The sequence below is a fragment of the Diadema setosum genome, chromosome 5 (genome assembly GCF_964275005.1).
Source record: "Diadema setosum chromosome 5, eeDiaSeto1, whole genome shotgun sequence".
Classification (NCBI taxonomy): domain Eukaryota; kingdom Metazoa; phylum Echinodermata; class Echinoidea; order Diadematoida; family Diadematidae; genus Diadema; species Diadema setosum.
The window spans coordinates 44337780-44409868 of NC_092689.1; the positions used below are offsets into that span (position 1 = coordinate 44337780).

A 72089-nucleotide genomic window follows, 5' to 3' on the forward strand; every position below is an offset into this window, starting at 1 on the left:
GATATTTTATCCGACAAGTTCCTTCATGAAATGCCCCAGATCACTAAATTGGCAATAAATCCGTTTGGACCATTCCAATTTTCAGTCGACGACTTCATCCCTCTGGAGAAGAACGCCACGCTTTCTCTGCAAACAGCACATGCACACTGCATGCAGCTAGCATAATGACATGTGTGCACCGATCAGTGGCACCGACACGCAAAGTGCTACGATAGGGGATCCGGGCTAGCGCACACGTACGAGTACTAGTACAGTGTGCATGCATGCTTCTGCACTGCTGATCGCGTGTGTCGTGTGGTGTGGATGGCTCCAGCGCTGGTGGGAAGAGACCTATAAAAGTATTCATTGGAAGGTGAAAATATTGTTTTTAGTCTTCAATCTTTACCAGTTTACTTGTGTATCTCCCAACGTCCACATTCATATATTTTAAATTAGTTTTGGTAGTTATGTGATTGCAGGAAAACCATGTTCGTGAGGCCCTAGCTAGAGTGTTTCTGATTTGTGAACCTCACTTCCAGGGTGCGTGATCCGCAAGTGCAATGACGATGCAATGCATGATGCGACATTGTGAAGCTAAATTGAATGATTCTTGATCTTGGTAGGCCTAGGACCCTAACGTTAGGTTAGATTCTATATAAAATTCGAGAGAAAGTTAAGATGGCTGCTCTCTACTCTAGATGCATTTTGTCTTGTCAAACAAAAGCTAAAACTAAAGGTTATTGCTAGGCTGTTGAGTGTTGGTAAATTACATGTGTGCAGATCTAACTAAATTTAAATTTAATGTAACGTTAGGCCTAGGGCCTAGGCCTACAAGCTACAATTAAATTTATACAAACTTGGTAGCCTACTTCCACCAATTTTCCATGAATATTCACTCCCTCTGATCAGTGCCTCTATCTTTTATGCCTCTCTCAATTGTCTATTCATATGTGTGAATAAAGCTCCTGACTTGAACTTTTTGCCTTCTGCACAGTACTTGTGAGTTCAGTTCGGGAAACCCACTTACAAGGGGGGCCCCTCCTTATAAGTAACCCGTCCCCCTTATAAGTAACCCCGTCCCCCTTATAAGTAACCCCCGGGGCACCCCTTATAAGGAGTCTCCACGCTTTTTTGCAATGCAACGCGAAAATGAAAGGACTGCGGCAATTCGCTTGATATGTCCATAAAGCTTCACAAGTTTCCTAGTTACTCACGAAATTTGAGCAAAATCGGTTTGAGGCATCATATCTAAAATCATGGATTTAAATGCGATGTCAAACGACCCATGCGAATGCTGAAATGCGAGCGATTACTGGCGTGAGTGTCGCCAGGCGCGGCGGCGCGGCAATGCTTGAGCGCAGACGTGGCGACTGAGTACGGAGGTCAGTCGCCACGTCTGCACAGGGTTCTTCCAGTCACAGAAAATCTGGAAAAGTCTTGGAATTTGGTAAATGTTTTTCCAGGCCTGAAAGAGTCATGGAAAATGAGGAATTGTAAATATATCATGGAGTACTCAACAGTTATGGGACTTTTTAACCCTAACTAGGCCGGGCTATTTAGGTAGATCATAGAGCTGGGGGGGGGGGGGGGCCTCCCAGGCCCCCCCTCCAGATCTCGGCCGTTGACCGCGCGATCGCGACGAAAATTGGCGCACACATTGCCTATGATGTAATCTAAAATACTACGAAGTTAGATTTTTAAAAAATTGTCATTTATGCTAAATTATGCTAATTTATGCATAATGATGCATGAAATCGGACAATTTGGTATAAATCACTAAATAAAGCTCGAAATGGGCACATTTTTTGTGTAAATATTCTTTTTAGTGTCCTAAGCAAATATAAGAGAAAAAAATTGAGCTATCCGAAAAAATTTCTTAAGTATTTTATTGTTTTTTGAATTTCTTATGTATTTCTTTGTTTTTTCGACTTTATGTTTTTCATTGTTTTTTCGATGAAACTTGTCCGCGACATTGTTCTGAACAAGAAAATATGTTATTAATTGATTTTAATCAATAAAACCCCAAAATGATCATGCTTTTATGAAATTTGACTGTAAGCACAGTTTCCATTGAAATTGTACACAAATTCACGTTTTTGAGCAATTTTTGGTCTGACATGCATGTACATATTTATGCGACACTTCGGAACTGCGCGCCCGGGCATCACAAATTTGGTATCAAAAGATGCGGGAGACTCGACAGAAAAAAGTCATAAAACGTCGCGGCGATAGCTTTTCACGTTAGCGATACATCGTGCGGAACGTCGAGGGGGGGCCTCGGAGGCCCCCCCCCCCCCCCCCCCCGGCCTAGTTAGGGTTAAAGATCTAATTTTTTTACCTGTACGGCTTGTAAGTGCTCTTCCTTTTTTGCATTTTTTTTTAAATGAAAAATGTTCATCAAATTAAATCTGACCAACTCGTCTTCCACAGATAGTGAAAGTGTGGTTTCCATACTGACTCTTCACATTTTGTATCTCAAGGTAATTTCCATTTATTTAACACTAACCACTTGGGTTTTCATTAGCTCACTTGAGCCAAACGGTTTTCATTAGCTCACCTGAGCCAAAGGCTCAAGTGAGCTATTGCGATCGCCCTCCGTCCGGCGTCCGTCGTGCGTAAACTTTTTACATTTTCATCTTCTTCTTGAAAACCCCAAGACCAATCATCAAACTTGGCAGGTAGCATCCCTAGGGGGTTAGGAACTCAATTTGTTAAAATGGGCACCATGCCCCACCCAGGGGGCCCCCAGGGGGGCCCAAACCCCCCAAAATTAAGGAATCTGTAAAAATCTTCTTCTCTAGAACCAGAAGTGATAGAGCTAAGTTAATACTATGAGTTGGTACATTGATGACTGTAGTTTCAAGTTTGTTCATGGCAGAATCAGGGGTGCCCCCCTCGGGACCCTGGGGAGGGGGGTGGGGAGGGGTCCTAATGGGGCCTAAATTGTACATTTTCATCTTCTTCTTGAGAACCCCATGACCCATTTTCACCAAACTTGGCAGGTAGCATCCCTAGGGGGTTAGGATCTCAATTTGTTAAAATGGGCACCATGCCCCACCCAGGGGGCCCCAGGGGGGGCCAAACCCCGCGAAATGAAGGAATATTTAAAAATCATTTCTAGAATCAGAAGTTATAGAGCTAAGATAATACTATGAGTGAGTACATTAATGACTGTAGTTTCAAGTTTGTTCATAGCAGATCCAGGGGTGCCCCTCTTTTTTTTTGGGGGGGGGGGTTGGGAAGGTCCAAATGGGGGCCTGAATTGTTGTACATTTTCATCTTCTTCCTGAAAACCTTATGATGGATTTTCGTCAAACCTTAACAGGTAGCATCCCTAGGGCGTCAGGATCTCAATTTATCAAAATGGGCACCATGCCCCGCCCAGAGGGCCCCAGGGGGCCCCAATCCCCCCAAATTAAGGAATCTTAAAAAATTTTGGCCCTTATTGTACATTTTCATCTTCTACTTGAGAATGCCTGGTCAAATTTTAGTAGAGCTGTGAATAATTTAGATTAGTGACTGCGTGAAAGGTGAACTTGCGATACTCAGGTGAGCGCTAGACCCGCGGGTCTCTTGTTAAGTTACTGCCTCAAAGAATTGTCCTGGATTTCCAAAATTTGACATGGAGAAGTCAATCAATAGGCATCAACAATAGGCCCAACTTCCTTTTGTTCTTACAGATCACAAAACATTGATACAGAATAAATACCAGGTAGGCTCAACTCCTCCCATGTCATGTACAGTGTGTGTGTATTCGTTGGGAGGGATTATTTTCTACATCATGTATGATGAGATGGGACCTAGCTATGAAGCCATACAGTCCAGATGTAATGCTCAGTCGTAGAGTCACATTAACAATCTTTCTTTGCCTGGTCTGTCTTGCTTGTGATGGATTTTATGAATTTTAAAAAGTGCCTGACAGTCAGTATTGCATTATGCACTTAAAATGTAATCTTCTTTTTTCTGATTATCAGGTGAAATCACAAGGAAGCACGTCTGCTCTGTCTACATCCAATCACCACGTAATACTTGAGCCATAAAGCGTTGAATCAGGATCTGTCATGGAACAGGACGACGGCTTTGTGGTGAGGGCCAGAGGATTGCCCTGGTCAGCAACAACAGATGACATCACTTCATTTTTCAGTGGTCAGTCTCTCTCTTCCTTCTCAGCATTTTGACATATTCAGTACACCTTTTTGCCCCATGTACTTACCGGCAAATGTACACTTTCAACCATTGTATCAGACCTTTCAGAAAGAGCAGTTTTGTTCTGGATTCATTTTAGCGCCATTAGTATTCATGGCATCACGTAACCTGGTTTGAATACAATTTAAGTGGCTCATGTTATGACTTGTGATTGTAGTTCATCATTATACAGGTACAATCGTATGCATGACTGCTACAAAATTTGACAAGATTGGAGTTATTTGATCTCCAGAACTGATTCCAGGTAATGAGATTTGCGCTACAATTGTATATAAATAGATGATGTGACAAAAATCAGGAATTAGTCATGGAGATACCAGTACATCTTATGGAAAGAGGATGTTGTACACAGTGCGCTGTGTACCAGGCAAACTACAATGTAGTTCTGAAAAAGAAGCCTCGTGATTATTATTGTGTATGCACAGGTTGATTGAATATCTAGATACTGAAGGAGTGTTCAACTGAAATAAATCAAATTCCATTGGTTGTCTGTAGTACACCTTTTTGTCCATGTTTGTTTTTCAAATCATTATTAAGATACATCATAAAACCACAGATTCATATTTTATTTCACAACACAAAGCGTGGCTTAACTACATTTTTTTCCCCCTCAGCATTTTGAGTAATTCTGGAAGCTGAGAAATGACTGTCGGTATCGGATTTTCATTCACAGATTGCAAAATTGAGGGAGGATCCAGTGGCATCAAATTCACATACCTGCCAGGTGGAAGACCCACAGGAGAATGCTTCGTCCTTTTTCAGAGCAAAGAAGACGTGGAACAGGCCCTGAAGAAACACCACAACCACATTGGACATCGATACATTGAAGGTTGTTAGAGGGCTTGTGAGAGCCACATTGGAATTATTTGATGTCGATCCTTTTATTTGTATTGAATGATTAGAGCACGTTTAAGTACTGAAAAAATGAAAGTTATCACACTGTAACTAGTGTAAGTTTGTTTTTGTGTGTGTTTGGCTATGTTTCGACCTCTTAACTGTCAACACGTTGATGTTGACGACAGCATGATATATGTGACCCGCTACAACAAAAAGGTCCTAAAGTCGCGCACTGTCGAAGCCGTGAAAATCGAGTTTGAAGTCAGAGCATTAAAATTGGTCAAAACTTAGGATTTTCTGATTTTGATATATTATTGGAGTCTAACATGTCTTCTATCATCTGTCGAAATTTTGAAGCAAAATGATCAAAGGAAAGATAAAAAAATAGCGTTTTTCTGAGCCATGTTTTTGGCGTTTCAACGAAGCAGAAACTGGTTCTCGAAAATTTGGATTGAGCGCCACAGATAGGTTCCGCCCCTAACAACGACCAGAGTTATCTCATTGGTCAGTTTGCTGCTTGCTGCTAACCGAAGCGTGAAGCTCGCACACTGCCCAGTCGACTGGTGCACGTGCGGGCGGGGTGCGCTATGCTCAGCCGCTTCTCACATCCTGGTCACTGATTGGTTGGTGATGAGACCGCCGATGCTGATGTGCTTGAATGAACTCTTCTGGGGTTGCTAGGGCTTACCTTCTATTGTCCAGAGGTGAAAACTGACTTGCGTGTCCCTTGATCGTGATTGCGTCAAAAGGAAGACTTTTAGGGCGCTTTTCTCGAAACAGTGCTTTTCCAGACGTCTCGACATGCTCTCTTTTAAACATCGATATCTCCGCAGCCGATTATTTTTATAAAATGTGTTATATATCAATTTAAAGCAGAAAGATTAGGGGATTATATCATGCAATTTTCAAATAATCGACCTCGCCCGACTTTAGGATCATTTTGTTGTAGCGGGTCACATATATAACTTATGGACCACTTGAAGTTAATTAAATATGCTGTATTTAATGGTTTCTATTTTCCCATTGATGTCATGAAGCAGAAACTGCTAGAAAAATACCCTTACCACAAAGTAATCCACAAATAAAGAACATATTTCTGTTTTTTGAAGTGCATGATTACTATTGTGAAATTGGATGCTGCAAGGAATATTTAGCAAATCAGGTCTTTCCCTTTCTATCATGTATGTCAATGATTAGAGTGTGTGATAAAAATATTCTGTGTACACCAACTTTCTTACTATTTTTTTTTTTTTTTTTTTAGTTTCTAAATTTGATTTTTTTTTTCAATGAAAATTTCCCATCTTTGTCTGTGAATGATGAAGTTATTATTGTTATTCTGTACCCAGTCTTTCGCTCTAAGATGAGTGAGATGGAGTGGGTGACGAGTCGGAGTGGAGCCAACGCCCAAGAGGAGAATGATGGGTGTGTGCGGCTGAGAGGACTGCCCTTTGACTGTCGACCGGACGACATCGTGGAGTTCTTCAAAGGTCAGTGATCATGGTTCCCTTTTTCAGCTCACCTCCCATATATCCTCGTGATGATCAAAGTTGATATGGACACCTTCCTTTTAGTGAGATGACGACATCACTGCTGTAGGGCATAGTAGGATCTCGGGCATTACTTTCAACAATATTTGTATGAACATCACCATCACATGGAAATTGTGGATGCTCGCAGGTGTACTGAGGTAGATTTAATGGCAAATTTTTGTTGGTGTCTGTGAAAAGGAGACCTTCATTCTTGATTGTTTAGAGCAGATTATGGTTAAATTTGTTAGTTTTCTATAAAAAAAAAAAAAAATCACTTTTTTTTCTTGACACCACAAACTAAATCAGTAATGAACTGCCACAGGGTTTGTTTGTGTGTGTGTGTGTGTTAATTTTAAATCATAATATGATTTATTTTCATATGTATGAATATTTCCTTGAAGAACAGGACTTAGACAAAATAAAACAAGGAAATCAAATTTCATGTTCTCTTTCGCTGGTTTTAGTATTGAGCCCCTTCTTCTTGTTGAATCATCAGTACTGATTAGTGAGGAGGGACCATGTCATAAATCTGACAAATTGACATTTGCATTGCAAAATTTTAATGCAGGATTTTGTATCATGTTCACAAGTTTTAGGCTAGGAGAAAACCCCATGTACATTTATTGTGTAGAGGGGAGTTCTTTAAAGTTCTCTGTGTAAATGCATGATGAGGAAGCTTCCTCCAACCGAGACGAAATAGTTGGGCGTGGGGGAAAATCTTTATAAAAAAGAAATAATAAATGAAATACAATCTGCATCACCTTTGTATAATGTAAAGGGCAAAAAATGCCGTTGTAATTTCCCCTGCTGGGGTCCTAAGTGTAGGTCGATTGCTTCATAGCGACCTAAAGCCAGTCATGGGTTAACTTTGCTCCCTGATTATGGGAAACAAAGAACAATTGTGAGCATTTGGCCATGAAAGATAACATCCTTCACTGGACTGTTTTTCAGACTCTACAGACAATTGTAAAAGCCAGGACGTTGTACACTTTGTTGAATTTTGTACACTTTGTTGAATGTGTTCAGCCTTTATTTATCTTCTCTTTTTTTTTTTTTAAATAGTGGTCTCTTTTACACAATGTCTGTGTAAGGCTTCAACCAAGGATGTGAAATAGATATGCAAGTTCATATAAATTATTCGATATAAGGCAGTATTTAGGACTTTCCGTGTTCTTTGAGCATGCACAAAGTATGCTTAGATATTTGCATCTTTTGCTAGGAGAAACGTTCAGCTTTTTGGAGGCTGATAATGTAATGCATATTGAACAGGTTTCACATGTACAATTAGAGTAAATATGTGTATGAAATTACAGAAACTTGGCCCAAGACCTCAGAGAGAAGGGCAAGTTTCTCATTTCTAATCTAGTGTTTACAGAATTCTTTATTGACAAGCAAATATGAAGCTTGTCAAGTTTGGACATGTGTGTATAGTATGGTGCAAGGGGCTTGTGCAAGAGGAAATGTACTGGCTGAAAACCTCAATCTGCTGGCCAGATATCGAATACACGTAGTAGCTTTCACAGTATATTATAGCATTTTCTTCAATACTGTCCTGTATCCTGTCTCAGAGGGTGCTGTAAAGATCACTTCACACAAGTGATCTGTCCTAACTTACAGTAGGCTTTATTTGCAGTAATTTTGAAGATAATGCACTTGTTTGATAGATGATACACATCATATTGGTTGACATGTGATTGAAATGATATTAGCAGGAACTTTATCTCAAAGAGAGAGACTTATTAACTGACGTGTGTATGTATATGTATCCCTTCCTTCATCGATGGTGTCTACCCCAACTGTGATTGGGTGGTTGGCTGGGCTGGTGGGCGGTGCTACGCAACTCTTCTATCACCTTCAATCCCCGATTGGTTGGTTGGATGGGCTGGTGGGCGGTGCTTTTACCATCTCGACTATCACCCCAAATGAATCGCGAATGGTTGGTTGGACGGGCTGGTGGGCGGTGCCTTGCAACTGGTCTGTCACCCTTGAATGATTGCTGATTGGTTGGTTGGACGGGCTGGTGGGCGGTACTATGCACTACACTCCATTCATCCTCAACCTGGATTGGGTGGGCTGGTGGGCATGGCATCTACTACTGGTTGGCACTGGTTTCCCCCATTCAAAACCTGGACGGGTGGGGTTAATAATTGCCAAAAAAAATATTCGCTGGTGAACAACACACATCTTACCTCGCTTGAAAATGAAGATTACAAGATTGCGCCGGATGGGATTACGTTGCCAAGCGACTTCGATGGGAGGAGTACGGGGGAAGCGTATGTGCAGTTCGTGTCGAAGGAAATGGCGGAAAGGGCGTTGTCCAAACACAAGTCACATATGGGTCACAGGTGGGATTATAGCCGTGGTGGTGCTGTCTCTTCTCAGTAGACTTTCTCATCCATCTTTTGATTGATCGTCAGATATAAATTTCTCTTTCAATATTCCATAGCCTTCAAAAGAAAGCAGTCACATGAGAACATTTTTGAGCTGTCTGGAATTTATCTCTTTTTTTAATGATAGATACAATTCATTCACAAAAAAAAAAAAAATAAATAAATAAAAATATCCACTCAATAAAGTTGTTTTGGTTGACAATTGTAGATTTAAAGAGAGAGAGAGAGAGAATGTTACTGGTTATATTTACCCAGTTCTGTCCTTATGGTTGGTAAGCAAAAATCAACATGCTAAAAGATAAAAAAATCTTGATTCATTGAGGACATGTCTACTTGTACCACACACTGTCTGCATTGGGTGTAGATGGAGAAGAAAACCCCATTAAGAATACAAAAATTTCTATGTAGCAATAATATACCTCATCACTTTTTAAGGATGTGGTTTGAACATCAATCATTGATGGTGAATAATGAAATTTACTGACAGTGATCAAATTCTTTTAGACCTATGGTAGAGAAAAAAGAAAAAAAAAACACCAGGATAATGTAATACAAGTAGCTTCGTTTAAATTCTGCATCTCTGGGCTAGTAAAACAAATGGTAGCAAGAGTTTTGTGAGAAATATTGAAATAGCACTGCAAACCCTTTCTAGACTGTACATTTGATAAGTATCCATCGTGTAATAAGTCTTTTCATTTCTTTGTGTTACTAATATTTCCATGCAGAAATATAACTTCAAAAGAGTTAATAGAAGAATGTAGAAATATCATTTCAAAAGAGTTAATAGAAGACTTCCAGTGGAATAGTGCAAACAAATTATTTACTTAATTACAATAATTGCTACATTTCCTGTAGAAGGCAATTTAACTTCATTGATAATGATTTATCTTGTCTGTTTCCAGATATATTGAAGTATTCCAGTGCAACTCCTCTGAAGTGAGGCGCTTCAATTCCAACCCCGGCAAGTTCCGTGGTGGAATGAACCGCCCTGGGCCATACGACCGTGCTGGTGTGGGAATGGGAGCTGGCAATCTCGGCCGAGGCCGTATGAGGAACTCTGGATTTGAGCGCAGATACGGAGGTGGAGGTAAGTGAGTTCACATGCATTCACCAACACACTGAAAAAAAAAAAAAAATTGGATATTGTCATACTAGTATTCTATTTTGTCACAACAATGATTTACAGCATAATGACACAATTATTTTGGCATCAGCTATGCAGTCTTTCTTTTTTTTTCAGTAGAAAATACTTCAAATTACTCATTAATGATATTTTAGAGCTAAAATTAATCACTTTTGAAAGTTTTGGTCATTTCACGTGGCGACCAATTAAATCTTTCTGCCATTTCTGTACAGGCTATGGTTATGACAACGACTTCAACTACAACTTTGGTAGTAGCTATGGAGGCAGTGGAGGCAACTTTGGAGGACCACCCAGTGGTGGAAGGGGAATCTCTGGCCCAGGGCGCGGAGGATGGGGAGGAGGACCACATTCTCTCATGTCAAGGGGTAGGTTTCAGGCTTTGCTTCCTTCATTTTCTAGCAACTTGTATATTCAGTGACCAATACAAGTAGAAACTGATACCAGGGTCTCGACCATTGTATGTGTACCAGCTAATGATGGTCTGTTCAGATCAGCAATGTTCTTTCTGTCTGTCGTCAGGAGTGTTTGTTTCCTCTTCTTTTAAGACTGTCAGAAATGGGAGATTCGTTTGTACTGCTATCCAGATTTTGCGTGCAATTCTGTCTGACTTGTTTAGCTCATAATACTGCTGAGGCTGTTGTGTAGATCATCATTTATGCAATTCTAGAGTGAAGCACCATGTGGCAATAAAGGCGGTATTTTCTTTCATAGTCCGAGAAATCAGCCTTGTTTGATGCTCCCAAAGTTCTCTGGAAATAAGTCTACTTGAAATGCCAAAGTGTCCACTTGTGTACATGATGTTCTGTTAATGTTTCTAAAGTTTTGCAAGCTAATGGACACTCATTACATATCATGTCTCCTGCTATATCAGCGGGATTTCTGAAGCACTCAAAACACAACTGGTATTCAGTCAAGGAGCATTCATGTCTAATCGTCATCATCAAAATATGTGAACATTTCAAATCTGAAGGATAGTTCTAAGACATGTGCATGACTGTCAAAAGTTAAGTGTGTTAGCACCATTCTGTTAATCACATGAATGAAGAAAGCAGTAGAGGCGAGACAATATGTGAGAATTTCATCCCTAGAACCCAGTGAGGCAAGGCCAACATCGGATCGCATTTCCTTCCCACAAGCAGGAGACTTCAACCGTGGGTTTAGCAGTGGCATGGGAAGCGGGATGGGAGGCGGATTGGGCGGCGGCATGAGAGGCGGTGGTGGAAGTGGAGGTGGTGGTGGCATGGGCTTTGGAGGAGGCGGCGGCGGAGGAGGGGGAGATTTCATGTCCACTGGTTACTCAGTACACATGAGGGGACTTCCCTTCAAAGCCACAGAAGAAGATATCCATCAGGTGAGAAAGCCCTTGTTTCCAAATCTTAGGACCGCTTGATGATGTGCCTCAGACAGATCGTAATGGGCACTATGCAGTGGCGGATCCAGGGAGGAGTGCACCGGGCGCCCCCCCCCCCCCCCTTTGTTTTTGTTTTTTTAAACAAAAGAAATAAAAAGAAAAAAATGGGGGAGGGGTGCATGCGCCCCCCTTTAATTTTGTAAAGGCGCGCCCTCTTTACAAAATTCCTGGATCCACCCATCCTTTGACTTAACCTCAGTAATTAACCCTTTGATGCAAGCCATAGACAAAAAGCTGCCTTTCCTGCTTCTTCAAAGGTTGTTATCAAGAACATATTTTTATTTACAAACCATCAAGTTGACACAGACTTGCCAAGTTTCCCGTATACCTGTAAGAGCATAGTTCATTATCTCTTCATGAGAGAAGATGAGAGAATGTACGTATCGCCCATTTAAGATTATGTAACACATAGTCATCTCCCTGATTGCTCTTGCCATCTATTTTTCACATGTACCATTACATCACATTTCAGCAACGTTCAAAGAGAAGTACTTACACAAACCCAGTACTGATATATGTGTTTTGCAGTGTTGACTTGAAAGCAAGATAATATTAATCAGAGCGGTGAAAAATGAAAATTGTAAGATCACAACTGCTGATCTGTGATTTAACAAACATGTCAGAAAAAAAAAGAACCACGGTACTAACCTGTCATCTGTAGTTGTCAGGTTCGAGTCCCATGGTTCCTTTTTCCGATATGTTTGTTAAATCACAGATCAGCAGTTGCGATCTTACAATTTTCATTTGTGGAGGGAGACAAACTGAAGAAAATTCACACCTCAGTCGGACTTGCTACAGATATTCATGTCCGTGCAGTTTGAAGTGATAAGGTGATTATGTGAGTGGATGTGTGAAGCAGTATACTGAAACTCTACATGAAAATTAGATGTAAAAGCTAGTTGTCATCTTATAACCTCTAATCACTGGTCCCATTTGTATATGCATCCAGTTCTTTGGTTCAACTGCCCGTCCCTGCAATGTCATAATCCACCGAATCAATGGTCGCTCCAATGGAGAGGCTGATGTGGACTTCCCAACCCTGGAGGCTGCTCAGGCTGCGATGTCCAAGGACAAGCAAGAGATGGGCCACCGCTACATTGAACTCTTCCTGGATGTAGAGGACTCGCGCGGCGGTGGTGGCTTTGGAGGGAGTCAGAACGGTTCCCGCGGAGGCGGCTACTCGGGAGGTGAGTACATTGGAGATCATCTTAAATTTCATGTCCACACAGGGTATCGGACCAACTCAACGTGGGTTACAAGTGATTGCTACCAGTTTTATTGTCTTGCCTGCATAGCGGAAGCGAGATGTAGGCATCATGTTGTTGGCGTCAACATCATCAACAATTTAGTGTACTCTAACTTTTCACACTTTGAGTTATGACCACCAAACTCACACCACAGGTGCGTAACTGGAAAATGGCAGTTAAGTTCAGATATGGGTGAAGTCTGATGAGGTCAAAGGTCAAAAGGTCAATGAACTTACATTGCCTTGTTTGAATCAGTCTTGCAACATAGGTTTGGTAGTTATAAATGTCAAAAATGTCTTTTGTTTGAGTGAAGGACCAATTCACACTAGAAAGCTTTGTTCAACTGGGTTGAAGAGTTTTTGTTAAACAGTTCCCTCCTTCACGAGTATGAACTTATTTTAAGAAATTTTGTTAGTATTTTATACACTAGTCCAGGCACACACTGAAATTGGCTTTGATAATGTGTCTTTTGCTTGATGCAAATATCAGCATGGCTCTCATACTTTCGCCATTGCTGTCAATGTTTTAGTGGTATTTGAAAGTGGAATCCCTGATGAATGTAAAAACAAACGGATGACCTGTTGCTGTGGCATCATTGTGGCATTAGCTCGCTCTTTTTAACATACAATCATGTTCAGAATGTCCATAGGTTTCAGATGTGAATTCAGTGTTATTCAGGTTGTGTGCTTCCTCTGTGCTTTCTAATGAATGATTCCTCTCTAACTTGTGATATCTCACCCAGGTGGCTACGGCGGAGGTGGTGGAGGTGGCTACGGAGGCAGCCAGCTTGGTGGAATGGGCGGTGGATACTCCAGCTTTGGTGGCAGTGGTGGCGGGGGAGGAGGATACGGTAAGTATTCTTGTGTAATAGTCATGCAGTTTCACATTCTGTCATCCTGACAGTAATAGGTTGCATCCAGCAGTAATAACAAAATACAGTCAACCTTGCTTAAGTCAACCTTGCATAGGTCAAATAATTGCCTAAGTCGAAGATTCAAGTCATCTTCTCTTTACTGTATATTCTATTGATTTTAATCCCTCGTAAGTCAAATTTTCTCAAAGTCAAAGCTATTCTTCAGTCCAAATAGATTTGACTAAGGCGAGGTCGACAGTACTACAAATTTGTTATGGTTAGCTATGAGGTTCATCCAGTGGGTTCATTACAAATCAACTGAGAGATAAAATGGCTTTTGTTGAAATGGGAGTACCAATGTTTACATCAAGTTGATTTTAAACTTATAGTCTTGATACAGGTCTGAAAGATCAAAGTGTGATTTTCATGAGTGTGAATATTTTTCTTTAAAAAAAACACACACAACAGCAAACAAACAAACGTTTTGCTTCTGCATGACTTTTGGCACAATAAACAATACAAATAAACAATCAATATGTTTTAAATATATTTGATTTTAAAAAGATATAGTGTGTTACTGACAATCCAAATGGATCGATTAAACTCATCAAGAATTATTCAGTAATGTCTTAGGCGATGCCTTGCATATCATGGCCAGATGAACACAAAATTCTTGAGTCATGCAGGGAAACTGTTTCTAGATTTGTTTGTTTTTGCCTTACAACTTCTCTGTATATTTATTTATTTCGTCTATTCACGTTTATTTGTGTATTTAGTTTTATGTATGTATTTGTCTATTTCAGTGCATTATTAGGTTTGTTTCTTTGTTTTTTGGAGGATTTATTGCTGATGCTCATGCATTCTCTCTCTATCTCTTTTCCTGACTAAGTCTCTCTCTCTCTCCTATTACAATTGCCCTCATTCCCCTCCTGATGGTCACACCTCTGGTCATCCGTTGCTAAGCAGGATCCGGAATGGGTGGAGGAAGCTCTGGTTTCTACGGCTCCGGAGGCGGCGGTGGCTCTGGTATGGGCATGAGCAGAGGAAATAACTACAACTACTAGCTCAGCTCAGTAGACTCCTGATATCACCAGTGACCCTTACTAAAACAAGTTGCTGACATCCACCAGGGTGTTTGTACAAAGTTTTATATTTCACCCCATTTGTTGCGTTTGGGTTTTTTTAATGTCAATATAAACCTGTTCCATACGGGAACCTGGTGGCCTATGTATTAAGTCTATAGGGAATCCGCAATTCAGTATGGAACGGGTTAAGTCTTCTAGTTGGTTGTTCTTGTCATCACTTCCGACTTGTGCATCTCTTTCTCTCTCCTTCTGCCCTGGTACTATATCTTTTCAATGCCTGTATACATTAATTTGCTAGTGTGAGATTGCAGGTTATTATGCAAACACACATTATGATAAATAGATGTAAATATTCAGAATTCCATGATGCATGTCTGCAGTTTCTGTATGTTGTGTTTAAATTCATGACTCATACTCCATCTCGATAAGGAGCTAGTGTCGTTGAAGGGAATCACTGATGGATTTTTTCTTAACGTGTAGCATGGACTGATAAACTGTTTAAATGTCGTTACAGAGTTGTGAACATTTCCAAGATACTGTTTACGCTGAATATTTCGTGAGGTTTTTATTTTCGCGAATTTTCGCAAGTCAGGTGCTATTTTATAGCACATGCCACATGTATAATTGATTCTTCATGATTTGTCTACTGCTTTATTGCAAAAAACATTAACTTTGATGCATTTGTTCCAATGAATGACATTAAGGGTTCAGACAGTATGTGCGTGGACTCTTGCTTCTTGTGTCTAGTGTATAGAGCAGCTACCTCTTCTGAAGAAAGACAAAGAAAATGGAATGGCTACAATTTATAGAACAGATAGGAGTATGTAGTGCCACACGTATGGTTGCGGTTCTTAACATCAAGTATGTTGTCAGCGCAGACTGATCATTTCATGTACCACAGTGCAAGGTTTCCAGCTTGTAAAGGTCATTCCTTTCTGATGTACATTTATCTCAACTTTACCTCTGTATTGCTATGTTAGGATGACTACTGATAAATGGAATATTTCACTTTTTAGGTGATAAACAGCTCTGTTGAATCTCTCTTAATTATTAATTTACCTGCAAGTATGTGTAGGAAAGTCTATGCGTTGTACTCTTACACATGAGGGATAAGTGCTGTGTACATTGTGTGACGCATTAATAATAATAATAATAATAATAATAAATTAAACACTTCTTCCCTAGCAGTTCACAGCAGACTGTCAGAATATGTGAATTTTACATTCAAGATTAATGGTGAAGAAAGTTGTACAGTAGAGAGTTATGCGTAATTTTCTTGATGACATTGATTTTGTTTGCTATGATGGATCGTGTATGAGCACATGATTTGAATTAATGCTGTTGTAGAGTTTTATTTCTTATGACACACACACCCACACAAGCAGCAATTTAGCTTGTATTCATATTTACTTGATCGGTCAATGCTTTCACACAAAAAATTAAACAGCTGATAACTTAGGAGAGTAGGCATAATCTTTGTTGTGTACATATATTTCATGAGTTATTTTCATTAACCAAGTTTATAGGGAAAAAAAAAATTCTGATATTTTTCACCAATGAATTCAAGTTCAGAAATTATACTCTGTTAATGTCCCGTGTATTATCACACCAAATTTATTAAACACTGAATGTCATTTGCAGGATTTAGGGGGTTATTGTTGATTAAAGTCATTAGCTTGCTAAAACAAGTGTTACTTTGGAAGATTTTTGCATGTTTGTTCAATGTTTGTTTGTTTATGCGTGTGTGTGTGTGAGAGAGAGAGAACGAGCGAGAGAGAACAAGAGAGAGGGAGAGAGCAATATGATAGGGTGTACTTCTGCCTGGGGGATTGAAGAACAAGTCCTGTGCAGAGTCATGTGTTCCTATGAATAGAAAAATGATACATGTACATGTCTCACATTTACACTGTGTTCTACCTCTATGAGTGACTCCCTCAAAGAAGAAATCCAGTCAAAATATAAGTTTGATAAAAAAGAGAAAATCTTACAAGTTCATTGGTGAAAATTTGACTTTAAAAAATCGGATGAGAAATAAGGAAGTTATGAAATTTTGATAATCTCTCCAAAACAGTTCTTGCACAGTGTGTATGAATATGCAAATGAGTGAGCTCATCATGTCGTACCCTCACAATTTTCCATTGATCGTGTGCAAAGAATGATGATAACTCAATGTTACCGTCATTGAAGTCTGAAACATGTTATTTCTGGTTGAATAACTTCAGAATAGTGATCAGTTAGATACAATGTATATCAGGATTTGGAGCCTCGGGCATAATTGCGTTTGTAATAAAAAAAACTGGAAATTTCACAATATTTTATTTTATGTACAGAACTATCTGGCAAGTTGTGAGGGGATGGCATGTCACTTTGCCATTTGCATATTCATATCAACTGTTCAAGAACTGTTCCCACCCCCTCCCCCCCCCCCCAAAAAAAAAAAAAAATGGCGAAACTTCAACATGTCACAACTTCCTTATTTTTCATCCGATTTCAATCAAGTTTATACCATTGAACTCGAGACGTTTTACTCTTTCTCATCAGAATAACTTATATTGGACTGGATTTCCCCTTTAAGTAAAAAGCAAAATTTTCTTCCATTGGCATTCATATCCCATCAAAGTTACACAAAAAATAGTCTCTTAGATACTTTGCTTTGATTATTGCCTTGATTAAATTGCTTACTCGTCACATTCACGTTGCTTTCTGTAAAACCAGAAAAGTGCGGCATGAAATTTTCACGAAGTGGAGTCCACAGCCTCTTTTGCAACACAAAATTTGTGAAAATTTCTGGTTTTACAGTAAATCATATCTAGTAACACACTTTCCTTTCTCGGCTCTCACACCCATTCACTCAATCGACGCACAGAAATTTGCTCACACTAAGCATGTGCAGTAACACAATATGGGTAATAGATCGGAGAAAAGCTGCAGTAGTCATACAGTATTTTCATACATTGTACTGTACATACAGACATGAACATAAGATCAGACTTTCAACATTCTTGGTTGCATATAAAGCCTCTATAAAAGTGTATCACCACACATAAAGTTACAGTACATGATCTGGTTTTTCCTCCATAAAACAACCCACGTTAAAACACGACAAATTTGAATGACTAAAATTAATACATGCAGGCCTACATACTGAATAAAAAAAAATGAAAAAAAAATCAGTGATAATTTTGAATGCTTAATTTTTTATTTTGATAGACAAAAATGAATCCATGTATGGATACACATGTAACAATGTGACTGAATTATTCCCAGAATTTGGACACAGTATGCTTCTCCGGACGATTGAATTGAAAATTTATGAATTGAATAAAGAGATGATACCGGGGAAACCTATACCAGTACAGTATTAAAACAGTACATTCTTTTATTGAGGTAATGAACACCAGGCAGTAGGTTTGATCCATAGTGAAATGAGCTACTCGTACATTGTGCTCCAAAAGTCTCCAGTCAACACCATCAATCCACTGAGAATCTTTTAATCCACGCACTTCATGAATGGTGGAATCACACGACATCAAATTTGATAAACTTCTGCCCTTTTACAGTTAATACTATTACTGATGGGCCAGAAATAGTGTAGAGCAACATCTCATGCTGAGTAATAACCAAGAGAAAGTTTCTTTGACAAAGTCGGCTTTTGAAGAATAGGTTACATACATCGCGAATGTATTCATTTCTCTGAGAGCCCAAGAACGATAAGTCTTTGAATCCATATCTCGGTGCCCATGTATATGGCGCATTTGTTTATAGTCGCATCGGACAAGCAAGACATATTAGCTTCTCTGGCTGTCATTAAGATCAATTTCCTAATTCAAAGGTAAGCATTTTATAAGAACTGAATGTTAGCGTGAAGTACAACTGTATGTCCATAGGCTACACAGAATTTTAGCTCCTTTGCTGTGAATAATTTCTGTCATACCGGCACGTCGAGAGGGCAGAATTTTTGAAGATTTCACGTTGTTCAAGATGACTTATGAGTATACAGAGTTTCAAGTATTATTTTATCAATCAATCGTCATGTAATGCAAATTTTATAAGTTACGCAGACTGAAAAGATCGACTGGCAAACGCACCACGGACAATATCTAAAAATACAAGAGAACGCTCCCTCTCTCTATTCAACCTGACACGTATCGGCGGCGGCAAATCCTACCCGTACCTTTGACCTCGTGGTATTGATACGATCTGCGAGGAGACATTATCCATGCTCTACGTATACACGTACAGTAACCAGTACCTCAGCGGGCAATATACATGGCTTGACACCACCATGCGGAAAACATATGGAAAACTGGAAGTGGAGCATATCGCACAGATATTAATCTGACGTCAAGTGAAAGCACATGAGTGGATATCATCGCCAGTGACTGACACTCTCCAGGCTGCCACACCACTGTATGCGTTACAGGTATGTATTTACTCACTGTACTAGGTGAGTGTGATGGTGGCCTAGTGGTTATGGTATATACCCCATAACATACATAATGTATAGATAAACATGGTTTCGTTCGGGTCACCTGCCACGTGCATTCGCAGTAGGTCGCCTGAATCTCTCTTCTCCCAGGTCATCGGTGGCCTGGCCACGGTGTATCGTGCCGTAGCGAGCGCACGTGTTATGAGGTTTGTTCATTCACATTGTCAAATCAGAGTACTCATTTTACTAAAACGGTAGAAGGTATAAATAATAATAATATGGGCCTTGTACATGGTGTATATGTATACCCCCCCCCCCAAAAAAAAAATAACAACAAACAAATAAAACAAAACAAAACAAACAAATAGTGTGCTTGCTGCATGATAGAGATGTTGTACTCTATTTTACTCTTATTTTTTTTTCTCTAAGTTTCTCAAAGTCACAATCTACTTGAGATGAATAGGCCTATAAATGAATGGAACCGGGGCAGCTTCCAGGGGCCCTGTACGTGTTCATAGTGCTGTACACACATTGATACTAGTAGTGTTGGGCCTTCATGGTTTTCAGATTACGGCAGTTATGTGGCAGTATAGGCAATAGCGCTGCACATTATTGGCGCAGTATAGGCCTACATCTCATGGGGACCCAGACGAGAGGCTTTGAGTATAATTAGTGGCCTTTCTTGATCGAGTCCTTTTGAACACTGACGCCTGTATGTCATCGCGAACCGAAGAATGTGTTTGCCTATAGACGTGTAAATTCTGACCAAGACAGGAGATCGAGGTATATGTATATACCAAGTCACTGAAGCTATATCTCTAATGATATATATATAAAGTGTGGTTCTAACCCATGAGTACTCTATATAGGAGCCTTTAGATACGAGTTAGGCATCATTACCCGCTACTGCACGATGGTCTGAAAGGTCTCTTATGGCTAAAACATGGAGAACCGAAACAACACGAAAGTAACTACATAATGAACAGGTGTACATCATTATGTCGTTAAAGACCTAGACAAGGTAAGCCTTTGTGCCCCACGGTGCCAAAGTTCATAAAAGAGTTACAGAAATTAGCAAGATTCTTATCATGCTAATAATCCTCTTGAATCACGCCTACACAGCATCAAAAACAAAAATATGAGCCCAATACATGTAGTTGAATATGAAAGCGCGACGGGCACATCATGCACACGCACGATCTCTGTCCATATTCGTCACTGTACTTTTATGTGTCGTACTACACTACTATAATTAATGTGATCTATCATACTACCGCGCGTGATCATTTCTTTGTTGTCTTTGTACCGAGCTGTAAAGATTTCAAAGATAATTGCCGACAGTCGACTCCCTTGTTTGCATACAGTGCCCTACTTCATGTTGGATTGAGTCCTACCACCATTAAGCTGGAACATGGAGCCCAACTCTGGATCTGGTAGCCAAATGTCGGCAATAATGTACGTCATGTGCATTTTTCTAGTTAGCGTCTCCATGGCAACTGGTGCCGCCGGCAACGCTGGCTGCGGGGATGATGTCGAGAATTTCTTAAAGTATAAAACGGTAAGCCGGTACACACACTGTTAAGTCTCACTATACAGTTACCTCCAAGCGGGCTTATAGGCCTCTCCAATCCTCCTCATTCATACTCTAACAAAGTTGTTTTCTATCCAATCTATCAGAACGGTCATGATTGTTTCATCCCGCTGAATTTGTTGTCAGTCTTTGAATTTCCGAAAGGGTTATCACTCTAAAATAATTGTTAACATTAGACAGTCCTGAGTGCGAGTGCAGTACCTATGTTGTAGGTCTGCTGTTCATTATTATGAGCCCATTTATACTGTGATAGATACTGAGAGCGATATCAAAATGCAATCATTGGCACCAAACTGTCGACATTTCCGCGCTTGATCAAAATGGCCGTATGGGGCATATATTCGTGTGTTTGGCCCACTCAAGCAATACACTGGATCACCTAAATTCTTCCAGTAGTTTCACACCAAAGTATGACTGTACAATGTATTATGATCCTCTTCACATTGTGACTTAAAGCGGTCAAGACCGTGTGGTTTGTTAGCTCTTTGCTATGGATAATAACTCGAGTAAACTGTCTGTGTAATCGAGTTCAAAGTCTGTGTGAATGCGCCATTTATTGCCTCCGATTGGCTTTTGTCCCGATAGTCACGTTTTGTTTTGATTTTCTTTTTCGAATTTCTCCACGTAAATTTAAAATAGCTCTCCCGATTTCCTGCATTCCTCTTCGTTCATCTGCAACCTATATTCACTTTGCTCCCAGTCCTCGCGTACTTATCCCGTTGAAGACGAGTTCCGCGCACTCTGGCAGGTTGCGTGTTGTAGCAAAATCAGCCCGTCCTCAATGGATTAAAGCTCATGCCACTATATTTTATCTTGTTCGCTTGTTTCCTACCAACACATAGATGCCCCAATTGCCCTGGGTCGATCAGGTTTCTTGTCCAAACCCGTCTATGATATACATGTACATGTATACTGTATTGAAAAGTAGACTCAGACCTGTATTAACTTTTTTTTTTTTTAAAGATAACTTCTTTTGTGTTTACATAAGTAAAATATCAACACAGTGAGTAAAATTTTGAGATTTAATTATGTTTGTACTACATACAATTTGATAATTGTAATTGTAGGCCTGATCTCCGTTATTGTGATTGTTATCGTCATTATTATGTTCGCGTTTCCTCGCAGCTCGAGCGGTCGGAAGTTCCCTACAAAGAACCCGTTGGGTCGACATTGAAGGCGACGTTTGGCATGGAATGTTTCTGGGGTGTTGAGGCGTCCTTTGGAGCTCTCCCTGGCGTCGTACGGGTTAAAGCTGGCTACACGGGAGGGACCCTCCCGAACCCAAATTACCGGATGCTGTTAGTTGATTTTCTCTCTCTACTCCTTATTCTCTCTGACATGGACATTCCCCGGGGGGATATTCATTGTGTCGAAGTAATTCAACAACGTCTAGACCAATCAGAGTCAAATTGAATTAGTTCATCATTGCCTTTGTCGTTAATCATTTCTTGCTTGTGAGTGTTTGGTGACCATAAAGTTACTCATATTCCAAGTCATCTATTACCTATCAAACCAACGTATCAACTATACATTGTATATACTCATTCAATTAACATCGTTATGTACTAAACAGATTGCAGTTGATAGGCTATTTTGATTGATAATTGTGTGATACCGTGTTCGCACATTGAGCGTGAACTTACGACGATTCAAATTTGTGTCATACATAGCCGCTCCTTCTTTCATTAATCTTGGTTGAAACAAAACAAAAAAGAATTATCTGACGGCGTCCCGTTAGATTTTAATTTTCCTCTATAGTAAGCACATCACAATTGGCGCTTTTACAAAAGCAGACCGATAGCAATTTTTAAACGTTTGCACTTGCATGTTCAAGACAAAAGTATGATGAATCGGATTCTGAGACTTTGTCCTTTATCCGTAATACTTCCACACAGCGGAGATCATACCGAAGCCGTGGAAATTGAATTCGATCCGAGCCAAACGAACTTTGCCCAACTATTGAAGACGTTTTGGTCTGACCACGACCCGACTGAGCTAAACAAGGCGCAGTATATGTCGGCCATTTTCTACCAGGACCAAGTACAGCGCCACCAGGCAGAGGGTTCGTTACAGAAGGAGCAAACACGGAGGGGCGAATCTTCCAAAATTGTGACAAAAATACTTCCAGCGGGGAAGTTTTACGAAGCCGAAGAGTACGTGTGCTAATATGAAAATAATTGATATGTCAAATAAATTTGTTTTCAATGTGTCTGTTTCTGTTCTCACTGCTAAGTCACTTCCAAGTTCTCTGGCAAATTGTGGCCGTTACATTTTTCTTTGTACATACATTTTATCATTTTACAGTCCACACGTCGCACATTCTTTCGGAAAGTTGTTGGTTCATTAATCAATTGAATTTTATTCTCACAGTCTGGCGCCTGCTATCCGTAAAATTATAATTTTGGGTGCGCACAACTACGTTTTACCAAAATATGAAACGGGGATTGATGCTTAACTGGTAGAAATAAACGAATTATTTAAGTGATCAGAGGTACCATGCATGTTTGGGTGTGTTTTTTTGTGTGTGTGTGTTTTTGTTGTTGTTGTTGTTGTTTTTTTTTTTTGTTTTTTTTTTTTGTTTTTTTTTTTTGGGGGGGGGGGGGTTGTACGCCCGAAGGTCAAGATGCTGTCATACAATTTCCTTTTCAAACAGGCGATTCTTTGCGGTTATTTCACCGGAGATGATTAATGTTACATTCTGATGCGCATTCTTTTGACAACGAAATTTATTGTGCCACCGTGATACACGTTGAACAAAATAAAATGTCCTCATGTGGTCTAACTGACGTCGTTTTATCGTTTACTAATGCAATGACGAGTTTTTCTTATGAAGTTTGTATGATTCCTTTGACCATTTAATTTGATTTTGATTGCAGCTACCACCAGAAGTATTTTCTCCGCCAGCACCACGCCCTGGTTGAAAGCCTGGAATTAAAAGATGCCGATTTCCTGTCTTCATCCCGGACCAGTCGGTTGCTAGGATACATGAGCGGCCCAGGAACTGTTGAAGCATTTAACACAGAAGTGGAGAGCTTAGCCCTTAGCGCCTCCCAGGCGGATTTCATGCGTCTTCTGATACAAAACAAGGAAGGCGGGACATGCCACTAACGGAGTTAAAATGCTGTGCATTATATGCGGAACTCTTATTCTTCCCGTGGAACAGTCTACCACCATATTACAATGGATTTCAGTAGTACTTCCAAGATTACAGATCCATGTGTTGTTCCACCAAAGATTTATTATTTTTGATGATAAAGAAATTAATAGTTTCATATTGCGATGAATATTGTAGAAATCCACACTGTATCATGGACAGACAGAGACCATGCCAGCTACAGTAAAAGCAATCTCGTCTATAAGTTTGAAGTGAATATTATAAATTTGCTTTATTTTGTGTGCCATAGGTATATGGTAAATCACTTTCACATACGATATTTTTAGCTGCTGTAGTTTTTTTTTTTCTTGTATGAAAACCGTAAACGTTGACACTTGTGACTCAAGGTGGTCAGATATTGAGCTTCATCTGAATATTTTCAATACATACCCGAATTTTTGTGTCTTTATTTCTATTAGTCTGTTGCTGTTGTTTTACAGCCGGGTGTTTGTTAGTTTGCTGTTTGTTTGTTGTTTTGTTTTGTTTAAATGAGTGTAGCAAGCGAGACAAAATTAAACATGCAACTGTACTTTGTAAATCTCTCTTACAATGGTCTTTCACACTCGGGAGGCATATTCTGAGATCGGCAAATTCACATGTGGCAAAAAAAAAAAAAAAAAAAAAAAAAAAAGCGACTGCCTTATCATGACCATGCACTGACGAGGGGTCCCTTTACATTTCATTGCAAATACATATCTGTTCTACTACAGATGCAATTTTTTGGAGCAGTATAGAAGTTCGATATAAAAGGGACACACTGTATCTAGGACTTGAAATGTTTATTTTGTGTAACATTATAAGCCATCAGGAACGAAAATATCAAATTCATGTTATTCGGACTTAAAGTATCATACCTTTGACAGTTATATAGTATCAGAATTTTGTTCCACTGCATATCCACCGTTTCACAAACCCATTATTATTATGAATTTAAAAAAAAAAAAAGAGAGACTGAAAGAAAGGAAACACACCGACATCTGCCAAGTCATTTTTTTCGTAGATGTGTAATTTTACAGTATCTGAATGATTATTACGTATTTACAGTATCTGAATAATTATAACCTATTTAAACACATAACGAAAATTTGAAAACGAGAGCAGTTAAATTATACGGAAAATAGTGTAAAACATGGCCGTTTTGAGACGTTCATTGGATTCAATTTGGATTTCAAACAGCTGATTGGAGGACAGTCTCAAATGAGCTCTGTCATCATACCCTGCATTGGTGGTGATTCCGCGTTATAGGGAAACTACAGCAACAAAGGCCACTTGTTGAAACTCGCAAAGGCGCCAGCGCTTTTAAGTTGTTTAGGACGAGAAGGGAGAAGAAGGTTCCTTCTTCAGGACGGCGAAAAGTGAGAACTCGGTTCTTCTGCACGTACTGAAGAAGGTCAAGAAAAATCTGTCTTCCTGAACGAACTTACCTGATTGAATAGCAGGTATGTCTCACTGCAATACGGTCATCGACTACAAGATTTCATGTCTTTCTCGTCGGAAACCTGCGCCTATATAACATATGCATTTTTGAGTTGTGCACATCCTGTTGTCGTATTTAGGATTAGCTGATGTTTGAACTGACAAAAAAGAGTGACTTCAAACGAGCATAAGTAAGCGGCAATCAAATAAAGTACAGTGAAACCCCGTTATAACGAGGTCCGTGGGACCGGCGATATTACCTCGTTATAACCGGTACCTCGTCATAACCGTACGCATCAAAAACAAAGAAAAACATAAGCACGAAATCATATACCTATCAATCAGACTGTAGAACAATCTTTACGTTGTTATTACACAATTGTGGATCATTATTATTGAGATATAATAAAGGGAAATTATTTGTGAATTAGACGAAAAAGAAGGGGTTGAAATGAGTTAATTCTTTATTGTAATTCTTGTTCGTTAATTTTTTTTCTAACACCAGCGCAAATATAGTAAAATACAGACGTTGTTTACCGTAACTTGCGAGGTATTTTTACGCTGTTGGTGCCCAGCGGGAATGCGATGATTTCATGAATCATTTCGGCTGTAATCTTGTACAATATATGATCGTTGCGCTCGAAGGGATTAGAAATGCGTTCTTTATTTTCTTCCGAATATCTCTCCGCGTTTTGTACATCCCTTCTTGAAAAATATGCGACAGGATTGAATGTGGAAGGTTACGTTGTGATCCTTTTCACGCAAATCTGTACCTCGTAGACCATTCTGAAAGAAAGAAAAATCTTCATTGTGAAATGCAGTGTTAAAATACTGCTTCTTTCGGCATTCATTTCGGTTGTAATCTTGTACAATATATGATCGTTGCGCTCGAAGGGATTAAAAATGCGTTCTTTATTTTCTTCCGAATATCTCTCCGCGTTTTGTACATCCCTTCTTGAAAAATATGCGACAGGATTGAATGTGGAAGGTTACGTTGTGATCCTTTTCACGCAAATCTGTACCTCGTAGACCATTCTGAAAGAAAGAAAAATCTTCATTGTGAAATGCAGTGTTAAAATTGTGATAATGAACAAACCATGCAAGATCTATTCAAACTAATAAATGCGTTTGTTTCTTTTTCTGATTTATGTTAACATGCGTTATTCAACTATTCTTTTTTACGCTACTGTCACCTGGCGAGATCGCGATGATTTTAGAGTAACATACATGCGTTGTTTACCGTTAACTTGCGAAGTATTACGCTGTTGGTGCCCAACGGGAATTCGATAATTTCATGAATCATTTACGGCTGTTATTTCATACAATGTATGATCGTTGCGTCCGAAGGGATTAAAAATGCGTTCTTTATTTTCTTTCGAAAATCTCTTCGCGTGTTGTACATCCTTGAACTGTTAAATGCGTTTGTTTCTTTTTCCGAACAGCGATTAAGTAGGTTAACATGCGTTATTCAACTATTTTACGCTATACTGTCACCCGGCGAGATCGCGATGATTTCATTAATTATTTCGGCTTTGATATACACACTCATATTTAAAGTATTATTTGTTAAATGATAATGAACAAATCCAGACCTATTCAAGTTAATAAATGCGTTTGTTTCTTTTTCCGAACACCGATTAAGTATAGGTTAACTTGCGTTATTCAACTATTTTTACGCTACTGTCACCCGGCGAGATCGCGATGATTTCATTAATTATTTCGGCTTTAATCATACACACTCATATTCAAATTATCATTTGTTAAATGATAATGAACAAATCCAGATCTTTTCAAATTAATAAATGCGTTTGTTTCTTTTTCTGAACACCGATTAAGTAGGTTAACATGCGTTATTCAACTATTTTTACGCTACTGTCACCCGGCAGGATCGCGATGATTTCATTAATTATTTCGGCTTTAATCATCCACACTCATATTTGCTAACCAGCAAAAGAACTGGAAGTTGGAACTAAAAATGGAAAGGGTATAATGATGAGTTGCACATGCATTCCAATTGTCCATTTTTGGCCACAAGTGTCGCTACATGAAAAGTTTTTGAATGCGTTATCTTTTTCTTTTTTTTTTCTCGCGTTTTCTTTTTCTCGTTGCGCTGTGTTCTGCCCTAATATCACGCACGCGTGTCTCGCAAAAAAAAAAAAAAGAATCGAATGATTATGTTTAATGATTTAGTAGGAACATCGGAAGGCATTCCTGTGTCTTATCGAGTGATTAAGAAGAAAACATGGAAGGAACGGTTCTCTGCAAACAATGGCAAAACGGGGAAAAGACGTGGATAGCGTGAATTCGGTTTTCAGTGTTTCGTTTGTCACGTGTTTGAAAGCGGCAATTTATTCAAGAAATTGAACCTCGTTATATCCGATCAAATTGCTTATGTTTTTCTTTATCATGATGCTCTGAAATTGTCCTCGTTATAACCGGAATCTCGTTATAACCGAACTCGTTATAACCGATTCGTTCTGCCATAGGTTTACACGCAAAGGAAAACGGGACCGACGCGATCACCTCGTTATAAGCGGTTCCTCGTTATAACCGAACTCGTTATAACGGGGTTTCACTGTACTGTTAATGTGAAACAGCACAGTGATATCGATTATGACATGAAATTACCATGTTATCTCCTCGTAACTCTCCCAATGATTTTAACCGTAATTCAGTTACCCCTCTGAAAAAAATATTTTGTTGTTGTTGTTGAATGATTGCAACCTTAGGATAGTTTTACCGAAATTTAATTTCTTCTTCTTCTTCTTCTTCTTCTTCTTCTTCTTCTTCTTCTTCTTTTTCAAATCAATCAAAAAAAAAACTAAGTTGCGTGAACATTCTTTTTATTAGTTAATGGAAGGCTTGGTATGCAATCATTAGATCATACCACTTTTGAGATTCATGTAACTCGTACGAATTCTTTCATAACGCACCCTCTCCTTATCTTGATCATTTTTGTCAGACTTTCATTGTTCGGTATATGAGGTATACTCCCGTCCATTCGCTATTCCGAATGTTCGTTAATCCGAAAAAACACAAATTCCCTAGAGGTTCGTTAATCCGAACATTTGTGGCGTTATTCCGAAGGTTCGTTATTCCGAAGGTTCGTTAATTCGAAAATGAAATAGAGTTCGCTATTCTGAAGGCTCGTTTATCCGAAAATGAAATAGGGTTCGTTATTCCGAAGGTTCGTCAATCCGAAAATGAAACAGGGTTCGTTATTCCGAAGGTTCGTTGATCCGAAAATGAAATAGGGTCCGTAACGAACCTTCAGAATAACGAGCTTTGTTTCATTTTCGGATTAACGAACCTTCGGAAAACTAGGACGAACCTTATCACATTTTCGGGATAACGCACCTTCAGAATAACAAACCTTATCACATTTTCAGATTAACAAAGCTTCGGAATAACGAAAATTCGGAATAACGAACCCTCGGAATAAAGAACCTTCGGAATGACGAACTGTAACCGTTCTGAAGACGTTTTTCAGTTGACTCGGGTATATAATTATATCAATTTACTTGAGAGCTCCGATGCACCCGTGGATGTAAACTAATAATGCACAAAGTATTTCGTCTACATTCATTGCAGTACCAGTTATCTGGCCTTCTACAGCTAGCTTCTACCCATACTGTCGCCAAAACGTTTTCTGTTCATGGGTCAAACCCGCTTAATCTGTGCAGTTCTTAGATTTTGGTGTCGCAGACTATTCTTTCTGCATTCTAAATAAATGATTTATAGACTGCAAAATCTTGGGGCATTTCATGAAGCCTTTTGTCATTTTTTTTTTTTTTAATTTCTGACAAACTTTTATAAGCTACTGAAATCCTTGCATCTGATTGGCTGGTGGCAAATTTGTCAGACAAATCGCTTCATACTCCCCCAATTCTTGCATGTCAACTCAGTGGCACGTGCTACCAAAGTGTACAGCGTATTTACAAGGAAATAAAGCCAGAGTAATGTATTATGGTCCGCTGAGTGAGTGATATATAGGTGAGAAAAAAAAAATATCTGTAGCTAGAAAAAAAAAAAAAAAAAATCTTGTCAGTGTATTACTGTGTTGATAATAAAAATCCAAAGGATATTCTTCTAAAAACTGTTTACATGTGCATTTATAATTGTTCATCGCAGATTATGAAAGATTGCTTTAAATGCTGTTTTTCATCATCTGTTGCTTGTCTCAAATTTTTCTGTAACGTACGTACCATGTTTTAAGGTAATGATGACACAAACAGTCAAAAATATGTTTCATTAACCATGATTTTCTATTTTACACTAGTAATACATACATGTATGTATAACCGACTACAACAGCTCTGTTAAACTGGAATATTTTTTTTTTCTGTCTTCACGTACCAGAATTATTTGATTACAAGATTATGAAATAATTACTTAAAAAACATATATTTTTAAGCCGTGTAAAATACGTTACCATGGTTTGTCGTTTTTCAGAAGAGCAATTAGGCCTACATGGGCCTCAATTCATTTGTAGGCGCCAACTCATAGAAGGTACTCAATAGAAAAACAAGAAAAAAAAATCAGCTGTTTACTGAGATATATGACATTGGATACTGAATATTTTGTAATATATACAATGTATGTCACATAACACATTATGTATCATGTTTCCAGTTTGATACATTCTTTCTATAAAGGAAAGGCTGTGCAAATTGGCCTCAAAATAACACTGAGGCTTCGGTCATAGGTGTGTGGCTGAAACGTGTGTTGTGCCATTTTGAGTTTTAGAAAAATATCTTTTGCACATTTGCAATCTATATATACATTATAATTGACAATATTCTTTTTTATGTATATAGTTGACAAAGTTTTTGTGACTAATATCCCCTGTTTTGAGCCCCAAATACATTCCTCCATCTTTATTTCCATGTAAATCATTTTCAACTTCAATAGCACTCATCACTGAATAAATGAGATGCAAGAATCATCTCCTGCAATGTTTAATTTCTTTCAAAATGTAGGCAGAATAGTGAGGATTGCTGAAATTTCAGAATTGCGCCAATTTAGTGGGTTTGACCCTACTGTGATCACACCATAATGATATCACATTTATTTGTATCTTTGTTGATAATTTACCTGTGTCTTTATTACAGGTTATTTTGTTCATCGCATTGTTGTACTGATTTCTTGACATCTGTATATATATATATATATATATATACACGCACACACATACATATACGAACATTGTATTGTATTGTATTGTATTGTATTGTGCCTCAGCAGCTTTCATTCCAGTAATTTAAAGGCAATATTGATGGAGCTCTGATACGTATTTATAGCATTCAGCCAGTTTCTCTGTATACACTTTGTTTAGCAGTCAGATTCACGGAAATGCCTTTCAAAAAAATCACTGCATCAAGAAATGTGGGATAATAGTCTCAATCACTGTAGGCCCCACACATTCACCGAAAACATGCCATCATAATACCCTTGAGGAAACGGTACCATTATTTATAACAAGATATAAAAGTAAAACAGTATGGACAGTATAACCATTACAATACTGTGTACTTTATTTGCTCAACATGTTTGTGACGGTATAAAAAATACACGAGACATGATTGTTATCACATAAAGAAAACAGTGATTGAAGAAGAATACAGAAAAGGAATGCATCTAAAGAACTCACTGTACAAATAGGATATAAATACATTACATTACATTATACACATTATATGAACGTGCCTTATTTCCAAAAACTTATTTGGCTCTTAAAACTTGTAAAGATTCTGACATACTAATCTTATGTCAAGTCATAACATTTAGAGGCTTTCTGAAGAAAAACATGTAATGCAGCTCAAGCTTTGCATATTTCCTTCTTCTCACACACTGTACGTCTGATAGATAAAATCCTGCAGACAGTCATTTTGGAGTAGTCTCCTCACAAGCACTTTTGAACATAACGATGAAGGCAAAATGTTACAAAGAATGCAACAATCAAAGATATCAGATATCAAGAACAACTAAGAAAAATAAAAGTAGTCATCTTCAACCATACCCCACGTTTTACTTCTATTTGTTTTTGAACAGATTATACACTGACATCTACATTTTCTTTTGCATGTCATTCTTTTATCTAGCTGTCAAAGATATGTTGAAATCTGATTTCCAAAAGTAATGAAGTTTATGATTTCAAGTGAGTACCCAATTTGATTCTTACCAAATGGCTTTCATCCAAGTACGCTGCATGTGTAACCAACTCCTTAGTGGATGAACATCATAAAATACACTCACAATCTCTCCACTGTAAGAATAAAACCAACATCACATTTTATGAATGTTCATGCAATTATAAAGTGACTAAGATATGCTAACAAGCTTCTTGAAAGCTACAATCATTTCCAACAAACCTGAATTAAATCAGGAACAGATGAGTCAAGTAGGGATTTATCTGCTTAAAAGTTCATTCACTTGCTAACATTTAAGTTCAATATTTTGTCGCCATGTAGAAACATGTTTTCACCTTTTCCATAACTTTTGCAAAGTGTGTCCAAGTTTTCAATGTACATGCTCAGTAAGTCTCTTCAATGAAAAAAATTGAATGAATCCACCATCCCGGTGCTCTGATGGCTGATTATTGCCCAATCTAGATCTAATACACCACTGTGAACATTTCTAATGCATAATCAGGACTATCAGCATTCACATATATTATCAAAATTAGAGAGATAATTGTGTGCTACATGCATTTCAATGAGTACAAAATGTCTGAATAAGGAAGATCTTGATAATAATTATTTTCTTATCAGGAAGCCCCTTGCAGAATTACGAAGACTTGGCTGCTCTGCTATACTGCCCACAGATCTTTACCAATCTTTACCCACATTTCTTTGTTGCTAAGCAGACAAAGATGAACTTTTCCATGGCATCATGCTTGTAGAATTACCAAAAAAAAAAAGAAATGATAAGAGTTTTATAATCTAGACATGATCTAATTTGTTTCAGCAAATTTGTTGCACATAGCACAATACAACATCAGCTCGGTTGCAGGTACATGTGTGATGGTGCTTAATAAATATCTAATGCCAGAAAAGGAAATAACTATGTAGATTATCATCAGTTTGAAAATATGCATAAGCAGAATGATGTGAGCCAGTCACATGATTTAGGTGTTGAGGGGGAAAAAAGACTTTAGAGTGTCTGTCAATTCAAATCTTAAGATTCAAAATCAGGGTAATGCACAAAACAAAGCAGAAACACACAGTGCAGTGCGCGTGGGCAATTCAAAAGAATCTTGTTTTCAAATACTTTATGCAAGGCATCTACACCAGAAAAATTAACGTTTCCAAGCTTTAGAAGTCATGCAGTTAAAATTCTGAGCAAGGGACAAAATAGACTGGCACCAAATCATGTAAATACACTTTTGTCTTGTCAGCATAATTTTTGTTGTGTAACATCTGCATCAACCAATCCTTTACAGAGCCAAATCAAGTACTGTGTAGTAGACACAATCATTTGGCATAGCTATGGTTGCATGAGTTTAACTTTACCAACTGATAAAGATATTCAAAAGAAATGATCTTCTGTCATTGTTGCTTTTTTTTTCTTGTTGTTGTTCTCATCTGCCCCAGGCAGTGAAAGTTATAAAATATAAATACTTGTACAAATCAAACCAGTGCAACACAATTTACTCACACAGTAAAAACATAACCTTATAAAAACACATTTATGCAATATTTCCGAAGTTTGGAGCATCATCTAAATACAGGCACCATTTCTCATTTCTCTAGCTGCTGATATCAGTTTACTAATGCAGTGCAGAAATAATTGTAATCACCTGTAAACCTGCGAGGTGTTATGATCTCATCAACATATAACAAAGGATTTGGTCATTGCAACCATTCAATGAAATTACACATTTAATTACCCTTAGTCAACATTTCAATCCCTACAAGGAATAATCAAACTATGGTGAAAACATTACAAGATAAAGCAATTACTCCTTTAACTTTTTATTGGAGCTTATCAAAAATAATTCTAAAAATATTAAATAAAAGTCACAAAATGATGGCTTACAAGCTCCATAGCTCGAATGAAACAAAAATAAGATTGGAAAAAAAATGCTGGAATCTTTAATACTATAGAAAGTACACGTTGAATACTGGACTGATGATCAAATTTCCACTTCTTGACATTACATATAATATGACTGAGCTTTTGACAAATTGAATGAGCCTTTAAGTAACCCCAAGACTACAGTGATATAGGTATTAGTCTTGATATGCAGACTTCAATGTAAAAGTGACACGCCTGCAGACAGCTTTGAGAAGGAAGTCCCAAAGTTGTCTATTACATTTGTATTGGGCATGTACAAACATCAAATTATCAGTAATCAAAATGTTGAAGAAAGTTTGAATGGACAGCATTAACAATAGATATGACCCATGTCATGAATCCATATTCTCTTTGAGTTAACAATAAAACCAAACAAACTCTGACTCTCCATTTTCCCTAGCTATGTACTTTTCAATTTGATAAGCATCAGTCTTCTCTATAACAAGGAGAAACATTCGCTTTGTTTGTTCAAATAGCCCTGATGAAAGTTCAGTTACATTACAACTGTCCATTTCTGAAGAAGTGCTTCTTTTACCAAACAACAAACACTGTAATTACAGATTATATTGTAAGGCACTAGAGCTTGTATAAGCTTCTCGTATACTGGTAGTCACCAATCACAGAATAAACACGTAAAGCAATCCAGCATAATGCATGGAATCTGTATACATTATCTCTACCCATGTCTAATTTAACCCTACAGGAACCTTTTGGGCTCTAGGCAAAGCTTGCGCAGATATCAGGATCTTGTAGGATACGGGTTGATTTATTGTCCCTGTCTTTGGTCAGTGATATTAGCTATCACAAACTCAGATGTAAGAAGTGCTGAACATATATTTGAGCTTGGAGTCAGAGACAGCTCTTTCCATTTCTGACAGGCCTACAGGTATTGCATTGAATTTTGTGCTTAGCTTCACTTTAAAAGGAAATAGAGTGAAATTGTCAACATAACCTACCCTGAGTGCTACAGCCAGCAATAAATGAATGGATGTCCAGCCACTTCATGAAACTTTATAAAGAATGATCAAGGACCTTGTGCTTAAATTGCTTGCCTCACAATTGGACTATTCTTAATATCAGAATCACATGTCACATTTAATCAAAGAGAGATATATATTATATTATCACTTTCATTCATATAATGGATCTATCATCTCAATAACAAATGTTGTATATAAAGAGCAAAACTTCTTCAGGTACCATCAAAGGGTACACAGATATAGTTATGCAGGCATACAGGTAAAAACAGTGAGATTTACTGTATAAGCTGTTATTTTCGCATACAGATTTTTTTTCTTTTTCTTTTCTATTTTTTATAAATGAGGTCACAGACATTTTAGAGACATGTTTTTGTGAATTGACACTAAGGCTTTCATAGATGCACTATTACCCTTGCGCATCGTGCCATTTTCGTGTGTTGTTAAATTCGCGATCCAACTGTGATTCGCAAAAAAAAATTAAACCCTTGCGAAAATAACAGCTTATAGAGTACCATGTATGATGAAATAGAATGACAATGATCTGCACATAAATATCTGCTTTTCACCAAAAAATTTTGGACAGGACATTTCAGCAACTGTAAAGTACTTTTCACTGGCATACATACTACTAAATATTTATGTACATCTAAGAAAACAAAGCAAAGATTTCTCTTTGCTTATATGAAACAAGACCGCAAGAAAGAATTGTTATATTCATAGCAAATATAGCACACACTTTGGTTTATCATTTGTATTAGCTAACGTCTGAATACATAAAGAATTTGACTTCATAAAAGTCAAGTGCCTAATTCATAGGCACTTACCGTAATACACCAAATAATAATTTGGTGTAGCTGAGAAAAAAATAAATAAATTGATAGCATGAAACTTTTTTATTTCATGCAAGACTTTCCAATACATCAGTGCCTTAGTCTGGTTTGTGAATAGCCCACTTATAGAAATAGTGCTCATAACTATTTTTTTTTCTTTTTGCACATATAAATAATACAAAAGATCAGATCTGCTTTTATCTCGCATTGTAGTATCTAAATAGCAGTTCAAAGATGTACTGGCTGCAAATAAAACAGATATAAAAGCGAATAAATAAATGCATGATTGAATGAATAAATAAACAGCTCTATTTTGCTATTGTCATGTGTAAGAGTATAAAAAATTCCTTGATCTGAGACTATCAAGAGACTATGATCAGAATTCTGACATTGTTATCATGTGTCTTGAGATGGTTTGGCAACTCCAAAAACAACAATCTTCTGTAATCATATTGCATTCATATCTACTGTAGCAATGCTTTCTTTTACTGTATTCGTACACTAAGTGACATTGTCATAATTATGTCCATAACACATGCTCTGTACACAATATAAGTCAAAATACTTTGGATTTAGCAATGCAGAGACACAATGCACATGGAAATATTATGTTATTTTGTCAGGAAAGCACCCTCCATACCCTTTGGTACACTTACTTTCAGATATTCAAGATGGTGATGTGATTGCATAGTATATGCCAAGTATAGACACTGATGAGAAATAAAACATTAAAAAGTATATCAGGAGCATTCTTAATCAAGAATAAAGAAGGGCTGTTTGAAAAAAACAAACAAACAAACAGAAAATAAGGTGGGTATTTGTTTCAAGTACATTGTGTCACTGCCATGAACTGGCTTTAGCTCACTTGGTGATGGATTCTAGCACCTTTTGTTTTCTCTTAGTCTATCATAAGACAAACCAAACAAGCAATCTCATGGAGGGCTACAAAAAAAATCCAACCATTATTTCACACCACAAATCCCTAAAGTTTATATTTTCAAATAAAGTCATATTCCATTGACAATTTTGTGTATCCTTTTTGTGATGAAATAAAATAATGCTATGAAAATGTCAGTAAATGTTCTCTATCAGATTTCTTTTGGATGATGAGTAAATTAATACGTTGAGATTGTTCTACTGCATATTTCAAAAATGATGGTTCAGCATACTTGCATAGGCAGTATATTCAGCCATGTTCAGGGAAGTGGTTTCAGACACTGATACATGTAGTGCCTGCAATCAGCGAAGTACATTAGCACAATTCTCAACAAAAAACAAACAAACAAACAAACAAAACATACTGAGAGAAGATGTAACTAAGAACAGCTGATATAAGATTTACGCACCTTTGTTCTGAAATGTACCTTTACTCTCTATGTTTACCATCACATTTTTGCAAATATTAGGATTATGATGTTTTCTTAAGTCTGAAAGAACTCATACCTTTTATCATCAACAAAAAGAAGGTTGCTAACTTAATTACTCCCTACCATTCTCCTGGTTTCAACCGTTAAATATGTTTGCATTATTGTTGATGTATGAAGGTTACTACTACCTTCAGTCACATAAAATAAAAGTGTTTATTACTTAAAGAAGTACCTGTACTATGTAATGTAGTTGACACTGAATACCACTTGGTGTGTTTTTTGTGTGCCGATTAGCACATTAAACCCTACAGCATTGGTCACTCTGTCCAAAGTCCCTGGCACTGTAGGAAAATATTCTCATTTATAATGATCGAGGAATACCAGATAATGCAAAATAAAATAAATAAATCTAAAAGTGGTAATACTTCATGAGAGAACTACATGTGAGTTCTCAATACTTCACTCTCGTCACACCATAGCTACTCATTCTGTTCATGAGAACATCATCATATAGGCCAATTTAATGCTGTCATTAGCACACATAGTCTGTCATCCTCTCTCTTTTATGTTTGCTGCAAATTTTTCTGAAATATTTGACACTAGCACACATTGTGGCTATCTCATGTTACAGTGAAATAAATAATAAAGTGGCATAAATGCTGTATGCAAACAAATTGGCCTGTTTACGGTCTTCATTTTGCTTTGACAATATAAAGAATATCCTCAGTGTTAGGCTTCCATTAACACACCTGATTGTCAAATTTACACACAAAAAAAGTAAGAAGAAGGAATAAGTTATGTCCTATTCACATAACAAGTCATAAGGTATGCATTTTGATTCTTTCCCACAGAAATTGATGTTGAGCTGCGAAGATAATCTAGGACTTCAGCAGCATTCAAATACTATCAAAGTCATGACAGTATCAACATGAAGTACATCTAGGCATGTCCGTAAAAATAAAATGCAATGTGTTCTTGATATCACTTCTTTAAAACATGACGGTCCATTCCCTTCCACTTATTGTTTGGAAGAAACATTGAGTTCCTGCATACTATCACACCGTCAGCCCATGTCCAAGTGTTCTACTCTAAGGTATCACTGCAGCAAATTGTGACAAAAAATACTGGGAAAGGTGATCATGTTTGCAGTTGTGTCCTTTAAATATAATGCCCCCATGATCTTTCTTGCAAACCAAGACCATCCAATGTAATATAATGTGGAAACTGCTTTAATTCATTTGAATTTGCTCATTGTATTGCAAAATATATATGATTTTTTCCTCTCTTTCCCCTTAAAAATCCAACGAGGTCTCCTGGTTGCAAATAGTGAAAAACACAGTAGTATGCCGAGTACTGGTTTCCTTCCTTCACATCTATCATTAAAAAAAAAAAATTCTTACTATCAAAATAGCCTCTGCATGACTTCAGTAAAAATTTGCCTCGATTCCTTGTGACTTTGTCAATTGTTTTTGCTGTGCCTTCCTTCATTGGTTTTATTTGTAGTGCATACAAATCACATGCATCATAATGAATAGAACTCCCAAATAAACAACAGTTTGCAAAGTATGTATACCACATACTGTATACACCATATATTTCGCGAGTCTAAATTTTAGCGAATCGGGAATTCCTGACGACTTCGCGAGCCGAGTGGTTAAATTCGCGATTGTGGAGTCATCGACTGAAGGGAGAAGTGTACAAGCGTACGTCACATTCACATCGGGATCAGAGTCAATATTTTCGTGTGTCTTTAATTTCGCGAGTAGCACCCGACTCGCGAAAATCGCGAAAATAAAAACGGCGTATACAGTAACCAATGACATTTCATAGTAAAACATGTACATCTTTTTCAAAATGACGAACAAGTGCAAAACATGTATAATAAAAAAAAAATGTGAAAATTGCCAAAAAAAGAAGCAAGTTTGTGCACCAGATTCTTGCATCTCATTGGACACAAATACATCAAATGAAAGCATATGAACTGAATAAAACTGGCCGTAAAGTCAGGTAAATCTCAATAGAAATATATGAATATAGAAAGTGTGTCATATATGATAATACATTGTGTGATAGTTCTTTCATTATACTACATGCCTGCATGAAGTCGTTTGCTTGGATATATCTTTTTCTTCAAGTAACTGCTCAAAATCCAAAAAATACAAGATGACGGGAAAACTCTGTGGAAGACATCTATGAAAAGGCACAAGGTGGTAATTGCATATATCATGTGTAACACTCTAACTATATACAGGATCAAAGTAACTATTTTCTTTATATCTGTCAGTTTAGTTTGATAATAGCAAACAAAAGAACTAAGTACATCTTCAATTCATGGTGAAGCTGGTGGCTATCATATGAAGATATTTCCTGATGTAAAAAAAATATCACAACTTTGAACTTCATATTTTCAGCACTGTCATCCATCATCCTGGAACCCGCTACCAGCAAGATGTTGGGTGGGGATGCGGTTCTGAAGGTCCAGAGTAGAGACCGTTGCTAGGGTAACCTTGGTGACTAGATGAGGGACCAAAGCTCTCTTTATTTGTCTTGTTCAGATCTGTTGGGATAAAAAGAATTATTGGTGGAGTTGAGCCCTTGTAAGTTCTACAAGTGTGTGTGAATATACAAGTGAATGGGAGCGGGGTTAAAGGTCGGTCATAAGAGAAAGTCAACGGTGAGTTGGCTCAGTCGGTAGCGCGTCTGCCTAATGATCACACGGCCCGGGTTCGAACCCGAGTCTGGACTGAGCAATGTTGTGTGTAAACATAGCGTCCCCTCTAGCAAGAGGCAAAACACTCTGTCCCTCGGATAGGACATAAAATGGAGGTCCCGTGTATGAGAGAGTCACAGCTCATGCACGTAAAAGATCCCGCTTCATTCATTCATCGCAAAGAACAGGGTGTCTAACCCAGTGAAGTGGTCCCACCCCACATCGAACTGGACCCCATGGAAGACCAGCTTAGTGTAGCTGAATATGGGCTATCCAGCCATCTTCACAGATGGAAATGAACAACAACAATCAAATGCTTGATATGTATTTTCTTTGCTGAACACTGTTTAGTGGCTTAGCAACAATGACAATTGGCATGTATACAAATAAAGTTTGAACTCTTCTCTAATTACAATTTTTAAGGTCAAGTGAATCCAGAGGATGTTAATGGTTATTTTTAATCATAATATTTGGGTGAAGCATACATGTATATCTAGAGACAAGCTTTAAAGGACAAGTTCACCTTCATTAACATAAGGATTGAGAGAATGTAGCAATATTAGTAGAACACACATCATTGAAAGTTTGAGGAAAATCGGACAATCCGTTCAAAAGTTATGAATTTTTGAAGTTATTGTGCAGTCACCGCTGGATGAGAAGACTACTGCAGTGTATGATGTCACATGCGTACAACAATATAAGGAAAATATAAAGAGAATTTCACAAAATTTCATCTTTTGAAAAAAGTACACATTCCCTTGACTCGTTACTGACATATGTTATGAGTAATATTATTCCCTTTGCCTTTAGAAAGAGACAAGTCAAGTGCTCTTGTACTATGCGGAAAAAGTGAAAACATGTTGAATTTTCTTTACATTTTCTTTATACTATTGTACTCATATGACATCACGAGCCTTAGCAGTCTCCTCATCCAGCGGTTCCAACACAAAAGTTTTAAAAATTCATAACTTTTGCATCGATTGTCCAATTTTCCTCAAACTTTCACTGATGTGTTCTACTAATATTGCTGCATTCTCTCAATCCTTATGTTAATGAAGGTGAACTTGTCCTTTAAATAGGTCGGATCTTCTAAGAGAAATTTGGTATGAGGAAAAATACACATCCTCAACCTTCACCTCCTTCCCTAAAATCTAATACCCACTACACTTTCTTCCAGAGAGATGGGTTGGCAAACTGACATTCTCCTACCTGATATGGCTAGGAGCATCTTTCTCCTTGCACCAAAGGTTGTGATGCCCAGCTCTTTCAGATCCTTGTCAGTCAGGGTCAAAAACGTGGATAAATCAATCTGTTGAAGAGAGATATCATTGATAGTGCCGTGATGTGAGTCAGACAACAGACTTATGTGCCTGAATCATGTCAATGCCTCCACAGCTGCTGGCATATATCATATTTCAGGCCAACAAGAATCAGCAAATGCCATCTTTCAGGTTTTGAGGTCACTGAATAAAGTCAGACTTGAGAAACCATTCTTGTTCCTCAGCATAGTTATCAACTAATTGCATCTTCGCACTTTGCAAGTTATATTTGAGGCCATCCTAATGTCGATTCATACATTTGAAACATTTGTACACTCCCTACCTTATAGTCAAATCTAAATAAAACATGTAGCCTCCTAATTCTTCTCTATACACACTTGTAAAGACTGGTATTTGCCATACAATTTGAGATCCAGCCATGGCATTTTTTTGTTTTGTTTACACTATGTTATCTGAAGTATTGCCCCACTCTAAATACGTCTCATTTCTGGCTGTCACTAAAGAATCTTGGTCACTGCAATCAAAAGCTTTTGAAGACTAGCCTATAAATGACTTGTTCATTTATGAGAAACATACCTCTTGTTGCTGAAAGACATTGGTGTACTTCCCAAGCCCAAGGTTGAGGAAGATATCAGAGAGGTCGGGTTGGGAAGAGAGAGACGAGTTGAGGTCACTGGCCACCCACAGCCCCTTGCTGCTTTTTGGCAATGTCCCACTGTCGATGTAGTTACTGCAGCTTATGTCGCTGAAGGTAGCTGTACACAGGAAGGGTCACAAAATTGAGGGAATATTTAAGAAATGCACAGAAGTATCTACCACATATCATTTACTTAAAATTACTGAAATCATTCACTACTACTGAATGTACCTAAATGCCAATCATTTTCCCGATCAGTATTTGATCTTGATAAAACAGGAAATTGTCCTCATCTTCAGACAGGAATATACGCTGTAGTTAGCATTGTCATCACAATGAGAGCTCCTCTACTTGTAGTCAAAATAATGTTGGTACACATATCAAGCAGCCATCATGGGTTTTTACAACAACAAAAAATGTGCATCCACTTCAATACTGATTTTTCCCCATTTTCATCATGCTCATTGCAATTCTTCACTACAACACAATTGCTACAACCAGCCTCATCACCACATTCATCATCTTCTTTGTCATCAACATCATTAACATAATCATAATCACAACAATCATCTGACCAACCATTTCACCCCCTTTTCATCAATGTTATCTTCATCATCTTTCCCTCTACCACATTTCACATCCCCCTCTTCCAATCTTCTCCTGTCACAACCTCAACTCTTCTGTCAAATTCCTGACACTAGCCACCTCCCTCTGCCCCCTAACTCACCCCGTTTCTTCTTGCTCTGCTGGAAACCTGGTGGTGGATTACTGTAAGTGTTGTTGTTCTCAGTGGGGGTGATGTCTTGGATGGGCCTGTCGGGAGGCCAGGTGCTGGTAGAAGGGGGTGGAGGAGGGGAAGATGTGCCCCCCTGATCAGACTCCTCATGGTTTGGTGTCTAAGGAGGAAAATAAAGTAGATTATTACCTATACGAGGTAGTTTTGCGAGGCAATTACAGTTGTTATTTTGCAGGGTCGGGAGTTCAGCGGGCGATATTAGAGCATATTACGAGCATCCGGGGTTTTACATATACAGTGGGATCCCGTTATAACGAAATCCTCGGGACCGGCAGTTATTCTTTCGTCATATCGGAATTTTGTTATAACCGAACAAATAAACGATAGAAATACATAGAGTGGATGACATTGCAGCCAAAATTTTTACTTCGTTATAACCAGAATTTTGTTATAACCGCGTGTTCGTTATAACGGGAGTGCACTGTAAAACAGGGAGGTGGGAAGAGAGATTCCACTCCTTCTCTTCCACTCCTTCTCTTCCCACCTCATGTAAACATTCGACCACGAAGAGAAAACATTCAAGGACGTCGCTGCGTGTCGATTACACGCACCGCAGAAGAACGCCGATAAATCAACTCATACAAGGTCGACCACTTCCACTAGTTCCAGCAGCACGACGCGTCAAACAATGACTAACTTGCACAGTGACCATTAGTTATTACAACTCTCCAAATTGAAACAGAAGCAAAAATAAAGTGTAAAAGCGTTTAGATGTTTGAAGTTCGCCTGTTACAACTACATATGTATCTTTGAAGTTGGAGTTGAATGATATACATTGATGAACAATTTTTCAATTATTCGACATGTTGGTGATGATCTACAGGTAGTCAAATGTGGCTTGATCTATATCATAGTGTATAACTGTATTCACATATTTTCTTAATTTACCTAGGGGATAGGTAATAATTATGATATTGACTGGCCTTGAGGGAGATACCAGATAAATATTGCCCGCACTGAAAGAATATTGCCCTCGTCTTCGACTCGGGCAATATTCTGTCAGTTTGGGCAATATTTTCTGGTATCTCCCTCGAGGCCAGTCAATATTATATAAATATTCTTAATAATGTGAAGATATTCTTTTATCAATATCATTGTCTATTGATACATCTGTCACACATTGAACTTTCACTATAACAAGTAGATTTACTATCACATTGCTTTAATTATGTGTACTGTGAACTTGGAAGAGTCAAATCTTTATTTGGTGCTAAACACAGAAACAAGAAATATAGCATCATTCGTTTTCTGTGTGCCATTTCCCGTCAACAGCTCAATGGCTTCATCACTCAAAATGAAAGAAGAATCAACATAGCTCTCCAACACTCTCCAAAAGATGTTTCATATGATGCGTGATGATTAGTTACATCATTTAATGACCATGGCCTACTACAGTGATTTTATCTGGTCCCTATTACTCTTTATTTTCTCTGTTCTACATGTATAGCTATTACATTCTCATCTGTTCATGTCTGTCAATTTTGGACAAAATGACACCAAAAGAAACAAGGCTACCCAATTCCTTAAAGATTCTATGATCTCCAAAGACTGTGTATACAATTATCAAACAGACAACTTGTTATGACAACATGAAAAATCATCTATACAACACCATCATTATTTCCTTTGTAAAAATGTCGCATTTGCCTATCACAACAAAGCACGCAGATTGAATATGCATCATGCTGAATGAGTTAAAAGCCTGGGGTACATAATCACCTCATATGTGGTAGGCAGGGGGTTGGTATCCCTCTGGAAGAGAGAGAAGCCATTGGTCCTCCTCGCCTCTCTGATGGCAGACTCTGGCATGGACTTAGAGAAGCCCAGACCACTCCAGAGATCGGTTGGTACCCGCACCTCTGGTGCCACAGGTTTTTTCTTCATTGCTTGCAGTTGAAAGATTGGGACACAAATTAATACATACACCATTTGATATCTGACCATAGAGCAAAATTCCTATCTAAGTATCTCAACAATAACTCTCTTGTTACCTCCTCAAAAATTCTATTTTCAACTGTTCAAAACAGAAAAGATGAATCCTTAGAATTGGGGTTTACTGATATTATTTCCTCCTTGTTAAAATCTACTCAAAGCCACTAAATTTTCCAGTGTCCTGTAATCTGGTCATGTGACATTTGTGAAACTACGCTCATAAAAAGCATCCAGACCTTAACCTTTTCTTCACGTGTTATCACTGAAATGTAAATTCTTAATAGATTTAACATGCATGTATGGTAGAACCCATCGCCACTGGGAATGGATTAAATTGTGGAAGTGGGCAAGCACTTAACAAAACCTGAAACAATTCAATAACAAGAAATTTCCTACTGGCATTTGCATGGGCTCTGTTTGAGTGTAATGCACCCTACACATATTTTCCAGGGTCTCCCTTAACGGGATGGTATAGTTTTGGTTGTGATGGAAAACTCAGATTTTACTGTTGTGCGAGATAATTAGACATCACTTATGAAATATTTACGAGCATAAAATTCTAAGAGGAATCTAAAGTTTATTAGAGAAACATCAGTTTTAAAGTGGCTGAGATAACAAATAACAAATAACAAAGCAAAAAAAAAAAGTGGTCCTAAAAAAATGTGGGTCCCACCTTTTATCTGAATCCCCATCTCAACCAAAACTATACCATCCCTATTAGTGGTATACATAGATACCTTTTGTTGCCAGGAATTTCTTCTTGTCGTAGTCATCTCCGTAAGAAGAAGCCGTCTCCTTGTCCTCTCCTTCCAGCTCCTTCTCTTGCTCCAGCTTTCTCTCCAGTCTCCTCTCCCGTCTCTCACACCCTGGAGCTCGCTTGTCGGAGCTGTCGGAATCACATCCAGACTCAGAGGACCGTCTCCCGTAACCACTGCAGAGCAATCATTTATAATCATTGTCAGTTGAAAAGTGGCAAAGTATCCATGCCTTGTAATTGCTTACGAGATTCTAAAATCTCTATATACCAGTACTTCAAACAGGGCCCACCAGGTTCCAATAGACAATGGGTTTACGGTCTATAAAGGAAAGGGTTCTGACTAGTGATGTCACAATGGGTTTATGATCTACAAAGGAAGGAGTTCTGACTAGTGATGTCACAATGGGTTTATGATCTACAAAGGAAGGAGTTCTGACTAGTGATGTCACAATGGGTTTATGATCTACAAAGGAAGGGGTTCTGACTAGTGATGTCACAATGGGTTTATGGTCTAAGAAGGAAGGGGCTCTGACTACAGACATCAGAATTGGCAGCTTTGCTGTAATGGATTTACTTCTGACAAATTTAGAGAGAGCAAGGTTTAAAAATATCAACATGACACACTCAGTTCCCATACATCTAATTGAAAGGTCACATAATTACCTCCCCTTCCCCTTAGAAAAAGAAAAATCCATAATTCCATAATGAACTGCTTTTTGGCATTGCAAAAGCAAGCTTCAAAATGTTGTGTTGTAATGGTGTCTGCATAGAAATAAAAATATATTTCAACATGCTGCACAAAATAAGCACATGTGTGCGCTCACCTGGTACAATACAGTATGCTATCATAAATGACAATGGGACTCTGTTTTAAAGTCTTTTGGATACTACTTTAACTGTAAGTTATATGTCATGCACTGTGCATTTTATCATAAGGTAAAAATGTGTCTGCTTACTTTAATGCATTGTTGTTGGAGAAAAGAGACACTGATGATTCATCAGGGGTCAGTGACCTTCGACCTCCACCCAACATTCCTGAAAGGTCATGGCTGCTGTTGTTTGGTGAAAAGTTGTTACTCTGTTTGGAAAGATACAAAGATAAGTTTCAATTTCTCAATGATCTGTAAGTGTACATTTCTTACCATTGCTCATTCATTCCATATGTGACTAATCTTAATCTCCAATATTTCAAACAACTAGTTTAATTCTACTGACTACTGAAGTCAATTGTCACCAATGAATGATGATAGTCGAGAATCAGTTCTCAATGAAAGCACATACAGCACACACACAAAGTAGCTTGGAAGTGTTTTTCCACAAGAAACATAGAGGATTCATATAACAAGGAATGAACAGGGTCAGTCTGCAATGAGACCACAACACATCCTTTGCCATAGTAACTTCTACATCATAATTTCATCCATCTACCTAAAAATTCCCTGACAGTTCCACAAATTTACAAGGGGTGTAAAAAAAAAAAAAATTACAAAGCACTTTAACAGATAACTTCATGTCTATGACTACACACAGCTGAAGAGTAGTTATGTTTGATAACGATTTCAAAGAAGCGAGTTGAGTGCACTCTACCTGAAGCTTCAAACTACTGCTCGGGGAGCTGTTACTCTGGGCCAGCACCAGGTCTACAAAGCTGGTGGGGCTCCGTGGGACGCTGTGGCCACTGCTGCCGCTGCTCTGATCAAGACCCATGTCAGCTGCCAGTGCACTCTGACCCAACTGGCCCAGTGGGGGCGTTACCGTGGTGATGAGGTCGATAGGGCTGGTGTCCCGCGGGCTCTGGGAGGGGAGGTTGGTTTGGGATGGCTGTGGCCCTGCCCGCCGTGTGTCTGCGATGTTGAAAGTGGTGAGGTAGAAAAGGAAGAGAGAAGAGAATGGGAACAGAGGCACTTGAAATAACTGGCCACCGGTGAGACTCTAGCGACAAGCTCTATGAATTATTACACTATACTGCACAAATCACCCATTTGTTCCACAGTATCAGCACAAAACCTGTTTAGAACCTGTTTAGATATGTCTGTAACTTTAAAATACAGTCATAAAACTTGTTGGTATTCATACACTCATGAATCATCATACTTGAAGGAATGTGTGTATTTGAAACCATTATCAGAAGATCTTTGACTTTTTTTTTTCTCTCATCCTCAAACTATTTTCTAGTGCGCATCCTTCAACACCTAAAAACAATTTCAGCTGCAAGATGAAAAGACAAGAAAAGGAGGAAAAATGGAAAATGAAGATAGCATTAAAAGTGGCCTGATAACAAAAACAGTAACAAGAAGTACAGAAGCAGTGAAGACAGAGGAAAACTATAATTGAGTTCAAAATTGATGCTGAAGAAGTTTAAGAATAATGAATAGAAGAACAAGGAATTAGAAGCATAAGAGCAACAGGGAAAAATCAAGAGCAATTTACACTGATTTCAGAATAAACACAGAATCAGAAACTCTATGAGTAAGACCCACCTAAATCTGGCATAACACCTGTTGGCTGCATACTCTTGAGATGCATCATCAAGTCCTTCAGCTGGTGGTTGTTATTGCACACACTGGCAAACTCCCTACTGCTGCTGATACTGTTCAGATCTAGCTGAGCCAGCTGTGAAGTCACCATTGCCGGGTCTGGCTTGGCGAATCCCGGGGGAGGCTGAGGGGTGCGAGGCGTTGTCGTCTGGGGGTTCGGCATCTCGGGTATCGTCTCAGGAATGGATGTTGCGGAGGTGGCGCTGGGGAAGATGCTATGTGGGAGGGGTGGTGGAGGGATGCTGGGGTTGGCACCCAGCTGGAGCTGTGGATTTTGCACTTGATTGAGAACACTCTGCATTTGTTGCATGGTGGCTTGAAGGGACTGAGGTAGCATGGTGGGGGGAAGCATCGAAGCTTGTTGGGTGGTGGGTGTCGGCTGAACAGGGGCAGCCGTGGGGTTGGTCTGCAGATGGGAGTGCATGCTGACTGGAACAGAATGCCTAGGATGACCAGACTGTACTCCTGCTGTGCTGAGATTCCCCTGGAGTCCTGCTTGAGCATTATAAGGAGCCGAGACCTGATTGCTAGTGTGCAGGGAGGCCTGGACGGCACTTGTGGCTGGATTCGTTTGAAGCGCGGTAGCAGTCGATAAGGCCGAGGCATTGATGTGAGACTGGAGGGAGGCCTGCACAGACCCACTGGTGGGGCTGGTGGGCAGGGCGGTGGGGACCCCAGGAGCACTCTGGTTGGTTGCCTGTAACACAGACTGCAGGGGTGCTAGACTGGGATTGGGATGAACTGCATGAGACATGGTTGCCACGGTAGCACTCTGGAGGGGGGAGGTGGTGTTGGTTGCCATGGGATTGGATGCAGCATTGGTAGTCAGGCTGACTGAGCCTCGAGGGGAGGTGAGGAGGAGGGGGTTGATGGACGGTGAGACCAAGACAGGTGTTACACCTTGTGATGGCATCCCTGGAAATACAGATGGACACAGAACAAAACATTTCATATCAACTCTAGCATTGATATAATTCATTATGTTTTTAAGTACATACAGTAATTTCCGTTTGCATGCATGGAATCTAGATAGAGCTTTAGGAAATTCTCCTCTATTCTGTGCCAAGTCCTTCATCATGCAAGATGAATGTTTCTTTGGAATAAAGGTGACTTAAACACTAATTTTAAAGAAATTGAATAGGCCTTTATTGGCAATTTAACCACTAGTTTCAAAATAGAATCATGTCTTGAAAAAATACATTTTTCTTACCTGTACTGCAAATTTCTAAGAACTTTTATGGAGCCTTGAGACATTTACTAGCAACTGCAACATTGTTACTCAAATATGTACCATTAGTTGACTAAGTTTAATCAATGGCATTATTCACATCAGTTGCATCAGTTATGTAAGTTGAATGAGTCACATCAGTTATGTGTATTTTGATATAAGTTTGTTGCTTTAGTTATATCTGTTAAGTCAGATGCATCAGTCATATTTAATGTACTAGCTGTACCAGTTGCATAGGACTTATCAGTCATATTAGCCTCATCTGTCACGTTGGCCATATGACCTGTACAGTACAAACTTTTTTTTTTTCCTGATCTGTTGCATCAGTCACATTGACGATACAATTGATTTTTTATGATGTAAGCGGCACAGCTGTGTTACTTATCTTAATCAGAGCAGTTATATAAGAAATTCTGGCTACAAAAGTCATATCATTCACAATAATGGTATTGTCATATAAGTTGCATCAGTCCTGTCAACTACACAAGTGATATTAATGGCACAATGGGTGTTAGTCACATGTCAGATCATTGTTTCAATTGATCGCTCTAATGACTTTCTGCAAGAACCAATCCCTTGGATGATGTTTTGTATGGAGACATAGAAAGTGCCAACCTGAGGCTAGGCTGGTTGGAATGTTCTGGACCGTCCACTGGGCTGGTGTGCTGGGAGTGCTGGTGATCATAGACTGCAGTGTATTGAGGTTATTGAGACTTGCCAGCCCGTTGACCGTGGGTAGGACCGTGGGGGCCGCTAGGGGAGGGCGAGTTGCACCCTGACCCAGCAGACCTGGAGATTAGTGGGGTGGTACCATCGGTGGTAGAGTGGTAGAGGGACGGGATGGGGGTGACAAACACATACAATGGTGACTTCACAACAAACCCACAACAGCAGTGGTTGGAGTGCAATACAAGCTATGTGAACATCAGACAGGCCACAGTAGACACATTGTGCATCCAAGAAAGAGTAAAGAAATCACAATTTGGGCACAATCAAGCTTATAATAACCCAAAATAAAGACTCAAACATTTTATACTGTGAAAATTTCAGCTACATCAGTAATAAAATATACCTGGCATATACAATGTGTGACATTTTCAATGGAGGATACCATTAATGCATATGAATTTAATAAGTCGATATACAATCAGTTTAATTTTGACAACTACTTGTAGCTTCTAATCTAAGAGACAATATGATCTACAATTTGGTTCATATCAGTCCAATTGCCTTCCTGTAGATACAAATTAAGTTGGAATTGAGGATATTCTATTGAGGGTAGGGTTATTTCTATTTCTGTTGATGAAAATGTTGTGTAGATATTCATGTTTTGAGATCCTGTCAAGAAAAAATCCAAGAGGTTTACACAATTTATGGCTGTTTGGATTCTCATAATCTCTTTCAGAAAAGCTATGCTCTGTTATAGGTAATCAATCATTGTTCTATACTCTATAAATGTAAGTATGATATTGAGAGATCAAAAAAGACTGCAACATAAGTAATTAGACCATGAAAGACCTCTTATGAAGAAAGTGAACTTTTAATGAAATTTCATTTTTTTAACTTCCATTGAAAATAATATGTAGATTATCCATATTTGGCATGACAATAGACAGGAATTGACTAGGGAAAAAATGTAATATTTTAGTAACTCATTAGAAATTTAAATGAGGAGATAAAAATGCAATAAGACATTGGATGTTCAATTTGTTCAAAAAGTAATTCAGAAATCTGATACTCTCACCCAGAAAAAAAAAAGTTAACTTAGTACATTAGAAATTCATCAGTTGGAGGTGAATGGAAAGAAAAAAAAAAATAGATTCAAGTGAAAGCAAAACTTGACTTCACAGGTGGCTACAATACACCACAATACACAGCTTTACAAAATGCAAACTTCAGTGCACCAAGTATGACCACCATGTTTATGTTAATGTACCATCTCATATTAATGGCCACTTAGAAATGGTTCACCCAAAATATGACACTTTGCATGACAAGATTATTATGTTTTGAGTTAAACACAAACCACTAGTTTCTACTGAGTGCAATATCCCTTTGAATGAAATTGGTCATTTCCGCCCTCTGGTTGCTATGTGTAGAGTAATATAAGAGCCCCCGAAAAACCAAATAGACTCTCCCCTACCTAATGTTCCAACATTGTAGCCATGGAGAGGCAGGCATGTTCCATTCAGTCCAAGGGAAGGGCAGGTGCTAGCATTGGCTGCACAGCTCTCACACTCTTGTCCCAGAAGGATTTGCCTGGCTCTGTACATGTTGGGAGCATTCCGCTCTATGCTCTTCACAATGACAGACTGTAAGAAAAATATGACAATAGAAAAAGACAAACAAACAAATATTAAAAACTGCAGCAAAGAAAGAATTAATCATTTCAGGTAAATATTACATCAAAGAACATTATAATTAGTCAAAGTGTGGTGACAGAATGCTGCTACAAATGTGTATTTGATATATGGACAACTACATTTTTATTTTGATAATACGAAAAATGTCATGTTTCTCAGTGGAACAAAATCAGCATATTATTGCATGCCTCACATCTGTTGTGTGTGTGTGTGTGTGTGTGTGTGTGTGTGTGGAATATTGTATGTGAATATAATGTAATCTGATCAAGGTGGAAGCAGATATTTACTGAATTCAAAAGCAAGCACTGATAGACACTGGCAATTCTGCAAAGTTCTAACTACAGTCTGCGCAGTTATCTAAATTCCCTCTCACAAGCAAAAAGTTCATATTTGCATAAAAACACAAAGAGACAAATGACAAATGTAGCTGGAATCCACTTAAAGAAAAAAAAAGATAAACATGACTGATGGTGGGGTAGTTCACTGGTCCTTTTGAGCTCTGAAGTGGGTAAACACTTTCTCCTCCTGTTTGGGTGGACCTTGGGCTTATTTTCGTACATCAAACATACAAAGAGGGGCACAACAATAACAGCTACACTCATTGCGAGGCTTCGGTAACCACAAATGTGATGCGGAGTGAGCCGTGAGCTCTTCAAACATTCTCAACATGCCATCCACTCCATACTCCTATTTGCTCACATGGAAAATGCTAAAGACTGCAGTGGAGAAACTCAAATAGTTTGTCGGAAGATGGAAAGAAAGCACATGGAGCCGACTTTCTCACTGTAGCGAGAAAAAGCAGAATAATGGATGCTTCACAAACATTCACCTACAGAAAGAGAGGAAATGTATCAACCTTTACACCCTGCTTAGCAGCAACAACAATGCTACAAGTTTACTAACACTGATATAGAGAAATGTGAATAATGAACTAATTATAGTCTACATGTTAAGTGTACAAGAACATTTGCAACTGCGCCTGTTCATAACAATGCCTTTCAGCAGGAATTTCAGGCACACCAACTGAGGTGTTTCTATAAACAAAGAGCTAACAGCCTTGTGAAAGATGGGCTCAAATACTACATTGAAGGATACAAAACTTCTGAGCTGAGAGAGAGAGTTCAGCAACATACATCGTAGGGGGACACGTCATATAGAGCTGAATGAAGTAAAGTCTTCTTTGGAAACACATTTGTTTAGTCAACACACTAGAGAGGCATTGCATCAAAGAGTTTTTGGGTCATACTGATAAAAAGCTTTTCAGGAAATTCACAACTTCACTTTTTCATCCCTTTTGCTTCATAATGCTTACATTCAACTGGTAATCATAAAGCTGTATCAACTTTTGCTCATGCAAGACCAAGAGTTTTAAATATCTTAGATTCTACAGTAATTTTCAGTGCTTGTTGATGTTTGAGTGTAACTTGAAACCACTCAATAGCCATTTTCAAACTGTTCTTGCAAATATGACTATGTACAGGCATTCAAAAAAAAAAAGACAATGATATGCTTGGAGCAGAGGTAGGCAAGATAATATCACAGGAACAACAACAAAGACTTATTCATTGATACCAATCTCAATAGGAAAACAATTGATATGACAGTGATATATATCAAAGTGCTTCACTGGAATGGAAGTACTGTAATTTCATACTTATAAGAGTACTAGAGCATCATCATCTTCACACAAATCATATAAAGTTAACATCCTTCTGCTTCTAAAAAGCATAGGTCCTGCACTCATAGCTCACCTTGTTTGGCTGCTTTGGTTTGGGTTTGATGCTGATGAAGATGTCCAATTGTTCCATTAACTGAGCTAACTTGGTGGTGTGAACTTCGACCTCATCCTTCATATCAAACATCAGGACTAACGGTAGACATCCCTTTGTGTAAAAAAAGAGCAGAGATGTGAATAAATATATAGCCTGTATATCATACAAAGGCCATCATTTCAAATCTCAAAGTTTCACTGGCCACCAAGAATGAAAAGGATTTCAACACTGCCTGCCTGAATTTTGTTCTGACTAACTGCACTGCTGACAATTTGGTCTTGTTACAGAAATCAGAATGACATGAATACCTTATGGACATCAAACATGAAAACTGGGACAGATACAACCATTTCTTGTCTTTTTATCATCGAAATAAAGTACCAGAAGTTAAAATATCACAAGTTTCTCTCATCTATGAGTTGCTGAATGATGCCTTCGTATAAGTGACTATAAAGGAAAGGCAAGGTTCAGGAATACTATTAATGATAACTTTTAAAAACTATATTTGGGCTTAAATAAGTAGCGAAAACATGATCCAAGAAGCAAATGCTACCTTAACTGCATTTTTACCTAGTCGTGTACCCATAAAAAATATTATTGTGATGTTTGAAGCTTTCACATCATGATCATTGATTGCAAACTTCAAAAGACTGTTTTAAGTTGTCTGAGAATTTATGTACTCATTAGTCTACTCAGGTTTAGAGGTCTCCTGGTATAAGATATCAATGCACAAAAACATGAACCTTGGTGATCTACTGCGTTATCTGGACTTTCAAACTGTTCAAATTCTATTTGTTGTAAATATTTTCAAACACTGTAAGTATACTCACATTTTCTTCTGCAACATTTCATGCACACGTAACACAACAACACATTTTAATTTCATAGGAAAAGAATGTCTTTAGAACTCCATTGGGAGTGCAGGAACAACACTTGGTATGAACTTCTGTATGGATTTATAGAACTGACTGAACTTTAGCCTTACACTACCAAGTGTTTGGTTTGTTTCCACAGATGTGTCAGATTTGGCTAAAATTCTATTTAGCCAAAACAACAATCAAATAAGTTGTTGTTGTTGTTGTTGTATTTTTTTTATTATTATTATTTTTTTTTGCTCTTTGAATACATTAACTCTTGACGCCTGGTAAAATCTTTGAATACTGCATCACACATCTTCCATCTTTAACCCGTTGAGGATGAGTCCCAAGTATACTCAAACAGGTGTCTTTGGGAAATGCGTGTTGTAGTAAAATCAGCCCGTCCTCAACAGGTTAAATCTCTAGGAGTGTAATCTCACCATGAGGAGGTGCCTAGCGACGATGACCGAGTCAATGGCACCCGAGATGAAGACCGAGCTCTTCTTCTGAGTGCTGTTGGGGTCTGGGAAGTGGATGCTAGCCCCAGTACACTGGCTGATCTGCTTGATGTTGAGTCCACCACGCCCCATCATGAACTGGTGGTGTTGGGGAGAGATTTCTATCTGTGTGCTGACTGGTAGTGAACCCTGCAACACAAACCAAAGGTGGAAAGGGGTGAAAGATATCAACATATTATCCTGTGTGATGTACAAAGAATATTATTTGATATACCGAGCAATGAAGTGAAATCAATGTCATTCAAAAGCCATTTCCTTATTGTCAGTCTTGCTGATGAGATTTAAAGCTGTTGGTCCTGTGTGGAGGAGACATACTCTATGCATGTAAAACACTCTTCACTTCTATCTTGAAGAGTAGGGAGAAATCCTTGTGAAGTGGTAAAACACACAAAACTGGCTGATATATTTGGGTGGAGAGGCCTACAGGTAGTCACTAAGTTGTCAACTCTTCACTGCCTTTGCAGACTATGAGATTGCGAAAGAAATAATAACGATAATTATAATCTTGAGACAAATAGAAAAGGCAACCAATAAATGATAAGAAACTCAGGCAATGCCAACATCAAATAACACAGAAAAAGAAGATCTATATTGATGACTATTACTTATCATTAATGGTTTCTCAAGGCAATATATCCATTTGTGTTTTTAAAAAAGGGTCAACTTCAAAATGAGTGTGTTTCTTGGTTCATTAACATGCATTATCCAGAAGGGATATCAATCTGTATTCGACAAACACACAACTGGTTTCTTATTTTCAAAAGGTTTCCTTGCGTTGTTATTCACAGCTCTACACTTACTCCCACGCTCCCTATCAGGTGTTCCATCAATCTTGATGTGCCCTCCTTCATCCCTCGGGCATTGTTGGCAGCTCCCCTCACCGTCACGGTAGTGGAATAGCCCCTGCCTCTCTGCTTCATGTTGATTGCTACTTTGTAGGTCTGTACTATTTCTTGGATCACGGGGGAGTTCATGGAGGGGGCAGGGCCCGTCGATATTGGCAGCTCAAATATTAAAACTAATGGTAATAATTCCTGCAGAGGATGACATTCAGAGAGAGAAAGGAAGTAGATGGCTGTTAATGAGTTGTTAATGCTAAAACATTTATTTCACATATCACAGAAGACAAAACTTCGTTACAACTGCAGTCTTATATGAATGAACACATCTTTCTTTCTTTTTATCAACACAATGTCTTTACTGTATTTACATGAGAAGAAGGGGCTGGAAAATGCCAAATGAGCAAGATTTCTTTTTAAATATTTTAAATGTATCACTCCATTAACATTTTTTTAAAGTCAGTTTCTGGAAGGGCTTGACATGATCTGATTAGGATCTCTCTATTTTCACCCCATATTCAGACAATATCAGAGCAGGTCATTGTCTTTAGAATGATTCCTTTCTCCATGCAAATCATCTTGTAACATTCCACACTGATATGAACCCAATCATTCTGAGAGACAGCCAGGATGTGAGATGACCTACCCTAATTTTAGCCCGTGCCTGCTCCACGCCCGTGATCTGTCCGGCTATCGACACCTGATTGCTTTTCTCCTGCTGAGACCCCCTATTGGAGTCTGGGAAGTGGATGTGACATTTGGTGTCGTCCATAACCTTCTTGATGATGGCTCCGCCTTTCCCTATGACGTGAGAGTGCTCCGTGTACGACACATCCATCTTCAGTGTCACACGATTACTCTGTGGATAGATTTAAGTAAAAAAAAAAAAAAATGATGGCAGAGTTGGTATACAACAAATTAGGATATTAGTTTGAATCATAAATATTCATGGGAGCAAATCAGTTACTAATTACAAAAATTATGCATCTTCAAATAAAACAAAGCAAATCTAAGTAAAACTGGTATTCAATAAAGGAGAATAAAGTAATTTGAATCATGAATATTCATGAGAGCAAATCAGTAACTAATTCAAAAAATGGTACATCTTTAAATTAAACAAAGCAAATCTATAGATACACACACAATTTTATTCTACCAAATCCTTCTTCATAATGTAGATGCCATTTCCTTTCCTCCTCCTCCTCCTCCTCCCATTCTTCCCTCATCTTTGTCTACCTGGTACTCATCCAACTTCTCATCATTGATATTGTAATTTCTTATCAAAATATCATCACATATCATCATAATCATCATGACTGCCATTGTCATTACATCATTGTATCAGTTCTCGTTGGCAGCAGTTGTAGTCAGAGGAGATATACAGTACTGTGATGTATTGTTTCCATTCCCTTTGTAATGCTGCTGTTGCAGGTGTACGGAGTTAACACAACGTGAGCAGGAATGAGGGAGAGATTCAGTCAAGCACAGAGAACGGTGAACAGTGAAGAGAAAGGCTAGGGAAGATATGAGGAAACTAACATGGAATAATAGCATTGTGCTCTGGGAAGACCAGTTCACTGGACTTTGTGGACCAAGTTATTGGGGGAAAGCTGGACAGACTGCATCAAGGAAATCCCTGCTAATCCAGATAACCTCCACCTTTGGACTGAAAAGTGTGAAACTGGTTACTGCTTGCTTGGATGTTAAATGAACGCTGCACACGGTTACTGGTCCAATAGTCCCTGACCAGTAAAAATCACTTTCGGACCAGTAACTTTTTCAGGAATGGACCAGTAAAAATGGAAGAACTGAGTATCTACTGGTCCAACAGACAGGTCGAACCTGTAGAAAAATGGGTTAGTGTGCAGTCCTGGCTAAATGCAGAAAAAAAAAAAGTCTTCAATCTTATTAGTGACACACACACAAAAAAAAAAACTAACACCCAATACATTTTAAAAGGAAATCACAACATAAAGCATGCCTTATAACCTTCAGAATCTTTATTTATTTCATTATGATAGGTATAAAACATAAAATCACAAGAAAAGACCCCCCCAAAAAAAAAACAAAAAAAAAAAAAGAAATAAAAAAATCTCATTAGTATTTTTCATTTTGCTTACAAATACAAGTAGTCTCAACTATTCTTATGAGTGACACCATGATCTCCCACTGAGTTTTAAAGTCCTCACACTATCAGTTGGCTGCTATCAATTCAATGCACACATCACTCGGTAGCTGGACAATTGTCAAACACACGAAAGAGACACCCATAGGTCCCAACGTCTTCTGGATTTTACAGTGAGGTGCTCCACAACTCCTGAAAGGTTTCCCTTCCACCAAACAAAGAAATCCTGCATTCTGCAGGTGAACCAACATGGCTTCTGATCAGCAAATTCTCTTTTCAATCCACCTGTCATCCTATTCTGGTATTCCTGGTACTGTAGGTAAGACAAGCCCCAAAACTAAATAACTATGCCATCCCCATTGGAGGCCCCCCTGTACTCACCTTTGTGTCCAGAACTGACATTATCTTCTCCTTGGCAGCCGCTACATGAAAGAGTTTTCCCGCCACCTTTATGTGAGGGTCTGAAAAGAAAACAGATGAAAATGAAGGCGATGATTGTTTTTACTGTATACATGGGTCTAGTCACATACCAAGATGAAATGACAAGGTTAGAAGCATGTTTCAGATAAGGCAGACTCAGAGTTTTCTATTCCTATCACTTGATCAAAAGTCTACAATTTGTGTAATACACATGTCTGCATTTTCTTCACATGCGATGCAATTCATGTGATAAGTATGACTATTTGAAAATGTTGAGGCTTCCATTTAGTGATAGTGAACAATTCATGATATAATACCAAGTGTGTTTATTTATATATTCATATATCTCCTGCACAGTCCATCAATCTCCTACCTATTTTCACAAACCCCCATTAACTCAAACTTAATTCACCGTTCACTTTTGCATGCAGCAGCAAAAACAAACAAACAAACAAACAAAAGAAAAACAAAACAAGAATGCCTCTCATTCCTCCAGTAAGCAGAACTGTGGATGGGCAAGTCAAACATGACAAACTAATGTTGCTTTCGACTTTACACAAACATGTGCACAGCATGGCTTGGGAGGGCCACTTCCCTCATGAAAATCCGCCATCAAGGTTTTTCACAGCTATTCATTAATGACATCAAAATGTCTGGCTTTGATTGCATACAACGACATCAGGACAAAGGGGGCCGACAATTGGCGCACTGTAGTACACATCAAACATTTGGTTGCCTTTTTTGCCTTTTGCTCCACTTTTGCCTAGTGATCGTCGCTGCCTTGTAATTGGATATTGGGCACACGAACAGCAAACAAGCTGTATGTACTTCTGGTTTTTATCATGGATGTAATGACCATTGTTACTTTCTGTCCATAATTTGAAGTAATTCAGATGACCATGACTGCCTGCCATGTGTATACTGAAGGGTCACTGACAATGGTCGCTCAATGTTATGATTGTGGTTGCCAAGACATACAGAATTATTTTCATGAAATGTGAACAATGTGACAATCTCCTCACATATTTTTAACTAATATTTTGAGCTAGTTCTAATCGGGAAAAGATGGCAGCACACATAGAAAGTACACACTCTACTATGTAATCAATCACTTTTTCTACACCCATGCAAAGTGTCACCAAATAAAAAATAATGATAATAATTGGGGAGTATAGAAAACGATCATTTCAAATTGAAGAAGAACAGATTTTTCACCACTTTCTTTCAGTAGTTCTCTGGCTTGACTTTCATGTATAATTTACTGGTTCTGACATAATTATATTTCTCTTCCTTCACACAAGTCACATGAGTTGATATTGACATATAATTGTTTAAAATTTGTTTAAATTTTTCTATGTTTCACTACAGATATGAATGTGGCACAATGACATACATGGCTATAGCATAGCTTACAGATTATAACATACGGAAAGGTTTACTTTACTCAATGCAAACACGTCTTCTGTGTTCTACAATAGCCTCATTCACATACATCAAAAATTAATTGTTTTTGAAAATAGATGTTTGCAATGTGATGTAAAGAAAAATATTAATTCTTTTGTGTGGACATGCACACACACACACACAAGTTAACTCTTGCAACATGCATGATGGTGTGAAAATCAATCCTGCTAGATCTTTTTTTCTTAACTACTGCTATATGTACCAAGCATGCAAGAGCATCATTAATTTTTTGATCCCATGAATGCAACATGTCACAGTCCATGCATTCACATGCCCTAGGTCACACCCCCTTTATTCATTTAAGTATGGACACAGTCTGGAGATTCAAAGTGCTTCATTTATATGCAGCCAGGTGTTATTTTTTTTTTTTTTTATTCCGGCTTGATTTGTTTAAAACAATAATTGTTGCAATGGTTTGCCCTGCAGAGCATGCCAGCAGTGGAAAATCATATCAATTTCTGCATCGCAATGCACAAACCAATAACTCCAGAGTGTGAAAGCTGTTACTATAAAATGGTTCCAGCACAAAGACATTCTTGCCACAAGGAAGTGAAAGTCTTTGAACCATCTCTAGCCTCGTGCCATCTTTACAGTATTGTCTATAATCTCATCAAATCCAAAGACAACCAGTTTACAGTGTTTGTGGACAACAACCTGCTGAGAAAACTTAACCTAAAATAACAGCAGGATAATCCCAGGAATTAGAGACTGGCTGCTTTCTGCTTCTCCCCCTGACTGATAAAGTTTCTAATTGCTGAAGATGCTGTGCTTAAATTACTCCAGGAATGCAGAATGTATAAAGAAGATTCATTTCATTCCCCCCCCCCCAAAAAAAAAAAAAAAAAAAAAAAATGGGAGAAAAGGCCTGTTACTGTTCTTTTCTCTTTATCTCATTTTGAGCATCAGTTCTTGGTGTATTTTTTCTTTACTTTTTCCTCTGCTTTTCTTTCCTCATGAACAAATAAGTTAGCTTCCTCTTCTCTTCATTTCCTTGTCTTTTGCTTCGACAGCCTGCATGCATGTATTGAAAATCATCCCTCTAAACACCACTTCATTTCCCCCACCCCACAAAAAGAAAAGAAAAACTAAAACTGAGACATAAAACCTTACCCTACAATATAACGCAGCATTACTGCTTGACTGGTGGAAATTGTAATCACTCCTCAGCATAATGCTTTTAAAGCCAATTTTTCTTTCTACTGCATCTCTTTAGAGCCAACCAACAGTTTTTAAAATCCTTTGCTTTATTAATCAAGAAATTTCAACATCTTTCTAGATACCTGCAGACTGGAGTACGGCATGATTACCTCAACATAACTCAGCCTTTAAACAACATGTGCTACTCATAAATTAATCACATCTTATACTTTTAAAATACCTCAATGTAATCTTGAATGTCCCTTGAAATCTTTAATCAAAGTACATTGAACATTTGAATGCAGAGCCAACTCACACAAGAAGAGCGTTGTCTTTGTCTTCAATGGTACCTGCAACAGTAGTTGTGTTTTCATTACTGTGGTTTCAGCAAAATCTGTACAATTAGCTCCACAGTCTGTACCAGGAAATGTGCCTAAAAAGGTGCCACCAAAATTTCTCAAACTGATCTAGATGTCTCCACCATCCCATTTGATAACTGACCATACAAAGAAGCGAACCTAGTCACCGTGACAACAGGAAGTAGTTAGCTGCTTCAGCTATGTCTTTTGAGACAGGAGAACAAACTGGGAAGTCTTCCTCTTGTGTCAAATGGCGGAGAAAGTCTGGCTTCGTCTTCTTTCAAATGTCCTCTCAATGTCACCAGGCTTTGTGTGTATGCTAAATTCTTAGTCTTTTTATAGACAATGGATTGTTTTTTCTTCTACTCTCACACCCCATTTGTTGTTGTTGCTTTTAACTTCTGCTCAGTCTAATTCTTTCATGTTCTTTGGTGCTACTAGTAATGCTGTTCACTACTGCTGTGGGGTGTTGTGTCATTCCAGTATGCAGATATTGCAGGGAAAGACATCATATCAAAAACTTTAACACTTAGCAATCTTCAGTAATCTTAAGCAAACTACTACCATACAACAGTAGAAAAGTAAAAACTGTGATGTTTTCATTTAGAAAAAGAAATAATAGTCCCACACAATTATTTGCATGTAAACACATTTTTTCTTTGGCATTCATCATATAGTCTCACATATTTTTTTTTTGTTTCACAAATTTCTAATCAAGAATATCTGGGAACAGCATTCTACCATTCCAGGAAAAATTTACCTTGCTCTTTGGACATAAAGCTTTATTACCAAACCTCTATCATATTAAAAGGTTTATTACAATGTCAGTAAACCAAGAAAAATATGGCTATTCATAATTTGTAAATCATAATATCACTTGAGATGACCTCCATTAAAGACCATGTGAAGGACAGTGATTTATGATGATGATAGTCATTGTTTTCTAGATGTCGCATAACCATTATCTAAATAATAATAATGCAATGATAATAATAATAATAATGATGATGATGATGATGATGATGATGATGATGATGATGATGATGATGATGATAATAATAATAATAATAATAATAATAATAATAATAATAATAATAATAATAATAATAATAATAATAATAATAATAATAATAATAATAATAATAATAATAATAATAATAATAATAATAATAATAAAAATAAGAATAAGAATAAGAATAAGAATAAGAAGAAGAAGAAGAAGAAGAAGAAGAAGAAGAAGAAGAAGAAGGAGAAGAAGAAGAAGAATCATGATTATGGTGATAATGATATGCCTTTCATAATTCATTATAACACGTATGGAAACTAAAAATCAGCAGATCCCATCTAAATGAATCAAACACATAGGATTCCACAATGTCCCATTTAATGATAATCAAACTGAATACAGAATCAGCAAAATCATTAGAAGGAAAACATCTTCTTGCACCAGAAACACAAAACATACACTGTGTACAAACCATGTAGCATAACAAATGCACACTGGCATATATATTAACCATGCTTTCTGATAAAAGGACCTTCTGTGTTTTTGGTGGGGTTTTTTTAGTAGAAGATAAAGTGTTGACAAATATAAGATAAACAGCAAAAGTCACACATGTCAGAGACAGGATCCTTATTATGTTCTGCATATGACCATACAGTCAAAGAGACTGAATGTATGGGTCACATGACATAGAGGTCCCCAACAAAGATGGATATACCAGAGTAATGAGAAATCACCAAACTGCCTATCCATTCTCTGTTCATTCCTGCTTGGTATGATACTCCACAATGCTAAAATCGAACACAATTCATGTCATTATACGGTATAGTTACCATCTATGTTGACTGAGTTATTCTGACCCCCACTCCAATTAGTCTCAAAGATCTTACAGACTCCCATTAGTTGGACAAACATTATTATACGTCAACTACCTTACAACCTAAATTATCATGATATTCATTATGAATAAACTAGAAGGAAAATGTATCAGAGTGAAGAGAGTGCATAGCTTTATAAGCAAAAATTGCCCACTTCAGCAAGCAAAGCACAATCAATTACTTGTATGAAGAAATGAGCAAATATTATATCTCACGACATATATCAACATTTCCTCAAAAGGTGAGATATGGTTATAACAGAAATATTACTCTGTGTGAAGTACAAAAAAAAACCAAAAACAGGGATGCTATGTGACAGAAATATTAATGCTAAATGACAACCAGAAGACCAAATAGGAGTAATCAACTTTTCTTAAAAGATATCCCTCACATTGACAAATGCCATGTTTACATCAATCTATGGATATAAATGATAAGCATTAGCAATGTACTCACCATAGCCGTAAGTGTTCATCAAAACACACTAGTCACTGAAACTCACAGCACACAGAAATATATGAATATATTCGAGGAATGATCGAAATATATGAAATATTCCAGTGTTATCCACAGACATTGATCACAGAGAAAGATGGAAGTGATCGTTTATCTCCACATGTCATCAGTCCCTTAGGTCTGAAAGGTAACACTCCTTGCTCAAACTAATTCCTGCGAAAGACATCTAATCACAGCAGAGAACACCTCCCAGGCAGCCAAAGGTAAGCTATGCAACCTACTTCTCCTGGTTAGGTATATATCCCACTGTGGAGTGACCGAAAAGTTTCATCCTCGCCTTTCCCTCTTCTCTCGATCAAAACAAAACGTTGCCTATAAGTTGTTGATGTCTTCTCCACTGCCCCTCATGTAATCCAACACTAATGATGGGGGCGCGATCAATCACATTGCTTGGAACCACAAAACTTTAATGGGAGAGGCTTCTAGAAGCATGTTCCTTCCGGAAAACATCCAGTCCGGCAACCATTCACTACAGGTGCGCTGTGATTAACTCTACTGCTGCAGTTGCCAAACTCCGGTAGGCATGATCAGGGAGAGAATCTGAGAGAGATGGCGATAACCTCGGCTGCTCCGTTAAAGCAAACAGCGCTGTGTGCTTTTGTGTGCTCAAGACCAGCAGTGTAGTCACACAATCAAAATCACTTCTTTTCTTCTTTCTCGATCTCCAAGCTCGTCTTCTTTTTGCCTCCTTTTTCTCTCAACTCTTGTCCCCGATGCACTAAGCTCCTAGTCAAATCCCAGCCAACAATTCAATACAAAGAACTGCTCTATGGCACTCTCTTGCTCCTTCTTACACCGCAATAGACGGATCGCTGAACGCATCAGTACACCCGAAGAGAGGGAGCCTCTATTTCTCTTCCCCCTTTTCTCTCTTTCCCTTGCTTCCATTAATGATGTTCTGACGTATTCGCAAAATGCCGAGAGGAAATAAACTAATATGCATGAGTCTAGAAGGGTGCTTAATCCAAAGACATTTGTGTATGAGGAAGACAAAGTTTGTTTTCGACATTGAATAGAACACACTGAGGACAGTGGTGTCAATTACTATCTAATTACTCCTGGAGGGTAGGTTATGAAACCTCATTGATTTCACATGGGAGATAAACATCCGTGTATGAAAATCCCATTATACTCAGCAAAGGTAATTGAATCACTATTATCACTTTGAAATGAACTACACTGTAAGGTCTTACTAATTGAATACATCATGTAGGAATGATGCTGAATTGCAAATTATTCTAAACAAACATCTTACATCACACTTTAACTCAAAACCCATTAACATACAAATAATTGTTTTCTCTTTTTAATGCTCTTTTAACTTAACACTGGTACTAGCACCTCAAATATCATCATTCAAATGTATACTAATAGTGTATGCTTCTTTATTTTGTGAGGTAAAAAGCTAATCATGATAAAACCTTAACAAGCAACTGTACTGTATGTCATTTTAAAAAGTTACAATATTATCAACAATTAGCTACAAGCATTTACTTACAGTCTGACTTCAGTATATAAAATCAAGTCATCTGAATGGGTATGGTGCAGAGAGTTTCATCATTCTACTACACTGCCATATATTCACTTGTGTATTAACTAACAATGAATGAAATGAACTACCCCCCCCCCCCCCGATAGTTGTTTGATCTATTTATGCTATATATGGTACTCCTGCATAAGATATGATATAATCTCTAAATATTGATAGTAATTTGACTAAACCATGATGAATGAAGTTTTTCTATGAGACCCCTCCCCCCCCCCAAAAAAAAAAAGAAGAAACAGAAGATTGTCTCGAGGTAGAACATTGAGTCAGTGAGTAAAAAGTCCTGAGGAGTAGACTACAGAGGTTGAACAAAGAATGAGAGGCTTCTGTACTACTGGTTATCTATATGAGTCACAAGCAGGTTCCAAGAGAACAAGCCGTCTTCATTTGTTAACTCTTACCAACTTGGGTTCAGTTGAAGAGCTGTGTATGACAATGGTTTGGAATGTGGAGAGCGTTGTGTTGTCATACTCTCCTCTCATTACCCAACTACTTGTCATCATCACCTACCATCTCTCTCTCTCTCTCTATTCCTCTATAATAAATTCATCCCACAGTGGCTGAGCTACATGTATGTATCATATCAATCTTTCTTTTCTTCTTGTCTCTGTCTCCATCAATGTCTCTATTCCTCTATTTTGTCACCTCATAAAGGTTGATATCATATACTGGTATATATGAATATAATTATACACATCATCATCATCACCATCACCACCACGACCATCCATCATCATCTTCATCATCATCATCATCATCAACTTTCAATTCTTTCTTTTCCACAGGCAAACATACAATATATGAAATAATAACTGTGATTTAATACAGTGATAATGTGCCCACAGATTTGCAGCACTAGTGCAAAGAGTGGTAGCCTGCAGTACAAGGTTTCTTCTTAAGCAAAGTAAAAAAATATTTATCATAAACACAGAGACATTACCTGCTATTGCTAATCCACCAAGTTGATTGAAAGAGATGAATGTGGCAAGCAATACACTCAATAAAGTGTTCAACATGTGTCACTTTGTACAAATGGCGTTTTAGCTTAGAGTTTTGGTAAAAAATGACAAGCTCACTTCAATGATTTCAGTGAGTCAATGGCTTACCAACGCGACAATATCCCAAAATGTAAGATATAAAGTTCAGAGGCATATTCTGAAGTATTTGACTGGATGTGATAGGGGAAATATTAGTGGTAGTTGAGGTATCTATCACAGGGGAAGTGGTCACAACTACGTCAATATTTTTCAACTAAAATGATGATGACTAAAAATACACTACGTGACATGCAGCTCAGCACATATGGCTATTTCATTTGACACATTCAAACCTTTGTATTGACTTCCTTTCAGTGTTTATAACCTGTACCATTTATAGGTATTTATCATATACAGTGTCAGCCATATGAAAACTAGAATTAAGTATAAACCTTCAAAACTAATGATCGGTCATAATATAGCACTCACCTACATTTTTTTTTTTGTAGATCTAGGATGAGTTTAGTATACTTCATCCTTGTCCTAAGAGATTATACTTGCTGTTGAGTTTTAGTTGTTATGTATGAGATGTATCAAGGTCCTAATATCTGACTGATTGAACATATCTCAGCAGTGAGAACTGCTTCTATTTCATCCCGATCAGTGTAGATGGGTTACCGACAATTATAGGATCATCCAGTCAAGTATGATTTTCTATTTGTATGCATATCATTGTGTAGTTTGTGAATGTAAACACAGGATTAAAGCGGGATCCGATTCTAGTCTTTTTACAGAAAAACCACATGCTTTTGAAATAGTGAGTCATGGAAGCGAAATCAGTCATTATTTCGAAGGGAGCATTTTACTCTGCGGTTCCAGCTTGTAAATAAATGCTATTGTGATTTAAGTACCTTGGTTTTACTGATTGTTCCTCGTGTCAGAGTTACCATGACAACAAGACAAATAGGACTAGTGACAAAAGGGCTGGTTCATGAACTGATCTTTCACATATTCTTCTTTCCTCAATAAACAATTCTTATTGGTTCCTTGTATCTTTGTTGTCATGGCAACCATGTGACTGTACACCAAACTTTAGTTGTACAACATCAGGCTCTATCCAACTTTCATACATCAACAGGGAAGAAATGGTAAAAAAAAAAATGATATTCCTGGCAGATGTATACATATATTCATGTCAACTAGAGTAAATGTCTTTTTAAGCATTTTTTTATTATAGTCGGTTCCTTCTCATAATCAATTAAAAATATATGCTAGCTTTGTGATCTCTCAAGGTTTCTTCTTGCAAATGCTTTTAACATTTATAGAGGGTATATGGTAATTAATTGATATCAGCAGACTACTAAATATCCCTCTCAGAACCAATACATCAATCTGTCATGTACTTTGAGTTCAATGGGCTAAACATTAACAGTGGAATATCAAATTTGTTCCCTGTACTAGCAAACTGAATATGTCAGAATCATGTGTCCTATTTTACTCAAAGTAATTCTCATTCAATCTAAATAGAACATTCTTTGTGCAGACACATGTACTCTTTAGAGAATGTGAATTGCAAGGAATAGTGAACTCCCAAGTGAGAGCAAAAACCTTCATTGAAGACTTACTAAGTATACTTATAGGAAGTAATCATCAATGATAAGGGTGCTATGACGACAAGAATATTGGCTAGAAACTGGGCATTATAAGCATGACCTGCCATGAAGAAGATGAAATAATCATTTAAAGAAAAAGAATTTCATTTGGGCTAAAAAAGCACACAAAAAAACCCAATAAACAAGCAAACAAACAAACAAAATGAAACTAAAACATGAACTTTGCTTTGCCTGAATCACCGGAATAAAGAGGGTCATTCACATTTTACCTTCATTACATTTTGTCTCTATATACTATGTGCAAAGTGACGTCAATACAGCACATTTTATTAGGAAGGGTCTCAAATGCATCACCATGTTAATTACATTTGCGCCTCACTGACTCTTAGTTCATTAAACTGGCAACAACCTCCTGGGTGTAGGTTTCTTTCTGCCTTCATGTGGATGTACGTCAGTATGACTCGTATTCCACGTACAGCGACTGGAATGAAAAGGCCGCCACTGGTCAGGCTACACTCCTACGAGTTCCATGCACTCATGCAAGCTACTATGAGAAGGGGCTCCACCATGGCCCATTCTGAGGAGAGTAAACATAAACAGAGCTTCGTCCTGTGTCCCCTTTTGTAAAGGAAGATCTGGTGTGAAGCCCAGAAAGTGGATGTTATTTAGAGTGGACAAGGGAGGGACAAGGGGACGATGTGACAAACTTTGGTTCTCCGTCCGCTGGACACTCTCAATAGCCACTGCCCACGCCCTCCTGTCCACTGGACACTCTCAATAGCCACTGCCCACGCCTTCCCACACAGACGTCAATGCTGTATCATAGTCTGTCAGACCAGACATCTTATTCTGAACATTGGATCTTACCGTATCTCTCAAGACTTACAGAGGTTTCTGATTCAGTGCCATCATATTTATCAATGCATCATGATTGGGATTCACAGAACCCAAACCTTATTTCCCTATCAAGGCAAGCAGCATAAAAGCTGTCACAGAGTAAATATTTTTGTTTAATTTGGATTTACGTCATGCTAACTACTATTCATTCTGAGGGGAACAATTTTTTTGCTCACCTAAATTGGAAGGAATGAGTGCTGTCCGATTCTTAAACAGAACTTGCATCTTCTTTTGCACTGGCTAATGTACAATTTTTTTTTTCAATTGATTTCTTTGTTTTTATCTATTTTACATAACATGACCTTTCGCTAGATGAAAATTAAATAATGTACAAACCAGGAGGTAGATTCTTGCGACATCAAAACCAGTGTCACACTGTGTGCTTGATGTGATAACGTTCAGATCGTAAAACACAGATTTTTCTTTTTTATATCTCCAGATATTTAGACAACAAACTGGTTTCTCATTTTGAATTTCTTCTTTGTGGTTAAAAGTTACATTCTTTGCCCTCTTACAGCATCAACAAAATAACTTATAGCACAATGTGAGTGGTTTAAGAAAAGGAGGGTTTAGCAGCAATTAAGCTTAGTCCATCACTAGAGCAGATTTCTATCACCTTGAAAGCATTTCTATCAGAATTCTGTTCAAGGACCAAATGGACATTTACTTAGAACAGTTGTCTCCTTGTTTCCAGTGAATTGGTTACAATCACAAAGGTTTATACCAAGACATCACCTCTCAATCTGATGCCATTCTAAGCTAGTGTGTACTCCGATGGCAAACACAGATTATGCAATAGTTGCTCCAAGCGTGGATTCACACCCACCACAGAAGATGCTACTGTTTTGAAAACGTCCTCTCTTGAATTCAAACCAAAGCTTATATATACATCAGGTATATATTTCAGCGGGACCTGCGCATTCAAGTTCTGGATGCCACGTTTCCATTATGAGTCCTTGAATGCAGGACACAGTAGACTGAAGGAATAATAGACAGAAAGTTCTACTGAGAGCTTGGTGATACTTTTGTGTGGATGAATGAAATGGGCAGTGAGGGGGGGGGGGGGAAGAAAGGGTATAGAAGTGTAACTTCATGCAATGTAAGATGCACACAATGAAGATAAACCTGACAACTTTGTTACACGTAGCAGGCATAAAAGAACAAAAGGTAATTTATGGATTATGTCTTATTGGATTATAGCTTTTAACAGTTTTCAATTGTCTGTTTATGAATGCTGATATTCTAAATTATTTCATCAACTAATATAAAAGTTATGAATAGTGTGGTTAAGGATTTAATGCTGGTACTAATAATCATGCCTAATTATAAAGACCACGATAAATGGGATGATAGCACATTGGGCAGGTTAATTAAATTGTCTCTCTGTTGTACCAAAAGCAAATGGAACCAAACAAGCTCCAGCACAAAAGGTTACTTTTCAACATAAGTACATCATTAGCAAAGAAAATCTAGTTTAATGTATCTTACGCTGATGTCTATCCTTTTGTACATAGAGATAAACGTCATGATGACACACAATTCAACGTCTCTCAGGTGGATTATGTGGAATTGATAGGTCTTTCAGGAGGGGGAGAAAACAAAATGATACATGATTGACTATTCAAATGCCATCCAAAAGAATGATGGAAAGAAAACCCTTTTTCCTTGAAACTGAATAGAGTTAAACTTCTGCAAGGGCACACAGAGACTTAATTAGCAATGCAGGTCCTCCTTTTCAAGGGATTCCCGCCCAGCGAAGAAAGGATGCTTACAAGGACGTGCCACCGACTCACTCTAATCCTGCCCAAAAGCATAAAGGGCCCTCATACAAGATATGGTCACTCACGGTCAAACCGGAGAAGTTCTACTTCACAATTCGCTGGTCAAACACCCTCAGACCACCTCTTTCATAGTCGCCATCGCAACCAGCCCCCTTCAGAGCGGATTCCTGCAAGATGCTTGAACCCTTGTCAAACAGACTCAGAAGATCACAGATGAGACAGGGGAAATCCAATGATCCTGCCATGGAAAATTGACTTTGCAACTGAAATTTGTGCCTTATTGGCTTAAACTTGTTGACAATCTGGAAAATACTAATAACTATGTGCATCTCCTATGTTCAGTGGAGATACACATATTAAAGATGTTGTCCTATAGTCACCTTGCAAAAGCAAATTTAAAGATGCATCAATGCTAAAGGCGTCGGATGGTTCACATGAATACTTCATGTATGCTTAGCAGGGGTATTCATTGCAAAGAAAACAGCTTCAGACCAATTAAAATCACATTTTGATTGGAGTCATGGCTGCCTTGAAGTCTTCAGGATCATCTTTCACCTTGGTGTGAAGAAAATGACTAACTAGCTATCATTACATCCTTATCAAGTCTTTTATCTGTCATTATAGTAAGTCAAAACACACAGCTAGCAGCCATTCAAAGGCATCATGCAGTAACAAAGGGGGAATCCTAGCACAGCTTACTGATGAGAATACTCATTACCATACAGTGTCTAAGAAATGTTGAAAGAGAATTCAATATGCACACTCCTAAACCCCGATTCTTTACAAACTTGAGTAAACCCACCAGACATAACAGCCCTGTAAGTCCTCCGAATTGGGTCATTCTAGATGTAGTGATATAAAGTCTTTCTGGTTTCTCCCAAAGAGTTTACAGAGGAGCTATTAAGCCTGCTTTATTGAGTGTGGAACACAATACACCTCAAGTCACAAGTCAAGTTTGATTGAAATTGGGTGAGTAACTTTGGATAAACACTCCAATGGCAGAAAATGGAGCTTGTGATAAAGGTCAGGTTATTTCCATGGCTGGGATGCACTGATGTGTGCAGAGCAAACTATAAAGGATATTTTATTCTGTACATGGAGGAAGTCAATTTGTGTAAGAAAATATTTGTATTACATAAATACCAGACCAGGGACCCGTTTTATAAAAAGATATGATCAATTATATATTCCCTTACTACACAGGCTGCCATAGACTCAGGATAGAAATCAACTACTGTATGTAATCAATTATAACTCTTTATAAAACAGGGCTCTAGTTTCAGGAAACGATGAAATAAAAAAGTGTATGCTTCCTTCTTTTCCACATCATTTCAAATGCACAACATTCATGAGGAAATACATCCCCCCCCCTAAAAAAAAGAAGAAAAATACTGTTCAGTAATATTACCATGTTTCAATACCATTACTATCAATAACATAATTTCATATAGACAAATCTAAACCTAACAAAATTCAAAAATAAAAGAATTGCAGGTCTCAAAACAATATTTGTTTGTACTGCTGACATCAATGAAAATATTCATTGCCTCACTTACTCACACCAAACAAAATTCATTCAAAGTAAGGCTGACTAAATTAACTATTACACCGAGGTTGTAGGCGCCTAAAAAAGTTGATTTAAGTTTATTTGCTTAACGTAAACAATATCTAAAGCTTCTCTTTTGCTTATTGCAACATCTAATGCTAGCTAGAAATATAGGAAATGCTCCCTGATCTCTCTCCCTAATATCAAATCCATTGGACTGTCAGCAGTCATGTTCTCAGTGATCAAAGGAAGCTAATCACCCCATGGCGATAAATGATACAGGATGATTCAACTGATCGTACCTCCTGGTACGTCATGACAGGTGCAATCACGGAAAAAAACATACATCAAAGTAAGTAAACCAAAGAGTATGACGTATGTATCATCTGAAGTGGTGTGCATCGCTTGTCGCCATCTTCGGCAACATAAGTACATACCATTCCTGACAGATGAATAGACTTGTTGCAGTAAACATGTCAAATTACTGCCACTGGAGGATTTTAACGAGCCCAGTAAAGACCACCTGTAGATCATCTTCAATTTTGCACTTCTTATTCAAATGTTTGCACATCATGACAAGCGCTATGTACTTACCGTTGCAAGTATACACGTGCAATGATTTCTCTCCGTCCCACAAAAATTTGTGCATGGTATGCATTGAACTGGGCTTGTTTTGATTGCAATGAAGCGTAACAGGTATATGAAAGCAGCATCTCGAAACAACCGTAACTTGGGGGCAAAACACTGACGTGATCATGACCTCCACCGCCCTTGTCTTCACGGGAAGTCGATTCTCAACGAAACCTCGTCCCACATCCCGCGAAGCTGGCAATGTGGAGAGCAATTACAAAGAGAATGGGATGATATGTTCTTGGGTTATCTCCATCGGGTGGGAGAAGGTTGCGGCATCCCGCTGAGACGAGGTCTTGGGTTGGCCCCGATGCTGTGAACTGGGAGGATGACAGACTTAGGGGGTGTTGCAAGAAACTTGCAATTAATTGCAAGTCCCCAAAATCTATTGCAAATCCTGAAATCCATTGCAAATTTGCAATCAATTGCAAGTTGCAATCAATTCTG

General features: G+C 38.1%; 3 protein-coding genes across 4 annotated transcripts; 2 read left to right on the top strand and 1 right to left on the bottom strand.

Annotated features, from left to right (window-relative positions):
* Positions 1–253: 253 nt before the first annotated feature.
* Positions 254–16383, top strand: LOC140228738 (heterogeneous nuclear ribonucleoprotein H2-like). Of its 2 annotated transcripts, none has more exons than XM_072309019.1 (11): positions 254–352; positions 3954–4125; positions 4859–5014; positions 6369–6509; positions 8758–8896; positions 9844–10028; positions 10298–10450; positions 11174–11436; positions 12446–12683; positions 13486–13593; positions 14563–16383. In XM_072309019.1, exons 2-11 carry the CDS (start codon positions 4041–4043, stop codon positions 14658–14660), a joined length of 1566 nt encoding a protein of 521 aa, XP_072165120.1. In that variant the 5' UTR covers positions 254–352; positions 3954–4040; the 3' UTR covers positions 14661–16383. The 2 variants fall into 2 exon arrangements, with proteins under 2 accessions (XP_072165120.1, XP_072165121.1); XM_072309020.1 differs by having other exon boundaries at positions 11225–11436.
* Positions 16384–19017: 2634 nt separating this feature from the next.
* Positions 19018–24240, top strand: LOC140228347 (peptide methionine sulfoxide reductase MsrA-like). Its single transcript, XM_072308574.1, has 5 exons — positions 19018–19104; positions 20475–20668; positions 21827–21999; positions 22597–22854; positions 23578–24240. Exons 2-5 carry the CDS (start codon positions 20522–20524, stop codon positions 23807–23809), a joined length of 810 nt encoding a protein of 269 aa, XP_072164675.1. The 5' UTR covers positions 19018–19104; positions 20475–20521; the 3' UTR covers positions 23810–24240.
* Positions 24241–38962: 14722 nt separating this feature from the next.
* LOC140228348 (protein bicaudal C homolog 1-like) lies at positions 38963–62611 on the bottom strand. The gene is made up of 17 exons (XM_072308575.1): positions 62593–62611; positions 57257–57336; positions 55397–55609; positions 54712–54945; positions 53834–54040; positions 52516–52647; positions 50545–50713; positions 49017–49190; positions 47117–48088; positions 46224–46480; positions 45593–45714; positions 44617–44810; positions 43667–43833; positions 41879–42047; positions 41091–41269; positions 40444–40543; positions 38963–39081 (listed from the first exon to the last, which is right to left on the bottom strand). The coding sequence occupies exons 1-17, from the start codon at positions 62609–62611 to the stop codon at positions 38963–38965; spliced, it is 3507 nt and encodes a 1168-aa protein (XP_072164676.1).
* Between the last annotated feature and the right edge of the window lie 9478 nt (positions 62612–72089).

What these genes read in the sequence shown, in the direction of transcription:
- LOC140228738 (XM_072309019.1), top strand. Translation starts at nt 4,041, where the DNA reads ATGGAACAGGACGACGGCTTTGTGGTGAGGGCCAGAGGATTGCCCTGG. An exon ending in CATCACTTCATTTTTCAGTG is followed by an intron (nt 4,126 to 4,858) that starts GTCAGTCTCTCT and finishes TTTCATTCACAG; the next exon opens with ATTGCAAAATTGAGGGAGGA. An exon ending in CGGAGGCGGCTACTCGGGAG is followed by an intron (nt 12,684 to 13,485) that starts GTGAGTACATTG and finishes TATCTCACCCAG; the next exon opens with GTGGCTACGGCGGAGGTGGT.
- LOC140228347 (XM_072308574.1), top strand. Translation starts at nt 20,522, where the DNA reads ATGGAGCCCAACTCTGGATCTGGTAGCCAAATGTCGGCAATAATGTAC. An exon ending in ATTTCTTAAAGTATAAAACG is followed by an intron (nt 20,669 to 21,826) that starts GTAAGCCGGTAC and finishes GTTTCCTCGCAG; the next exon opens with CTCGAGCGGTCGGAAGTTCC. An exon ending in AACCCAAATTACCGGATGCT is followed by an intron (nt 22,000 to 22,596) that starts GTTAGTTGATTT and finishes ACTTCCACACAG; the next exon opens with CGGAGATCATACCGAAGCCG.
- LOC140228348 (XM_072308575.1), bottom strand. An exon ending in CTACAATGTTGGAACATTAG is followed by an intron (nt 49,191 to 50,544) that starts GTAGGGGAGAGT and finishes ACTAATCTCCAG; the next exon opens with GTCTGCTGGGTCAGGGTGCA. An exon ending in GAAATTCCTGGCAACAAAAG is followed by an intron (nt 43,834 to 44,616) that starts GTATCTATGTAT and finishes TTCAACTGCAAG; the next exon opens with CAATGAAGAAAAAACCTGTG.